Source organism: Sciurus carolinensis, chromosome 2 (genome assembly GCF_902686445.1).
Source record: "Sciurus carolinensis chromosome 2, mSciCar1.2, whole genome shotgun sequence".
Taxonomy (NCBI): Eukaryota; Metazoa; Chordata; class Mammalia; order Rodentia; family Sciuridae; genus Sciurus; species Sciurus carolinensis.
This window is the reverse complement of record NC_062214.1, coordinates 122,248,205-122,320,293: the sequence shown is the minus strand read 5'-3', so window position 1 is coordinate 122,320,293 and position 72,089 is coordinate 122,248,205. Positions and strand designations below refer to the sequence as shown.

Genomic DNA, 72,089 nt, shown 5'->3' with positions numbered 1-72,089 from the left:
ATGGATGGGTAGTGTAGTGGGCGACAAATGGCCAGGTACCGATCATAAGCCATAACTGATAAGAAGAAACACTCTGTTGTACCCAGTGAAAAAAAGAAATAGAATTGGAGGAAGCAGCCAGAGAAGGAGATGGTCTTAGTCTCAGAGAGGATATTGACTAGCATGTTTGGGACAGTGGAGGAAGCATACCAAATTTCTAAAAAGGCAAAGTTTCCCAGGAGGATGTACATGGGTGTGTGGAGTCTCCTGTCCCATTTCACTGCGTAGACAATAGCTCCATTCCCCAGCAAGGTCAGGAGATAGAGAACCAGAATTAATGAGAAGAAGAAACTCTGCATCTTCCTTTGACCATGGAAACCAAGAAGGATGAATTCAGTCACAAAATGTACTGTTCTGTTCTGGGATCCCAAAGCTGTTAGAAAAACAGAAGTAACTAAGAAGTGAACAATGATGTACATTTGTAGGTTTTGCTCATACATTACTGGAAAGTGTACTAAGTATTTTTGCACCATCTCATTTGGTTTTTCTAATGAGCCTTTGAGTTATAGGGAGGTCTACATTATCCTCCTCTTTACAGATAAGAAAACTGATATTCAGAGAGATTTAAGGGTTACACTTAGGTCTATGTGCAGTCAGTAAATCCTTGGAACACTGTTGTATTTGGAGATGGGTTTGGCATAGACCCCATTTAATTTCAAATGTTCCTGTATCCCTGAGACTCAGTAATGTTTAATCTTTACTGGTAAAAATCATTGCCCTCATATTCTATGTATAAACTTTGAATTTATCCTTTCACTTTGCAGCAAATTTTGGTATAAATATGAAAAAACAACTGCTAAATGCCTTTTTAAGGTATATATATGTGTATATATATATATGAGTTATATATATATCTTCAATAAAAAGCAAGTAAGATTGAAACTGTGAGGTCAGAGTCTTGGACCCCCTTTCTTTTGTTACTTTTAGGGAGGTGTGCCACAGAACACCTTGGAACTTGTAAAACGTGGTGAGAACTACCTATCTAGTTCTCTCTAGATCAGACTCTTCCCAGGTGATATCTGGATTTGGTGAACAATCCAGTTCATTTCTCTCCTAAGGAACTCTGATGGTCTCTGAGCACTTCTTCATGTTGAGTCAAATTGGTCTCCTTTCTTACTTTTACACATTGATCCTGGCACTCCCCAGGTAAATTTCATGAAGCTATAAAAAGGAAGTCTAATTTCTCTTCCATGATGGTGGAAGTCAGGTGTTGTATCCCTTGTATACGATTTCTTTTGCTGGCCACAGTTCCTCCTGGCTTCACCCCACCTGCACTGTCCAAACCGCATTGTTCAAACATTGTGGCTTGGATCTTGAGACATCTTGCTGCTGGGTAAGTCTGTTTCTCAAGTATATAAAACCATGTGCCTTCATTTTGCTAGAATTAAGCCCTAAACTCTATAATATGTCCCTTTATCATCTTGCTTTTATGTTAAGCATGAATTAAATATTTAATATGAGTTAAATAATCAATAGAAGGGTTTCTTTAGGATGTGCAATGACCAGAAAGATCTTTCTGCTATTGGCTAAATCAGGAGTTGAGACCAGACTAAAGAAGTGGATATTTTGCTAACAACCTTCTTGAAACTGTTAATCCAGGCTTATTTCTATGTCCTAAAGTTTCCTGGTTAAAGTAGGATATTTGGCTGAGTAAACCAACACCAGTATTTTAGATTAGCAATATATTGTCTTTAAAAGTAGGATAATTGATCACATTATTATTAATGTCACTGTGAAGATACTCACAAAATTCCACCATCATGCCATTTATATAATATGTAGAGATCATGAGGTCTGCTTCTTAATAATTGATCAAACCTAGAGCAAATTCAGAATGTTAAATGTCTTATTGTCAGGATGACTTTGGATATTTGAATTTACCATATTTTTAGAACAATGAAAACATTTCTCTAGTGAACTTGATTTTTATGAAAATGTATATTTTCTCCAAGTGATTTAGTTCAATAGAGTACAATTATGATGACCATATGTACCAAAATTTACAGGAGAATTTTAATTTCAAATATACTTTCCATATTATATTTGACAGACCATATGCTATCATTCTAGATTGGAAAATAGCTTGCAGTAAAAAAGGTTAGGTGCTGAATTTAAATTGTAGCATTTTATTTACTTAGCACTTGACAAATATTCATTCAGTTATTTTCCTAGCATTGTGCTAAATTCTGTGGTATAATAGTGAACATGAAAAATAAAATTCTTCCCCCTTCACAACTTTTATTTTGCAAAGCAATCAAGAATGCTGCTACAGAGTTGGGGTTGTGGCTCAGAGGAAGAGTGCTTGCCTAGCATGTGTGAGGCACTGAGTTTGATTCTTAGCAACCATATATAAATAAATAAATAAAATAAAGGTTCATTAACAACTAAAAATTTTTTTAAAAAGATTGTTGCTACATCAGCAGTCCACTGCATAGGCAATTTCTGAGCTGTGTGTTTTGCAGTGTGTCCATCTCTATGCTGTGGGCCATAAAGGGCCTGCTTTTATGTAGTGCAGCTGGCATGACAGCTTTTATTTAGCATTAAAATAGACATTTTGGATTTTTCAGGATAGTAGGAAGAACATAAGACACAAATTAACTTACCCTACTTACAGGCCAGGAATTTCTTGGCACCTAGAAGAGAAATATCCTTCCAATGCATTGTGTGTGACCTGGAACCAAAGCTCTTAAGTCTTGACTCCCACTTTGGTAATTATTTGATTTCATGATGTTCAAGACCTTGTTGACATTTTCTTTTCTGCCAGAGTGAAACTTTAGCTATCTATGGAATATAGGGTTAGAAAAAGATAGAAAAAACTACACAGTTGATTTGAAATCACACTGCATCATTTCTATTACCTCCACCTCTAAAGTGCATCTATTAGCAGCTCAAGTGGCAAATTTAAATTCACCTCTTTTGTCTTTCTCTTCATCTCAAAGGAGAGTAAAAATGAACAGTTGGAGAGAAGGACAAACAACTATGAAATCCATTTTGTATAACTGAGAAGGGAGCCAAACCATCCTCTGTAACTGAAACCACTTGTGGGAATTTATATCACTTGCCCAAGGTCAAGCTCTTTTAAAATTATAAGTACAGGGGTTCATCTTCTTTTAAAAACTTATGGTTTTGAGGTTAATATATAGGCAAATCCAAAGGAAAAGAGAGTCCACTGACCTACTTCTTTCTGTTTGTACTTACTATTTGTCACTTGACAACGACTCTAAAAAAATAACGACCTGCTTTAATTGTTCCTGTTGGAAGATAATCTGTCCACCAAACTTCACTAATTTTACGAAGTGGTACAAGATCAAGCACATTCTAACTGAGGAGAATTTAGTGATCCCTCAAAAATACCTAAGACATTGAACACCATTTTCCCTGAGTTGTAGAATGGGCACTCTGGGAACCCCATTGAGCCCTTGGTGTGGTTGTGTCATCCCTGGCTCCCTTAGGGGTAAGATGGGAGAAGCGGAGAGCCTAACATTTTCCGACAAAGAACAAAGGAACAAATAATTTAAGGATTTGCAGAAGAACCACATGCTCTTATCTGACAGTGGTCGATGCAGTGGGACAGTGTCTCAGAGACAGGCTGACTTCCTTACATACCTGATGGCCTTTCTGACTCCAAGAGGAAGATGTAAGAGAAACTCAGCCATAAGAATCTTCTCCTTTATGCAGTAGAAACGTTGTCTCATGGATGGGCAATATTATTTGAAACTTGAGAGACCTAACATCTTTTAGTGCTCTGAGCCAAATGAACTATGTTTTCTAAGTCAGCAATTATTAAGAGTTTACAAATCTCTCCTGAATAGGATCCATAGTTCCCCAGTGTGTCTGCTGGGAGCCTCCCAGTTCCTTCTCTGTGCCTGTATCTCTGCGCATGCATTTAATTCTACCTGTATGTGTTTATATTTTCCCTAGTGGTTTGACTAGTGAGACAAGGAGGCAAGGAAAACTTTCCTTTTTTGTGTAGATAGTCCTCCCTGTAAGGAACTGATTTATCTGTTTTGGGATGGGGATGGGTGGGTGGAAGGAGAGAATGTAAGTATAGCCAAGTATGGGCATGCATGCATGCATGTGTGTGATCTTTTCAAAAGAGACTCTTCAAAATAGAATTGCTTTATTCTTTTAAAAAAATCCATGTAATTGACAAACATTTATTATGTACTTACTGTGTGTCAGACTCTGGGTTAAATATTGAGTACACACAGGTGATGAGAACAAACAAGGTCAAAACTTCAGGGAGCTTTATATGCTTGTTTAGGGTTCAAATATAAAGATATGAAGCAGAACCTAAATGTGATAAAATCCATTTATAATAACCCAGCAGATAATGTACTGAGTGGGGAAAAGCTGAAATTTTCTTTTTAGATCTGGAACTAGACAAAGATGCCCACTTTCACCACTTTTATTCAACATAGTGCTGAAATAGCTAGCCAGAGCAGTAAGTCAAGAGAAGGAAATAAATGCATCCAAACTGGAAAAAAGAAGAAGCCAAACTGTGACTGTTTGCAGAAGGGCTGGTCTTATATATAGAAAACCCCAAAGACTCCACCAAAACCAAAACCAAAACACACAATTAGAACTAACAAATGATTTCAACAAAGTTGCAGGATTAAAAAAACTCCAACATACAAAAATCAGTAGCATCACTGTGCCATTTATGAACTACGTGAAATAGAAATAAAGAAAGCAATCCCATTTATAATAGCTACAAAAATACCTAGGAATAAATTTAACAAAGAGGTGAAAGATGTCTATGATGAAAACTACAAAACATTTATGACTTGTTGAAAGGGACACACAAAAAAGTGGAAAGACAAACTGTGTTTGTGGACTGGAATAATCCAATCACTGTTGATGGGAATTAGTACAGTCATTATGGAAAACAGTATGGCATTTCCTCACAAAATGAACAGTAGAATTACTCTATGATCTTGCAATTCTACTCCTGGGTATATATCCAAAGGGAATGAAATCAGTATGTCAAAGAGACACCTGTACTGCTATGTTCTTTGCAGCACTATGGACAATAGCCAAGAATGTAAATGGCTTAATCTTTTCTTCTAGTTCACGTATATATGGAATGTTTTCACCATTAAGAAGTGATAAATGTTTGAGGAGATAGTGTTATGGGCTGATTTAAAAATTAAGCCAAGATGACCCCATTTTGTTCAGACGCCTCACCCTGTGTAAAATCGGTCCCCCCTTTCCTCATGAGCCCACTCACATAGAAGCTAACACCTCCATGTCCCCCACTTGCGCCCTGACCACAATATCCTTGACTTATAGAATATAAGCTTGCCTTTATGAACATGTACTGATAATTTCTGCTTTATGTAACCTGTGGTTGTAACTGCCACCCTCTCTCTCCCTCTTCCTTTGTGGTTTTTTAGCTTTTAAGCTAAAAACAGTTGACCCGCATGTGGGTGTCAAAGACTGCAGAACTGTTTGCTTTCTGCTTCCCCAGCCCTGGCCAGAAAAAATCCTGTCTATTGCTTGAAAAGAACCTGGAGTTTTTATTTGGGATATTGGAATAGAGCCTTAACAATAGATATGTTTACCATGACTCAATCATTTTACAAAGTACACATGCATCAAAATATTACAGTACCCCATAAAAGTGTATAATTTTTATTTATCAATTAAAATAATTTTAAAATGTCCAATGTCATTTTTTTTATAGAAACAGAGAAAGCAATCCGAAAATTCAAGTGGAACTCTTGACTAGTCACAAAAAATTCTGAAGAGCTAAGGCAATAATGGACAAAAACAATAAAGCTACAGGCATCACATGTCCTGATTTCAAACTATACTACAAATGATAGTCACTGAGACAGCAATGTATTAGCATAAAAATAAACTCATCCATCAGTGGAACAGAGTAGGGAACTCAGAGAGGAACCCATGCACCTACAGTGAGTAGCACATGATTGGTCAAGGTGCTTGGCTCACACACTGAGAAAGGACAATCTCTTCAACAAATGTGTTGGAAAACTGGATATTCCTATGCAAAGGAATGAGACTTGACCCTTATCTCACTCCATATACAAAAATCAATGCAAAATGAATTAAAGATTTAAATATAAGACCGCAAACAGTAAAATGATTACAAGGAAAATATAGGTGGAAAACTACTCAACATGGGACTGGGCAATGATTTTTTAAATATAATCTCTAAAGGTCAGAAAACAAAAGAAGAATAGAGAAGATCACATATGATTCAGCTTCAACAAAGAATGCTTGAAATTGTTCAAATGAAAGGATATTTGTTTAAAAGTAATGAACCTCTTTTTTCCCAGTTCAAATTTTTTTAAGTTATTATTTTTCCTTTTGGATATTTTAAGAAAAAATTTTTTCCATGCCAGAAAAACCTGATTATTTGGATTGTGATCATAGCTGGTTAAAGTGAACTAAGGATGTTTCATTAAATGCTAAATTCAGGAAAAAAAGAAAAGAATTTGATGGCATTACATAACAATAAAAAACTTTTGCACAGCAAAGAAAACAATCAAGAGAATGAAGATCCAACCTATGAAGAGAAAATATTCCCAATCCATACATCTAATAAGGTTAATATCCAAAATATATAAGAAATTCAAGCAACTCAATAGAAAGGAAATAAATAATCCAATTGAAAAATGGGCAAGGGAACTGAGGAGATTTTTCTCTAAAGAAAATAAATACATGACCAACAGATATATGAAAAGCACTTAACATCCATAATTATTAGAGAAATGCACATTAGAACCACAATGAGATTTCACCTCAGCTGTAAGGATGTCTGTTACCTAAAAAGACCAAAGATAGCAAGCATTGGCAAAGATGCAAAGAAAATGGAACTCTTGCTCATTGGGCATGTAAATTAACACTACCTTTATGGAAAAATGTATGGAAGTTCCTTAGAAAACTAAAATTAGAATTACTATATGATCTAGCAATCTCATTTCTGGGTACATACACAAAAGATTTGAAATAAGTATTTTGAAGATACGATCCCAAATTCATTGCAGCACAATTTTTAATAGCCTAGTTATAGAATCAACTTAGATGTTCATCAACAGATGAATAGATAAAGAAAAGGTGGAACATGACACAAAGGATTACTATTCGGTCTTAAAAGTGTAGAAGTTTTGCTATTTGTGATAATATGGAAGGAACTGAAAAACATGGTAGGTCCAATAAAGCACAGAACAAATACTGCATATTCTCACCTATGTGTGAATCTAAAATATTTAAACTCAATGAAGCAGAGAGTTCAATGGTGGTTATCAGGGACTAGGAGGATGGGGGAGGGAATGGGCAGATGATGGTCAGAGGACACAAAGCCTTAATTAACTAGTAGCAATAAATGTTTTCTCTATGAGACATATTGCAGTGAAGTGAGTATAGTAATAAATTACTATACATTTCAAAATTGCTAAGAGGTTAAATTTCAAATGTTCTCACCACGAAAATATTTGATGGATATTTAATTAGCTCAACTTAAGTACTCTCCATTGTATCCATGAATCACAGCATCACTTTGTATCCCTGAAATACATAGAACTATAATTGAGAAAAATTCCTACTATGGTTTAAAAAGTTCTACCCAACTTGGTCACCTGTGCACTTTCTAACTTCTGTTCCAATACCCCTCCCCTTAATCTCTCTACTTGAGCAAACCAACTTCTTTGCTGTTGCCTGTATGAAATCCTGCCTCAGGATCTTGCAGAACACTTGCTTCCCTCTGCTTGGCATGCTTTCCCTTCAGCTGTCTATATAGCTCTTTGCCTTGTGTCCTTCAAGCTTTGGTTTAAATATTATCTTCTCAGAGTACCCTTTCCTGATAATTCTATTCAACATTTCAGTTCTTTCTCCTACATTTCCTGTCCTCTTTCCCTTTTCTGCATAGCATTTAAAATTCTAACACGCTATATATCTTACTTACATTTTTATTACCTATCTATCCCCTAGTAGGATGCAAACTCCATTAGGTAGTGTTTTTTGACCATTTTGTTCATAGCATATCATTAGTCTCTCTAGAGAAGCACTTGGAACATAGTAGGTACTCAATTATTATTTACTGAATAAAATGATTGATAATGTTTTATGTAATGTTAACACATACATCACTTTCATAAGCATGAAACTTTGAGCCTGTCCTAATCTGGAAGCCTATCTACCATAAAGAGCCAAGGGAACAAGAAGATTGTTTTAAATCCTTTAGCTCTGCATTTATTAGTCATTCAATTTTGATTTCTTATCTACTTTTTTTGTACCAGAGATTGAACCCAGGGGTGCTTAACCACTGAGCCCCATCTCAAGTCCTTTTTTTAAAATGTTTTATTTTGAGACAGGATCTTACTAATTTGCTTAGAAAATATTAGTTGTTTTAAGATATGCCTTAAGTATACCAGTGATGATTCAGCTAGGACTACTGTCCTCTACTTTTTACCCCAACTCCCCAATAATTAAAACTAAAATTGTATAAGAAAGATGGGTAATATATCACATATATCCCATCTGCAGCAAATTTTGGTATAAATATGAAAAAACAACTGCTAAATGCCTTTTTAAGATATATGTATATATATACGAGTTATATATATACATATATATATTTATATATATATATATATATATATCTTCAATAAAAAGCAAGTAAGATTGAAACTGTGAGGTCAGAGTCTTGGACCCCCTTTCTTTTGTTACTTTTAGGGAGGTGTACCACAGAACACCTTGGAACCTGTAAAATGTGGTGAGAATACCTATCTAGTTCTCTCTAGATCAGACTCTTCCCAGGTGGTATCTGGATTTGGTGAACAATCCAGTTCATTTCTCTCCTAAGGAACTCTGATGGTCTCTGAGCACTTCTTCATGTTGAGCCAAATTGGTCTCCTTTCTTACTTTTACACATTGATCCTGGCACTCGCAGGTAAATTTCATGAAGCTATAAAAAGGAAGTCTAATTTCTCTTCCATGATGGTGGAAGTCAGGTTATATCCCTTGTACACAATTTCTTTTGCTGGCCACAGTTCCTCCTGTCTTCACCCCACCTGCACTGTCCAAACTGCATTGTCGAAACATTGACTCCATTGTGGTTTAGCTCTGTCAAGTTAGTTGCGGAGTAAAACAATGAGGGACTCTCCTGAGAAGACATCTTCTTTAAAGTGTGTTGAGAAATGGTTGCAGAAATTCAAGTCTTTCTTAATGGATATTTTGTGTCTGGTCAGTGGTCTGCTTGGTCTCACAGAGATTGCTTTATGCTTATTCTATCCTCAGGACTTTCTTCAACGCAGCCTTCATCTCCTTGTTTCGTAAGCTGTAAATCAGGGGGTTTAAGAAGGGAGTCAGCACAGAATAAAACAAAGTCATGATCTTCTGCATTGCAGTTGGGTTATCGGCTGTGGGGCTCACATACATTGCCAGGAGGGCTCCAAAAAATAAACACACCACCGTCAGATGTGACCCACATGTTGAAAATGCTTTACGCCGGCCAGCTACTGACGGGACTTTTAACACAGCTATCAGTAAAAAAGTGTAGGAGCCAAGGATGTACAGAAGGGTGAAGATGATAATGAGGGAGCTCAGTGTATAGAAGATGATCTCAGTGATAGGAGCTGGAGCACAAGACAGAGCCATCAGAGGGTCCATGTCACACATAAAGTGATCGATGATGTTGGATCCACAGAAAGACAATTGAGAGAGTTGCACAGCGGAGACTGAGTAACTGAGGAACCCGAAGACCCAGCACAGGGAAATCAAGATATAGCAGAAGTGTGGGGTCATGATGGTTGGGTAGTGCAATGGATGGCAAACAGCGAGGTAGCGATCATACGCCATGATGCAGAGGAAGTATGTTTCAGTTGTACCCAGGGAAGTGAAAAAGTAGAACTGGAGGAAACAGCTAACAGAAGAGATGGATTTTGTCTCTGAGAGGAAATTGACTAACATATTGGGCACAGTGGAGGAGATGTAGCAGATTTCAAGGAAAGCAAAATTCCCTAGCAGAATATACATTGGGGTATGGAGCCGTCTGTCCAGCCTCACTGCACAGATGATGGTCCCATTTCCCAATGTCGTAAATACATAGACTCCAAAGAACAAGGAGAAGAGGAAACTCTGCATCTCCTGAGGGCCAGGGAAGCCGAGGAGAACAAACGTGGTCACAGTGCTTGTCTTTGAATTGTTCATGAATCCCAGAGCTGCAGAGAAGATCAAAAACATCATTACACAAACTGTTTTATTTGGGAAAAACTTGAAGGAAACCTATTATCAAAGTACATATGTTGGCTATTTGGCAATTACTTTGGAATAATGCCGCCACTATTTCCTAGTTCTTATTTAAAAGCAACCAATTAACTTTCCTAATGATCCCAAATTTCAGTAAATCTAGATTCATAATAATAGAATCTTTACATTATTTGGGGTTTTGTTTATCAACGACTAAAATTTAAAAGAATTCCCTCTTCCCTCTGAAATTTTGAAAACTCAGAATCATATGAAATGCTGAAAAGTGCTTTATAGTTTTCAATCCTCCCCCATCACCTCCTTGGTTAATTTCTAATAAACAACACATTTATTTTTTTAAACCAGAATGGAATGGAATAACTATTTTTTGGGGGAACATCTTCCCCAAGTGGACGGTGCTTGGTATACTTCTTAGGTACTCTAGGGCTGTGAAATGTCCATTAAGTACTCTGAGTTGTTCACATCAGAATAACTTTCTTTCATGGTATATTAATAACATAAGTCTCAACACAGAAACTAGGAGGAAGGTCAGAGTAATATTCTTCTGGAGAGCAGGGGGTTAATAGTTACTTCAGAATATTCCTTCATACTTTTAGTTTAGGCTAATTTGTCAATAGAATCTCTATTACCTTAAAACAAACACAGCATTTTAAATCATTTTACCATGAATGTTTCATTGAAATAAATGACTTGTTTCAAAATATATTGTTCCACTACAAAAATTCAATCCTGTGCCATCTACATATCATAGATGATAGTTCTGACATTTAACTGCAATTCCAACTGTTGCAAGAAACTTGGAATCTTTATAAATTTGTAAGGGCAATTATCAGAAGTCCACTGGACAAACAAGCAAGCATAACAGAGTTATAAGTGTTGCTAAAGGTCAATTATTGCTGAACAGAAATTATATACTCTTTCACTTTGATGTTACACAAAACATATATATATATATGTATATACATATGTGCTGTATATATATATATATATATACATATATATAATATTCAATAAGGGCTGGGGTTATAGATCAGTGGTAGAGTGCTTGTCTTGCAAGTATGGGGCACCACATTAAAAAAAAGTAGAGATATTGTGTCCATCTACAACTAAAAATATTTTAAAAAATTCAATAAACCTCAATAAACAAGGACATTTATTAATATCACACTATTCAGCACATTTCAAATAATTTAAATGTTACCTGTGGTTTGTTATATAAATTTATTAATAATATAATGTTACAAATTACTTAAAATTTTATAATTAATATTAAAAATATAGACAAAAAATAAAATAATCCACATCCCAAAGAAGATAAATTTTAACTCTTTGGAAAACTGCATTCAATTTTTCTTTGAAAGTTAAAGTGGAGGTTTTTCTTTTTTTCTTTTTTTCAAAATGCATTGGATTATAACCTGCTTTTAAACATATTATAACATTTTAGTCTTTTTGTATTTTGAAATATAGCTCTGTATCATCAATTCAATGACTGCATTGTCTTCTGGTCTACAGATTTAATCCACACCTGAGCATTAAATTTAGATAGTTGCCAACGTTTTCTGCCACAATCACCACTATAATCAGCATTCTTCAACATATATCTTAGTATATTTGACCCATAAAGTGAGTTTACAGTGATTTAAAAAATATTATTAATTAGAGCAGTGAATAGAATGCCTTAATTTTTGATGAAGAGTTTGGATATTTCTTTGATGTCTACCAAATATTGAAGTAATCAAGGCAAAACCAACATGTAAGATAAATTCCATTTATTAATTCCATAGCATATGATGTATATCTTTACTAGTGTATATGCTGTAATGACTAAATCATGGGTTTATGTGTTTCCCTTTGGATTGAAAACTTCCATAATTTACAAATAATGTTACACTTATTTTGGTATTCTCAGATGACTCGGTTTTTGGTGCACAGTAGGCACTTGAATGAATTAGTGGTGGAAGGATTTCAAATTTGTTAAACCTGTCACAAAACACTCATTTATTGAGTTTATGAACACCACTAACACTGAGTCCTCAGTCTAAACAAAATTAGGCAAAGACTTGTGTGATTCTGATCAAATTTACAAATTTGGCCATATTTAGCAAATTCACTTTTATATCTTATTTCTCATTAATCTCACCTTGACTTGTATCCCTCTAAATCTAAGTCCCTTTAGTCATGCATCCTCCTAGGTTTTCAAACCTGTAATCATCATTCTGCTCAGAAGATCCTATACCATCTTTTCTTTTTAAGGTCTCCTCCTTCTTTATATTTGATTCTTGGTGAATGGCTCCATTTTCTTTCATCAATTCATTTAGCATGTGCTAAAGCCAGAAACCTTAGAGTCAGTCAAGGCACCTTCTAATTCTGTCACCTCTCATATACAATCAGTCACCAAATCCTGTTGATTTTCCTTCTCAAAATATTTCAAATTAGGCTGGGCAAGATGGCACATACCTGTAATTATAGTGAGTCAGGAGGCTGAGGCAGGCAGATCATAAGTTCAAAACCAGCCTCAGCAACTTAGTGAGGCCCTATGCAACTTAGTAAGAACCTGTTTCAAAATAAAAAAATAAAAAGGTCTGAGGATGTGGTTCAGGGTTAAGCACCTTGGATTCACTCTCTGGTACAAAACAGAAAAGAATAAAAAAGATTTTGAATCTGTCCTGAGCACACAGGAGATCCATGTAATGTTGGAGATTGTAATGTAACTATTTGATAGTCCAAACATGGACTGGAATAGCTACAAATATGACCCAGAAAGAAAAATGGACTTCTCCTAAGGAAGGACTAGAAATGTTGCTTTAGGAGGAAAGGGTACAGTTGGTGAGAAAGGAAGAATTCCAATATATTATACGCCAAAGCTACAAGTAGCACTCTTGGATGACTTACATTTATTTTACTGACCTTCTTGTATACTCTAGATTTAGAAACATAGCTTGACCTGATACAGAGGGAAAATATATAAAAACATAGTAATTTTAATAATGTAAGATGAAGAAAACAAACAAAGAAAGCATGTTACAATTACCTGGGATGTGCATAAGAGTCATGGGAATGAGTTATATTTAATTGGGAAATTATAGAGAATAAATTGTTAAGCACACCATCAAACAGTCTTCTAATACCAAATTATGTAATTTATGTGAACAATAAAGCATTCTTTTATGAATCATTAGGCTAGAAAGTTTAAGGAATCATTCAATTGAGGGAGATCTGGGTAGTTAGGCATTGGAGTCAATGGTTCATTATAACAATTTATTATGATGATACCGAAGATGTTGAAGATAAAGTCACATAGCCAGGACCCACAAAAGTTTGCAAAATATGTTAATAATATAAAGGGATTAATTGGAGTTAGCGTCCATGAGTTAGAAAAAAAAATCCAGGAATGTTTAGGCAGAGAGAAAAGTTACTTACCCTTCTCAATAAGGTTAAATGAGGATAGATCAGAGAATAAACGCTGAATCTGTATCTTTCCAAGGATGCCTCTTTTTCCTTTGCATGGAATTCAAACCCAGGTCTGACCTTGAGAATCTTTGGACATATGAGGTTAATTGTTGAAACTCTTTTTCTCTTTTCTGAAGTTCTCAAAAGATACGGTTAGGGTGACAGTACTTCTGTTTGGCCATATGTCAGCCCAGAGAGGAAGTGCAGTCTTAAAATCAGGCCTTGAGTTTGTAGACAACAATTGTTTTTATAACGGTCTATACAGATAGCACCTCATTTACAATGGTTCCACTTAAACGATTTTCTATTTTATGATGACTTGAAAGTGGTAAGCATACAGTAGACACTGTACTTTGAATTTTTATCTTTTCCTGGGCTAGTGATGGGCAGTAAGATACTCTCTTGAGATGCCAGGCAATGGCAGTGAATGATCATAAGTGGAAACAATCCATGCTCCACAGTGTACTGTGCTGCTAAGCTATGATATTCAGTAGGTTAGTTGCATTAAATGCATTTTTGACATGATATTTTCAGTTAACAATGGTTTATTGGTGAATAACACCATAATAAGTTGAGGAGCATCTGTCTAACTCTCAATCACCTCCAGGTACCCAGATCTTCCACTTGTCTCATCCAGCAAAGAAAGTTCAACCGGCAAGTTTTATATGTTAGTTACTTTTGCTGCAGGGTGGTGAAATCAGTGGGGTGTGAATTTCATGAAGAGATCTCAGAAAGTGGGTGCTGCTGAGTGATGGAAAAGGGAGTTGTTGAGACTCTCAAGGGTGCAATTAAGGTTTTTTCTTAGATATTATTGTGATGTCTTCTGCTTTCCCTTGGGCTGGCTGACTCCCTCAAGAGTCCTTAGTACCGTATCCTTTCTTCCATCCATATCTTTCATATAATTTAGGGTAAATTGGATCCCAGAACAAAGGCAGGAAGAATGTCCTAAAAGGCAATGATGAGATGTCTGAGTTCTAGAGAACTGTTTGTTTTCAGGAAAATATTTTCATTGTGAAATGTAGAGTTCATAGTATCTGTTGTTTATACTCTCTCTCCACACACTTAAACATCTGTAAATTTTTACTTTCAATTTTTATTAAAAGACAATTTGTGCTCTGTTTGTCTTATCTGTTCTTTGTTGGCTTATTCCTTTTTTCTTTTCTCTTTTGTATTATTCAAATATTTTATTATTTCATTTTCCCCTATTAGCTCCTTTTGTTGGTTCCAAAATTTTTTTTGGGGGATAAAGTATAACCACAATATATGATAATATAAAAATACCATTTGAACCCTTTCTGAGTGTGCAGTTCAGTGACATTAAGTATATTCACGTTGTTATGCACCCATTGCCACTGTCCATCTTCAGAACTTTTTCATCATTCCAAACTGAAATTCTGTACTCATGAAACATTAACTCCTGGGTTCAGCCTCCTCCAGCTCCTGGAAATCACCCACCATTCTACTTTGTGCCTTCATGAATCAGATTCTTCTAGGTTGTTTTCATAAGTAGAACCACACATAATTTGTCCTGGCTTGTTTCATCTAGCATAATGTCTTCAAGTTCAAGCTCACAGCATGGGTAGCATTTTTTATTGAAAAGTAATAGCCATCCCAATGACTGTGAGGTGAAATCTCATTGTGATTTTGGTTTGCATTTCTTAAATGATCAGTAATATTGAGCACATTGTCATGTGCTTATTGAGCATTCATATATATATATATATATATATATATATATATATTTGAGGAATGCCTGTTTAAGTCCTTTGTTCATTAAAAAAAAGTATGCCATTGTTGAGTTGGAGGAGTTCTTCATAACTTCTGAATATTAATCCCTTATCAGATCTATTCTTTGTAATTATTTTTTCCTGTTCCATGGGTTGCCTTTTCTTTCTGTTGATGGTGTCCTTCGTTATATAAAAGTTTTTAATCCTGATGCCCAGTTTACCTGTTTTTTCTTTGGTTCCCAGGCCTTTTGTGTCATATCTAAGAAATCATTGCCAAATCCAATATCATAAAGCTTTCCCCCTATGCTTTCTTCTCAGAGTTCTTTAAGTCTTATGTTTAAGCCTTATTATTCATGAGTTAATTTTTATATATAACTTTAGGTTAGACTCCAATTTCATTATTTTGCATGTAGATATCTAGTTTCCCAGAACCCTTTCTATCATTTGGATTTTGTAAAGTGCAGTCTCCCAAGACTCAAGGAAATGCTCAGCATGAGCCCTTGTAAAAATTAAAAGCAAGTTACGTATATTCAATATATAACTGCACAGAATGAACATTTCCATTCCACAAGGGAGAAGTAGAAACATAGAAAGAATGAATGGGACCAAAGCAAGACTGAAATCCTGTTCGGCAAACAAGTTCTATAACTCCACATCTGGCATCTGGGAACATGGCATCCCGATGTTCTCTCCAAAGGACTTGTTTAGATCCATCTGTATAGCCTTGCTGGTTGCAGCCCACATGGTTTCTCTTTTGCCTTGTTTCTGCTCAATTCCTGCAGCTTTTCTTGGTAGATATCCCACACACTGGCATCTCTTAGTCTTGCAGGTCTCTACTGCAGCTTCAGATTCCTCCTCACATCTTCATGCAGCACACTCGGGGGCAGCCCACAGGGACTCTGACCCTGTGGCACTTTGATTGCCCCCCTGCCCCAGACATTCCTTTGAAATCTTGGTGGAAGCCTCAATGATCCCCTAACTCCAGCATCCTGCAATCCTGTAGAACCAACACCATGTGGTTGATTCCAAAGTCTGGCACCATCTTGAGAAGTGGCCAAGCCTCCAGGGACCAGGGTTACAGCAGCCTCTGAGTATCTGGGTGGCTGAGCATAGTGAAACAACTTCCTAGCCCCCCCTTAGCTCCAGTTTTACTTGAAATTTTCTGACCAAATTTCAAAATTTTTAAACCTTTTGGCTCTACTTTCTACTACCTATTTTCTAAGTTAACTTGGCTAAAAGACACTGTAATATCCTTGCAGCCCTTGAATGTTGCACTGTCTTGAAATTTTCTCCTCCAGATAATCAGTTCATCACCTTTAAATGCAACCTCATAGAAAGTGTGAAGACATGGGCAAAATGTAGACAACTTCTTTGCCAGAACATAACATGAATAGCCTCTAGTTCAGATTCCAATAGAATCTTCCTCCTCTGTCAATAAAAACCTCTGCAGTCCTATTGATATTCTGGTCTGCTGAGCTTCCACCAAAGTCACCCATTAAGTTCTGCTAATGGCATTGTAAAACTTCCAGTTTGTGTCTCTAAACTTTTCGAGATTCCTCTCCTAGTAAACCAGCTCTAAAGGCTTCAGAACATGATCAGGTTAGTCACAGCAATGACACCACTTCTCAGTACTAATTTCTCTTTTAGTTAGCTTTTGCATTACTGTGACCAAAGACTTGAAAAACAACAACAACAACAACAACAACAAAGAGGAGGAAAAGTTTATTTTAGCTCATGATTTCAAATGTTTAGTCTGTAATTGACTGACTCCATAACTCTGGGCCCAAGATCAGATCGAACATCATGGCAGAAGGGCATGCTACAGGAAAGCGTCTCAGGACATGGCAACAGGGAGGCAGAGCTTCTTCCCTTGTTCTTTTAGTTTTGTTTTGTTTTTTTCTTTTTAGCTATACATGACAGCAACTCGGGAGACCAAGGCAGGAGGATCATGAGTTCAAACCCAGACTCGGCAACTTAGCAAGGCCCTAAGCAACTTAGTGAGACCCTGTCTCTAATAAAATATATTAAAAAAGGACTGGGGATGTGGTTTGGTGGTTAAGCACCCCTGGGTTAAATCCCTGGTACCAAAAAAAGTCATACACGACAATAGAATATATTTTGACATATCATACATATATGGAGCATAAATTCCCATATGATGTGGAGTTACACTGGTTGTGTATTCATATATGAACATAGGAAATTTATGTCTGATTCATTCTACTGTCTTTCCCATTCCCATCCCCCCTCCCTTCTCCCCATTCCCCCCTATCCAATCTGGTGATCTTCAACTCCTCCATACTCCCCATGCTATTGTGAGTCAGCATCCACATATTAGAGAGAACATTTCATCTTTGAGTTTTGGGGATTGGCTTATTTCATTTAGCATGATAGTCTCCAGATCCATCCATTTACCAACAAATTACAGAATTTCATTCTTCTTTAAAACTGAGTAATATTTCATTGTATGTATACACCACATTTTTTTAGCCCATTCATCTGTTAAAGGGAACCTAGGTTGGTTCCATAGCTTAGCCATTGTGAACTGAGCTGCTGTGAATATTGATGTGTGGTCACATCACTATAGTATACTGATTTTAAGTCCTTTGGATATAGGCCAAGGAATGGGATAACTGGGTCTAATGGTGGTTCCATTCCAAATTTTCTGGGGAATCTCCATACTGCTTTCCATACTGGTTGCACCGATTTGCATTCCCACCAGCAATGTGTGCATGTACCTTTTCCCCCACATCCTCACCAACATTTATTGTTACTTGTATTCTTGATAATTGCCATTCTGACTGGAGTGAGATGGAATCTCTTTGTAGTTTTCCTATTCTTCTTTTTTTTTTTTTTTTTTGTGGTGCTGGGGATTGAACCCAGGGCCTCGTGCTTATGAGGCAAGCACTCTACCAACTGAGCTATGTCCCCAGCCCTCAGTGTAGTTTTAATTTGCATTTCTCTAATTGCTAGTGATGTTGAACTTCTTTTTATATATTTGTTGACCATTCATATTTCTTCTTCTGTGAAGTGCCTGTTCAGTTCCTTTGCCCATTTATTGATTGGGTTATTATTATTATTTTGGTATTAAGTTTTTTGAGTTCTTTATATATCCTGGAGATTAGTTCTCTATCTGAGGTGCAGGTGGAACAGATTTTCTCCCATTCTGTAGGCTCTCTCTTCATATTCTTGATTGTTTCTTTTGCTGAAAAGAAGCTTTGTGTTTGAAACAATCCCACTTATTGATTCTTGATTTTACTTCTTGCACTTTAGGAGTCTTGTTGAGGAATTTGGTTCCTAAGCCAACATGATGGAGATTTGGGCCTACTCTTTCTTCTAGTAGGTGCAGGGTCTCTGGTCTAATGCCTAGGTTCTTGATCTACTTAGAGTTGAGTTTTGTGCAGGGTGAGAGATGGGAATCTAATTTCATTTTATTACATATGAATTTCCAGTTTTCCCAGCACCATTTGTTGAAGAGGCTATCTTTCTCCAGTGAATGTTTTTGGCTCCTTTATCTAATATGAGATCACTGTATTTATGTGGGTTTGTCTTTGTGTCTTCTATTCTGTACCATTGGTCTACCTGTCTACTTTGGTGCCAATACCATGCTGATTTTGTTACTATTGCTCTGTAGTATAGTTTAAGGTCTGGAATTATGATAACTCCTGCTTCTCATTTCCTGCTAAGGATTGCTTTGGCTATTTTGGATCTTTTATTCTTCCAAATGAATTTCATGATTGCTTTCTCTATTTCTGTGAGGTACGTCATTGGGATTTTAATTGGAATTGCATTGAATCTGTATAGTACTTTTGTCCTCCCTGATTCTTTTTTTTTATTTTCATTTTTTTTATTGTAAACAAATGGGATACATTTTGATTCTCTGTACATGGAGTAAAGGCATACCATTCATGTAATCATAAATTTACACAGGGCAATGTTGTTTGATTCATTCTGTCACATTTTCCCCCTTCCCCCACTCCTCACCCACCACTCTTTTCCCTCTATACAGTCCTTCCTTCCTCCATTCTTGTCCCCCTCCCTAACCCTTATCCTAAAACTAACCCTAACCCCAATGCTAACCCCTCCCATCCCCCATTATATGTCATCATCCGCTTATCAGCGAGATCATTCGTCCTTTGGTTTTTTGAGATTGGCTTATCTCACTTAGAATGATATTCTCCAATTTCATCCATTTGCCTGCAAATGCCATAATTTTATTATTCTTTATGGCTGAGTAATATTCCATTGTATATATATGCCACAGTTTCTTTATCCATTCATCAACTGAAGGGCATCTAGGTTGGTTCCACAATCTGGCTATTGTGAATTGAGCAGCTATGAACATTGATGTGGCTGTATCTCTGTAGTATGCTGATTTTAAGTCCTCTGGGTATAGGCCGAGGAGTGGGATAGCTGGGTCAAATGGTGGTTCCATTCCAAGCTTCCTGAGGAATCTCCATACTGCTTTCCAGAGTGTTGCACTAATTGGGGTGAGATAGAATCTTAGGGGAGTTTTGATTTGCATTTGTCAAAGCACCAGCTGCTTTGACAGCTACAAATTCCAAATGCTCTGGATCTGCTTGGTTCAGAGAAACTACTGCTTTCTCCTCAATCTTTATTCCTCTCCCATTATTTCCCATGTTCTTCCACCTCTGCATATGCCCCTTACCCAGTGAACTGTCACATGTTCTTAGGAGGAAACATGTGGCAAATGTAGAACTCACCCGCTGGTTCTTCCATTTGTCTCGGAATTCTAGACCCTGAAGTCTTGATTGATTGCCTTATATATTTGACCAGATTTTACAGTTACTTTTTTTTTTTACTGTAAACAAAAGGGATACATGTTGTTTCTCTGTTTGTACATGGAGTAAAGGCATGCCATTGTGTAATCATAAATTTACATAGGGTGATGTTGTTTGATTCATTCTGTTATTTTTCCCTTCCCCCCCAACCCCTCCCACCCCTCTTTTCCCTCTATACAGTCCTTCCTTCCTCCATTCTTGCCTCCCTCCCTAACCCTAACCCTAACCCTAAACCTAACCCTAACACTAACCCCTCCCACCTCCCATTATGTGTCATCATCTGCTTATCAGCGAGATCATTCGTCCTTTGGTTTTTTGAGATTGGCTTATCTCACTTAGAATGATATTCTCCAATTTCATCCATTTGCCTGCAAATGCCATAATTTTGTCATTCTTTATGGCTGAGTAATATTCCATTGTATATATTTATACCACAGTTTCTTTCTTCATTCATCAATTGAAGGACATCTAGGTTGGTTCCACAATCTGGCTATTGTGAATTGAGCTGCTATGAACAGTGATGTGGCTGTATCTCTGTAGTATGCTGATTGTAAGTCCTTTGGGTATAGGCCAAGGAGTGGGATAGCTGGGTCAAGAACACAAGCAACAATAGGTGTTGGTGAGGATGTGGGGAGAAAGGCACACTCATACATTGCTGGTGGGGTTGCAAATTAGTGCAGCCACTCTGGAAAGCAGTATGGAGATTCCTCAGAAAGCTTGGAATGGAACCATCATTCGACCCAGCTATCCCACTCCTCGGCCTATACCCAAAGGACTTAAAATCAGCATACTAAAGAGATACAGCCACATCACTGTTCATAGCTGCTCCATTCACAATAGCCAGACTGTGGAACCAACCTAGATGTCCTTCAGTTGATGAATGGAGAAAGAAACTGTGGTATAATATATAGAATGGAATATTACTCAGCCATAAAGAATGATAAAATTATGGCATTTGCTGGCCAATGGATGAAGTTGGAGAATATCATGGTAAGTGAGATAAGCCAATCTCAAAAACCAAAGGATGAATGATCTCACTGATAAGCGGATAATGACACATAATGGGAGGTGGGAGGGGTTAGTTGTAGGTTAGGTTTAGGGTTAGGGTGAGGGTTAGGGAGGGGGGCAAGAATGGGGGAAGGAAGGACTGTATAGAAGAAAGTGGGATGGGAGGGGTGGGGGGAAGGGGAAAAATAACAGAATGAATCAACCAACATCACCCTATGTAAATTTATGATTACACAATGGCATGCCTTTACTCCATGTACAAACAGAGAAACAACATGTATCCCTTTTGTTTACAGTAAAAAAAAAGTAACTGTAAAATCTGGTCAAAATATATAAGGCAATCAATCAAGACTTCAGGGTCTAGAATTCCGAGACAAATGGAAGAACCAGCGGGTGAGTTCTACATTTGCCACATGTTTCCTCCTAAGAACATGTGACAATTCACTGGGTAAGGGGCATATGCAGAGGTGGAAGAACATGGGAAATAATGGGAGAGGAATAAAGCTTGAGGAGAAAGCAGTAGTTTCTCTGAACCAAGCAGATCCAGAGCATTTGGAATTTGTAGCTGTCAAAGCAGCTGGTGGTTGAGATAGAAATCCTAGAGAGAATTACAGAGAAGTGAGGCCCAAAGCATGATGCAATTTTCCTTCAAGGTCTTTTTTGATTTCTATGTTGCTTATTTATAAAATGAGATTTCAAGAAATTTGGTAGAAGATAGAGGTGGGAGTCTAAACGCAACACAGTTGTGGAATCAGAGAGTTCAAGGAGTCAAAACCTGCTAAGGTTGTGGCTGTGTAAACAGTCCAGGCTTGTAACTGAATCCCAGAAAGGCTATGTTCCTAGAGTAAGGGCAATAACTTAGGTGTAAGACCCAAACTAGTTCATTTTCATTGGGGTGATTTACTGGGGATTGAACTCAGGGGCACTTGACCACAGAGCCACATCCTCAGGTCTATTTTGTATTTATTTAGAGACAGGGTCTCACTGAGTTGCTTAGGGCCTCGCTTTTGCTGAGGCTGGCTTTGAACTCTGGATCCTCTGGCTGCAGCCTCCTGAGCTGCTGGGATTATAGGCATGCACCACTGCACCTGGCCAAACAGTTCATTTTAAAAACACCTGAAAACAATCCTTAAGTGGAATCCAAATAATATGACTCTACTGTATTTGTTATAAGGATTGGAGTTACTATGTCCATTGCCTCTGTAATGTTTAAAATACAGTTCAGCATTTGGTTAAAAAAATTAAGTCAGCTAAGAAGCTGAACAAATATCAAGAATCAAGAAATAACAGAACTATGCCTTAGGTATTACAGGTTTGGGTCAATACTAAGATGAATAATTATCTGAATAAATACAAATTAAAAAATCTATAAAAGTTAAATACACGTTTATTACCCAGGGTGTTTTTGATTAATACTTTTTATGTTCCCAGAAATTTCTGCAGAGCTTTTTTCATATCTTTGTTCCTAAGACTATATATCACAGGGTTAAGGAGTGGGGTCAAAACAGAATAAAACAGAGTCACAATCTTCTGCATCCCAGCTTCATGCTCAGATGTTGGGCTCCCATACATAACCAGTACTGAGCCATAGAAGAGTGAGACCACAGCCAGGTGAGACCCACAGGTGGAGAAGGCCTTTCTTTTTCCAGCTGCTGATGGGACCTTCAATACAGCTTTGAGGACGAGGACATAAGACCCCATGATGAAGAGAAAGGGGATAACAAGAGGCAGAGGACTTAAAGTGGAGAAGACAAGCTCTATCAATGGAGCTCTTTTGCAAGTGAGTGCTAGAAGAGGACCTGGGTCACACAGGAAGTGGTCAATAGTCCTGGACCCACAGAATGACATTTGGGAAATGATGATGATGGGAACCAAGAACCAGAGAAAACCAAGAACCCAGCAGCTGACCACAAGTTTGGTGCAGAGACGTCTGGTCATGATGGTTGGATAATGTAGGGGCCTGCAGATGGCCAGGTACCGATCAAATGCCATAACTGCCAGGAAAAAGCATTCTGCAGAGCCCAAGGAGAAGAAGAAATAGAACTGGAGGAAGCACCCAGAGAAGGAGATGGCCTTGGTGTCAGACAGGAAGTTGGCCAGCATGTTGGGGACCGTGGAGGTGACATACCAGATCTCCAGGAAGGAGAAGTTGGCCAGCAGGAGGTACATGGGGGTGTGGAGTCTCTGATCCCAGTGCACAGCACAGATGATGGAACCATTGCCCATGAGGGTCAGGAGGTAGACAGTGGAGAAGAGCACAAAGAGGAGGATCTGCTCCTCCCTGGGCCCAGGGAAGCCCAGGAGGATGAAGCCAGTGATGGTGCTGGAGTTGCTGGGGGAGCTGAAGGATTTCATGTGTCTGTGAGCTGTGACAGCACCTGCAATTACCAAACAACAGTGCAGAGACAAATTATAATCCAGATATGTTTTTAAGTCATATGCAGTAAACATTTATACAGCAATAGGCAGCTTTTTCCTCTAATCTTGAAATACTGTGCTGTTGGATTATTGTTGTTGGTCTGTAAGAGACACTAGAAGTCAGTGAATATCAGTGGATAGACACAGAAGTTTCTTTGTTAGTATATGGATGGAATGTACATAATATCTAAAAATACAGCTTAATGACTCTGTATTATCTGATTTAATTCTCACAACCCTATGAGTTATAAATGAACATTACCAGAGGTGTGGAAACGGAGATTAGAGCTTAGATATATTACTCAATATCATGTAGCTAGTAATTTAGTTGATATTTTAGCTGAGTCCTGTCTGTCTCCAAAGTTTCTGGTTTTCCCAATTTACTTTACACATATTAGATTCTTACTGGTAACAGCAATTCTCATGCATCCACCATTCCACTCTGTACATTTTTTAATGATATTTTTGTTTCTCAGATATTTATAATGGACTGCTATTATTTTCCAAGTAGATTGATAACCTTTGTGGCTAGGACCATGTCCCATGCTGTATTTTAATATGTGAATATTAAATATTATTATTAATAATAATGATAATTAGTAAATAATAATAATAATTAGTAAATATTATTCTGCATATGAAGAGCCTTTAATATATACCTGTAGAGTGTTGATCTATGGTGGTTTTTGAAACTGGGTTGTAACAGAGATTCTCCTTGGCCTTCAAATGTCCTGTTAACCTCAATTATATTTACCCAGCTTAGAAAAAAAAAAAAAAAAGAAAAGAAAACACCACTGTAACTACCACTGAGGTCAAAAACCAGCATGTCACTTATACCTGGACTCTCCCCTCATGCTCCATGCCAATCATTATCTCTGCTTCTCTGCTCCAGTTTTGATACTCTTCTTTCCTTATGGTGGTTGTCTCCTTGTTTTTCTGTATAATTTATAAACCAAATGTGTATTCCTTTTCTTTCCTCTGGGGATGTCTGCTGGGTACCTCTCTCCTTGGCAGTAAATTTTTTTTTCAGAGTAGATGTTTATATAAAAATCTGTTCCAATGTCAAAAGAGACTATTCCAGGAGTGAGAAAGAAAATTGTCCCCAAGCCTGGTTTAGGAGAACACTTGAATGCAGGATGTAACTTACAGTTCCCCGGGAAGTTCATCTTGATGAGCCTTGTGATCAACCTGTGATTTAAACCAGGTGTTTCCTCACTGTACCTGCTGCTTCCCCATAGGCCTCTACCATGAAAGAGTCCTTTGAATTGACTCATTAGGAGCAGCTCAGGGTATGGGCGTGGTCGGCTGGAGATCCTGGAGGCCGGGTGTGGTCGATCTGTTTGAGGGATCCTGGAGGTGGGGCGCAGTCATTTGGTCAGGGTCCTGGCAGCAGGGAGCAGTCAGTCAGTCTGGGGGTCCCTACGGGCTGAGGGGTCCTGGAGACGGGGCTCAGTCTGTCAGGAGGGGTTACAGGTCCTGGCTGTTCTCTCAAAATAGTGGCAGCCACGCGTAACCAAACCTGCAGGTACTGTGACAGTGGACTTCCAGGCAACAGCAGGCAGCTGGTGATCCACTGGCAGTCTGCGGTGCGTCTGCTGGCTGCTGTCTGATTAGCGGCAGGTGAACCTCGGGTGGTGGGAAGGTGAAAGGCAGGCAAAGGGCAGGCAAGAGGCAGGCAAATGGTGGATGATAGGTGCCTGACAGTGAGCAATCTGCACTCAAAAAGTAGTTGATATGCTGGCAGACTGCAGGTGATCACAGTAGACAAATGGGGTACACAGCAGGGGATCAATAAGCAGCAAAAACTGCCTCACTGAGAAGCAGATATTCTCTGCTTGAAACCCGAGTTATGGGGTGACAAGAACACAGCCTCCCTCTAGTCTGCCATCTTGGATCACTTTGCTCATTATTTCAATTTTTTTTTCTGTTACCAAATGATTTTGTTAATGTTTAAAAACTTCTCTCCTTTGCTCTTCTTTTTATTTTATTTTTTTGTTTTTTGCAGTGCTGGGGATTGAGTCCAGAGCTTTATAGATGCTTGGCACTTGCACTACCACTGAGATACATTCCTAGTACCAATAACTGTTATAAGGTTTCTTTTTCTTATCCAATTCACTGGCAGGTCTTGCTGCTTCTGTTACTAAAATATGACTCCTTCACTTCTCTTTTTATTTCCCACTGTTGTCCTAAATTCAGATCATCACTCTTTCCCCAAAATTTCTGCAGTAGCATCCTGACAGAGTCCCCCCCTCCTATTTTTGATCTACTACATTTCAAGTAGCAGTAGATTACTCTTTACTAAGAAAACAATTATGTTACACCTTTGAATAAAATCCCTTTCTCTCAGAGTAATTCTGTGTCAGAAAAATCTCACACAACTATTTAAACAGAAAAGATGTGTAAACCATTCTGGGTGGACCAATGCCATTTTATGCTCAACCTGACATATTCAGCCAGATAGCATTGCTCCTCATCTTTTGTTACTTATTCTCTCTGTGAAGAAGAAACTATGATGTTTACCTGTCACAAGTCAGAGCAGGAGCTATCCCAAAAAACCAAAACCAAACCAAAACCAAAACCAAAACCAAAAATGAAACAAAAACCCCCAAACCCCAAAGTACTTAAAACAAGAGTCCATGCTGGAGCTGGAGCTCAGTGATAGAGCACTTGCCTAGTATGTGTGATGTCCAGGGTTCCATGCTTAGAACTGCAGAAAAAACAAACCAAACCAAAAAATGTCTAACCAATTCACTGTGCATCTGCTACACAGGATGCTGTGAACATGGGTACAACATTGTATTTAGGGACCCAGGCAGCCTCGACTATAGACTAACAACCACAATTGCCTTTTTTTTTTTTTTTTTTTTTTTTTTTTTATGGCAAGGGAGTTTTGCCTACTTGCTAAACAGTCAATCCCAGAAAGGTTGAGATGGACTATGCCTGAGTGAAGCAGACTGTGTCATACATGGTGTGCGAGGAAGGCATATCCTGGATATCCTAATTTCCCCCCAATTTCAGTAGAGTAAAAGTCTTAGTACCTGACTCTGTGGGCGCTCCATCTACAGTCAGTCCAGAGAAGACTCATGACAATGCAGTTTTCTCCCGCAACTAGTTTGCACAGATTCAGCAAAGGGACGACTGTGTCAGTGACTCTGGGCAATCGGTTTCTAGAAAATACTTACGAAAAGAAAGGAACCTTGTCCAGATTGGGACAAGTGTTGGGTAGCTGTGTTTAACTGAAAAGCCTGAATTTAGAGACGACAGTTTTCTTTACCAGTCGCAGGAAGTTAATGCTTTGTGTATTTAGGTATAAAATAGGCATAATTATGTCCATGCACAAATATATCACACTGAATCTGTTTACATTTGTGATTTTAATGCACTAATCAAGATAATAATACAATAATATGAAGAGAAGGACGATCAGTAGAGAAGAGCAAGAGACTCAGGGAAGGAGGAGAGGGAAGGGGAAGGTACGGGGAATGAATCTAATCAAATTATGTTATGTGTGTGTTAAATATGGCATGATGAATCCCAATATTATGTTATTGCAATGCACTAATAAAAGAGGGCATAATTATGTCTTGTAAAGGGGGCTATCATAAAGATTCTGAAAAAGAAAGTGTGTGTGGAAGTACCTTGACCAGTGTCTGACCAGTAAGGGTTTAAGGAACCAGACTCACTGGTGCATGACTATAATCCCAGCTACTGGGAGGCCTGGGGTGGCTGGATGGCAAGTACAAGGTCAGCCTGGGCAACGTAGTGAGACCCTGTCCCAAAAATGAAATAAAAGGGAGCTGGGGTGTAGCTCAGATGTAGAACACCCCTGGGATTAATCCCTAGCGTTGACAAAAAAAGAAGAAAAAAAGAGTTTAAGAAATATTGGTTGTATGTGTTGCGACCATAGTAAATTCAGGGAACTGTGGGTTAAGACTCTAGATTCTGTGGAGGCACTTTGGATTGGGCAGAGGGGAATGAAGCGGGGAGGGGGCAGGGGATGGGAAAGATGGTGGAATGCGATGGACATCATTACCCCATGTACAGTACGACTGAACAAATGGTGTGACTCTACGTGAGTACAATCAGAGAAATGGAAATTTGTACTCCATTTGTGCACAATGAATTGAAATACATTCTGCTATCAAGTATAACTAAATAGAATGCATAAAAAAATTTCAGAAAGACTCCTAGATTCTGCAACTGTATGATTATTTTTTTACTCTTCTAAACACGGCATCATTTTGTTACCTGTGTCAGTAGAGAGAATCCCAAACTGAATCCTCTCAGAAGTTTCCTTTTTATTTTCTTTGAGAGCAGTGATGGTCTTTTTAGCCATAACCAGGGGGAGAGACAAAGTGGTTATTGTGATGTGTATCCTTCATTTAGTCGACTGAAGAGTGGAGGATTAATAAGCAGAGCCCATCAGGAAGTAAGTTAGTCTATTTCTCCTGATCCTTGAGGATCCATTTATTGATTCTCAGAGGAAAAGAGTGTCAGGAGACAGCTCCGTGCTTATTATTTTCTTCCTTTGAGGCATGCCTTAATTTCCTTTTTTTTCCTGTGTAAGTTAAAATATAGTATCTTTCTGCTTACTTCAAACTTCTCACAGGTATAATGAAATATTGATAAATCAATCATTTGATTAATTTACTAATCAACCAAAGAATAATACTATCTGTAACTCATTTAAGTATGCTTACCATGTGGCCAAGGATAATCTTACAACTCTTATGGGGGAAAAAGCAACCCCAGACACCATTCACAGAGAGGCCTTAGAGGTATTTCAGCTTGTCTGACACTCACAGCTGGGCTGTGTTATTCTTTTATTGAGCATAAACAATCTCACAGGATACAAACTCAGTCAAGGGATCTGATGTATATTTGAATTGTTTCTAGTTTTTAGTTGTTATAAATAAAACTGCTAGTAACTTTTGTGTACAAATCTTTGTATTAAGTTTTATTTCTTTGTCTTGTGTAAATAGCTAGGAGTGTAAATAGCTAGGGTGTATACTTATAGTGTAAATAACTATATCAAATGGTAGATGCATGCTTAACTTTTTAAGAAACTTCCAAACTGTTTTCCAGAGTTATTGCATCATTTGAAATTTCCATCAGCAGCGTATGAGAACTCTAATCCTTTTATATTATTGACAATACTTATGTTGTCAGTCCTTTTAATTTGGTCATTCTAGAGTGTCTGTACTGATGTCTCATTGTGGTTTTAATTTGTATTTCCCTAATGACTACTGATAATGAACATGTTTTTATTTTTATTTATTTGCTATGTGTTTATCTTCCATTGAATGTCTGTTCAAATATTTTGCCCATTTTAAATTAAGCTGTTTGTTGTCTTTTCCCCCTTATATATATTTAAGGTGTGCAACATGTTTTTATGTACACATGCAGAGTTAAATGACAACTAAAGTCAAGCCAAGGAACATATCCATCATCTTACACAGTTACTTTTTTGTGCGTGTGACCAGAGCACCTAAAATCTATCATCTTAGAAGTGGTTTCTGGCATCAGGTGTATTTACAGGACACTAATTAAAAAAAAAAGTAAACTATAAATGGATTGAAGAAGGATCAGTGGAGTGGAGGGAGGGAGGGGACTGAGAGGGAAGTGCTGGGAATGAATCCTAGCATGTTGGGGTCCATGCTTTTGTGATTATGTCTAGGTATATCCTGGTGTTGTATCATAACTAAAATAATTGAAAAAGAAAAAATTTCCATTATATGATAAAATATTATTAATTAGCCCCATGATATGCATGAATCTCTGGACATATTCATCCTTGATAATTGCAGTGGGTACCCTTTGTCATATCTCTGTTGCTGCACCTCCATTGCCTCTGGAACCACTGTTCTACTGTCTTTCTATATATTCCGCCCATTTTTTATGCCATATATAAGAGAGACCAGGTTGTATTTTACTTTCCCTGTGTGGTTTATTTCACCTATCATAGTGTCCTTCAAGTTTAATATATTGTTGCAAGTGGCAAAATTCCCTTCTTTTATAATGTTGACTAATATTTTTATATAACGGAGACAAACATGTATGTATTTAACTAGTCATATGTCAATGACAAGGTATATTTTCTCATTACCCATATTTGAGTGTTCTTTATATATTCTGGATGCAAGTCCTTCAACAAATTTTGGAACATTTTTTCCCTGTTTGTGGCTTGTCTTTTCATTCTCTTAATGATGTCTTTCCGTTGGACATTACTTTCCTATGTTCATGTATGAACACATGACCAGTGTAACTCCACATCATGTACAACACAAGAATGAGAAGTTAAACTCCATGTTTGTAGAATGTGTACATTATCTGTTTATCCTCAGTTTGCTAAGAACTTGTATCTGGAATGGATGTTGGTTAGAATATAATTTCAGATGTATGGGCATGTTACATGTTATTTAGATTTTTATGTGTCAACTTAGGTATGAAATACAATCTAATGATGTGTTTATGGGAGAATAACATCAAATTTCAAAAAACCCAGTTCTTAGAGAAATTTTTCCCTGAACTTTCATTGCAATTGTTAGTTGAGAACTTCCTGTGTCTTAGACCATGTGGGATACTGTAACAAGTTACATAAACTGGGTGACTTACAAACAACGAAAATTTGTAGCTTACAGTTCTGAAGTCTAAGATCCAGTAAGTGACAGCAGATGCTGGGCCTGGGGAGGGCTCACTTTCTGGTTCATAGATGGCAGCTTCTTGCTGCAACTCATGATTAAGTAATCATGAACCTTTGAAATGATGACTTGGATGAACATGTAGGTAACTTTTAATTTTATTCTTAGGACATTTTGGGTTGTACTACTGGATTTAAAAAGATCAACAGAGACTCATATTTGGATAATAATTCATAAATCTGGGAAGTATTGCTTGATAAGTTGCCCTTCTACACAATCTTTTTGAATTCTATGGAGGAATGCCATTAGAAGCAACTCTCTTTCTCTCCATCTCTGTGTCTCTTTCTCTTGCACTCTTTTTATATAATCTCTCTATATAAGACATTATAATATTTTTGAAGACAACCTTTCACTCATTTGTTTATGTAGTATCAATTCCCATGAAATAAAATATTTTAAAACTAGCAGCCTATAAAAATTTAGTTTCTCCTGAGGAACACATTTGTTTTCTTGTTATAGTTAATGATTATCGTATAAAAGATGTTTTCAACTTTCTCACTTAGCTGTGAAAGAAGTTCATACCTTTGCACATTATTTGTGGTGATGTAAATTAGTACTCTTATGGAAAATACTATGGAGGTTCCTCAAAAACTTAAAAACTTGAAGTACCATGTTATCTTTCAATCCCCCCCGAGGGTATATATTCAAAGGAAATAAAATCAGTATGTCAAAGAGATATCTGTACTCCTGTTTATTGTAGCACTATTCACAATAACCAGGAAATGAAAACAACTTAAGTATTCATCAATTTATGAATAAAGAAAATGTAGTATATTTTTAAATACAAGTTAGCATTTATTTCAGGAATAATATGGAAGCAAGAACAAAAGCAAAAGTGATAGGTGAGAGAGAAGGAGAAGAAAATATATCACCAGAGTAGGGGAAACCATGTAGCTGGGAAGTCCTGGGCAGAAAATGTAGTGTATTTGCAAAATAGAATGTTATTTAGCCACAAAAGCAAGATATCATTTGCAACAGTCTAGATAGAAGTGGAGATCATTATGTTAAGTGAAATGCACCAAGTGTGAGAAGACCAGCACTACAGGATCTCACTCATGTGTGGAATCTAAAAGTTGATTGCATAGACTTTGAGAATAGAGTGGTGGGTGTCAGAGCCTGAGGAGAGCAGGGGTTGCAAAAATTGGGGGGAAGATTCATTAAAGGGTACTCAGTCCCAGTTAGGAGCAATAAGTTCTGCTGTGTTATTGTACAGTAGGGTGACTACAGATAATGATGATGTGCTGTGTATTTTGAAAGCTAAAAGAAAGGAATCCAAACATTTTTACCATAAATAAATAATTAAGATATGAGGATATAGATTATGTATAATCTGATTTAAACATTAGACATGTTCACACATATGGAAGGATCACATGGCACCCCATTAGTATGTGTAATTTATGCTTTTATATGTCAATTAAACAATAAATTCAATTAAAAAAGAAAATAGGAGTTTATAATACCTTTGGGAATTGACATTAATAACAGCATAACATACAATCTGCAAAAATTCATTTTATATTTTAAAATTTATTTTCTCTTATTTTTTTGTATATATATATATATATATATTTTGTTGACTACCTCTTTGATAGATTGAGGTAAAATCTAATGAAATAAAGTTATGTAAAATTACACATGTAAATAAATTAGTTCCAAGTTTCTGAGAGTTTGAGCAAATAGTGGGATTCTCATTCAGGCTTCCTCTTAGTGTATAGTGAATCAGACTACCCAACGGTTCATTAAAATGACCCAAAAGGTCATACTGTCTGATCTTGCCTACCTCGTTAGCCTCACAAACCATTTCCCTCTGTATTGCCCAAACTGACCTTTTCTTAATCTTTGAAAATGGAAACTACACCTGTCCTTGCTTGGAACTTAATTCCCTGAAATCTTTGCATGGCTTCTTCCTTCACTTTGAAATATCACCTCCTTATTCACTTTGAAATATCACCTCCTTACAGAATTTTCTATAACCATCCTGTCAAAATTGCTGGCTATCCTATCCTGACATTTTTCATGCGTATACTTTCCTTAGTCTTTTTCTACTATGTACGACTACTAGAATTACAGTTATGCATTTACCTATTTGTAATCTCTCTCCCTCAGTAGAATGTGAGTTTTACAAAGGCAAGGTCTTTACCTTCTACATTGATGTCATTCCAGTGCATGTCACAGGGCATATGATTATTTATTGAATGAATAAACAAGGTACATCAACTCCAGATGTCAACTGATCAATTTATTTTTGACCAAATATTTGGGAAAAATCTCCTGGAGAGATCATCAACTTCCGCTGTCTCTGTCTTCATCTTGTCATCTTAGAAACACTGTTTTTTTTTTTTTTTTTTGGTCTGTGTTTACTTCTACCTTTACTGGGTTATTTGCTCAACTTTCCTTCACTTCAAATCAACCCAAAGGTGTGATCCACTACATACCAATCTTCTTTTAAAATGTAAACCTATTCCTAGGTATATTAATTATTTTGCATAAGCAATAAGAACTAAGAATAATGTAACTTAAAGCTTATGTTATAAATAGAGGACTTGAAAGTCAAGTTAGGAAAAAATGTGCTACTTTTACCAACATGAATGTTTGAGACACCTGTGGAGCTCACTGTATCTTTTTTCACTTCTCTCAACTAATAAAAGATATGTTTTTTTTTTTTTTTGCCTATGTCATATATTATTCAAAATGGTGGCTCTAACAGTCTCTGGGCTGGTACAAGTCTTGATGAATCAGAAACAACTGAGTAAAGTTAGTCAGTATTTCCAGGGTCTATTTCAAAGATTCTGACTCAGGAAATTTGGAGACAATCCTGAAAATCTATCCTTTAAGACAGTGCTGAAGTAATTATGAATCAGATAGGTTTGGGAGACAGTGCTTTAGATTATTGCTAGTTATTTAGAGGTCAAATAAAAATTTTGGCTCAGTTATGATTTACTGATAAGCACCAATTTTCTTTCATCTGAGACAAAAAGGAATTCTCCACTCTTCCATTAGGAGTAGAACACAGAATATTAGAACAGGAAAGCTAAGTGCAAGAATGAAATATGAATGCATCTAAAAGGTCAAAAAGTGTGAGAACAAGGATTAGGTGAGTGATTTCAGAAAAATGGGCAAGCAGTTATTGGCGCTTAGGGTGAAAGAGTCTAAATAGAGGCATTGGGGACATTTATTTCAAATTACCTTCTACCAAATCTTCATTTGAAGGTGATGTGTACTTCAACTGGCATGTTCTTGTCCATCACAGCCAGAAATTGAAGAATTTGAGACTTCGTCTCTAAATGCAAAAAAATAAAGCCACGTTTGTCATCCACAGATGTAAATGGGGGAAAGCAAATGGGGAGAAAACATGATCCACTCATGAGCTCTCATGAATTTTGACTAATTTTTGTGAGTATCTTAATTTTTCTCAAGGCTTCCTTCATGTCTTTGTTCCGGAGACTGTAGATGAGTGGGTTTATAAGTGGGGTCACTGAGGAGTAGATCAAGGTTACAATCTTCTGTGTCCCAGCTGGATTTCCAGAGTTTGGGCTGATGTACATCACCATGAGTGTTGCATAGAAGAGAGACACCACAACTAGGTGAGACCCACAGGTGGAGAAAGCCTTGCGTCTTCCAGCAGCTGAGGGGACACGAAACACTGCTCTGAGGACCAGGGTGTAGGATGCGAGGATGAAGAAGAGAGTGATGAAGATAATGATTGAACTCAACAAGGAACAAGAAAGCTCAATTCCAGGGGCAGGAACACAGGACAGGGCCAGAAGAGGACCGGGGTCACAGACTAAAGTGGTCAATGGTATTGGGACCACAAAAGGGGAGTTGAGTGATAAAATAGATAGGCACTGGATAGCAGAGGAAGGCTGTCACCCAGCAGAGGACCACCAAGACTGTGCAGAGACGATTGTTCATGATGGTGGGATAATGCAGAGGCCGACAGATGGCCAAGTATCGGTCAAAAGCCATAAGGGGCAATAGGAAGGTCTCGTTGGTGCCCAAGGAGAAGAAGAAGTAGAATTGCAGGAAGCAGGCTGTGAAAGAGATGGTTTTGGTCTCAGACAGGAAGTTTTGTAACATATTTGGGACAGTGGTGTTGATGTAACAGATTTCCAGGAATGAGAAGTTGGCTAGCAGGAGGTACATAGGGGTGTGGAGCTTATGGTCCAGCTTCACTGCATAGACGATGGCCCCATTTCCCATCAGTGTCAGGATGTAGGACACAAGGAACAGGATGAAGAGGAGGACCTGGATCTCTCTGGAGCAGGAAAAACTCAGGAGTATGAATTCAGTCACCATGTTGGCTCCTGATGCATTCATGGCTTCCTAAGGGCAGAGAAGAAAAATGGCAATGTCACATATAACCTCATTTCCTAAACCTCTGAGATGTTCCCTTTTTTTCCCCTTTTATTTTGAGATTGTAAATTCCTCAGATTTTATTATTGTATTAAGTAAACAGCATACAAATATTCTGAAAGCTACACTCTGACAACTGTCAAACTTTGTGAGAACACTTTTCTATCAGACTCTGAACTCTTGCACTCTGTTTCATTTCTCTTTCAGAATTTTCTCACAAAGATAGCGTCTTATACACTAAGCAACTTGAAATGGTTAATGACAATAAATACAACTTGTGTAGGAGATGTTAAAGTTATATGTTTGTTTCTGAAGAATGCCATAAAAAAGATCCTCAATAATAATTATATGTATTTTCTGATACACATATTATAGGCATCACAAGAGGAAGAGGAGATAGAAAGGTAATGAATTACACAATGAAATATTTGTGTATTTCACCACTTATTGTGCAATTCACTTTTCATTCTGCATCTCTGTTGGAGTTATCAGTGTAAGTATGTAAAATAACCCAGATAGAAAGGGTCAAAAGTGCCATCCTACCTCTATGTTCACCAAACATTGTTCACTCAGGAAACCTTTGACTCTCCAGACATCTACATAATGATTTTCAGTTTGGTTCTATCATTTAACTTTATATAACTTCTGTAAAACCTTAGTCTATGTAAAGTCCACTTATACATTGAAGAATAGACAGTGGATTTGGATATAATTTAAGATGTTTCAGATCTCTGCCTGGGGTATCTGGAAGATTTTTGGTATCCTGATTTGTGGGTGGGTGAAGAGGGTGGCAAAAGCCATACTCCCAAGCAGACACCTCTGTGTCCCGAGGCAAAGGTGGGAGCCACAGAACATGTGTCTGGACAGGAATCCTCTCTTGTTTCCCCATCTCTTCTGTCACTTGAATCTTATTACAGTTGGAAGGTTAGAGTTGTTTGGAAAGTGAAGGGAGAATCCTCATGAGAACCTCCTTCTCTGAGTTAGACTCTGTTTGGGACATGGTCTGACTTCCTTAGTGAGAGAGGAAAAACAAAGCCAATGAAATCACCTGATTCATTTGCCAGAAGTTTCATCTGAACAGTTGATTGGTTTTCAGTATGATTTCCATTAATCTTTTGGCCCTAAATGTCAAAGTGAAAATGATAGAGTGATGTTTATTCAGGAAAATGTAGGTTCAGAATACAGCCCCAGACACTATAGAAATGTATAGCTAATAGTATTCAGTAATGTGTTAGTTACAAAATGTACTACTTTCCAGATTGCATCAGGTTCTACTTTTGAAGGATAAGTTTGGTTATCACATAGGATGGAAGGGATTCTGAATTTGTCACAACGTATCTCAATTGAAGACTTTTTTTTAAAGCCTGTGAATCAATTGAAGACTCTTTTTAAAGCCTGTGAATACAGCCTCCTAGGTCTAAAGTGCTGTGGGTATTTGTTGGGGGCTATGCCATGCGGACTACGCCAAGATGGGGCCTGGCAGTCAGCCAGAAGTTATTTTGATCACATTGGCAGTGAGGAAGTCGGTTAACATAAACACACCCAGGTGCTTTATCATTGGCCGTATTCAAATAAGTCCATGCACACAATGCATGCACATGTGTTCCCAAGTGCTCCTGCTCGTGCCTGCTCGTTTTGACCTTTACCATGATTGGACAGCTAGCTCCTCGCCTGATCTTCGCTTAACTAGTGGTGGCCCTACCCTCCGTCTCCTGGAGGGAATATAAGCTGGCTCTCCTCAAGCGCCACTGTTCCCAGGTTCCTGAATCATCAATAAACTCCTTCAAATTCAAGAGTCTCACCACCCGTTTGTCTCCCGCACCAAATTGACTCCGCTGGACGGCGTCAAGTGGTGGCCTGTATGGGAAACTCTGCATTCGTCTCCCTTCCCGAGAACCCAAACGGTAAGTAGCGAGGTAAGCTGCAGCCCCTGTCTCTAAGGCAGTTAGGTGCTCAGGATAGCTGGCCAGGTAGTGAAATACAAAAATAAATAGGATAGTAAATGAGCTCCGGAGTGCGTGTATTTTGTGTTGTTTGTGTGTTTGTACTACTGTTAGTGTGGTCTTTTTTCGTCCTGTATCAAACTTATTTAGCAGCAAAAGATGGGTTCAGAAATATCACAAAATCAGTCTGAAAGGATAATTCAAAAAGGAGGCATAAAAAATGTATTACAAGAAGGAGAAGAAGTGCTAGAAGAGATTAAAGAGGAAGTTAGCTGGAGTAGCCAAAAACAGGAAGAAAGTTCTGAGGAGGAGGGAGACACTGGGGAGGAGCTGGAGAATAAGTGAGTTAACATTGCAGAGTTGCTGGAGGGCAGGAAAGACCGTGAGATAATTACCCCTCAGCTCCCCCTTATGATAAAAGGTGGGAAGACCTGACATTTTGTAAGCACTCTTGTCTGCCATGTTGCAGTGGAGTCCCAAGTGATAAACAGATTGGGGATCACTGGGACCCTGTGGAAGGCCCATTAAGACTGTCCTGCCCAGTCTTGGCAGACAATCAGGGGCAGCGATTTCATCAGACCCTAGAATTTAAAACAGTAAAAATCTTAAAGAGGCAGTCACTACTTATGGGCCCCACGCTCCGTTTACCATGAGTATGGTGGAGTCCATCGCAACACTTAATCTGACTCCTAGTGATTGGGCGAGTATGTGTCGAGCAGTTTTGCATGGTGGACAATATCTAATGTGGAAAGTAACCAATCGAGAGCTCTGTGCAGAGACGGCTCGTAGAAATGCAGCTGCAGGTTTCCATCAACGAAACCTAGATATGTTACTGGGACAAGGACTATACACTGAACAACAGCAACAAATTACGTATGATCCTGTGGTCTATCTTTAGATAGCTACCACTGCAGTTAGAGCTTGGAAAACATTATAAAGTCGTGGGGACTTGCAACGGCAATTATCCAAAGTTATACAGGGCTCAAATGAACCATATGCAGAGTTTGTAGATCATCTGTTACAAACAGCAGGCAGAGTGTTTGGGGATTCAGAACAAGCAATGCCTTTAATAAAACAGTTAGCATATGAACAAGGTAATAAATGGTGCAGGGAAGCAATTAAACCATGGAAAAATAAGGATCTCAATACCTATTTAAAAATATACAGAGATATTAATGAGTCAGCTATACAGGGCCAAGTACTAGCAGCTGCTGTGACTCAAGGAGTAACTCAAGCTATGGGGGCCAAACCCAAAAGGTGTTTTTCATGTGGACAGCCAGGACATTTTAAAAGGGATTGTCCAATTCCAGGTCATAGTACACACAAAAATGCCCAGAGTATGTCCAAGATGTAAAAAAAGAAAACATTGGGCTAACAAGTGCAGATTAGTTACTGATGTTGAGGGCAAGATGTTACAAAATCATTTAAAAAATGGAGCACAGGGCCCATAAATGTACAGAACTTTAGAGGGGAACAATGTCAAATCATGAATTCAGAAGGTTCCTTGTCATAATCCTTTCTACCCCAAAAAAAACAACCTATTCCTAAGGCCCTGAATGTTTATTCTAATGGTACTGCTGCAGTAGTTACTCACCAAGATACTATCATTCAGATTACATCTCAAAATCGACTCAATTGGTGGAAATGGAAGCAGCTGTCACAGCCCTCGTAGAGTTTAAGGAGCAATAGATCTTCTTGCTGATAGAGATTGCATCACTCAGGTGATTTCCAAATTAGAATTGGCTGGACTCATAGCCCTTTTTACCTAAAATTTTTAAAATTTGGATAAATCAGGAAAATCAGCAGTGGATCGACATGCTGCAGTTGACACTGACATAAAGCCACAAGTTTTATGGAAAGGTATTGTATCAGGAGAATGGAAAGGACCTTCCCCGGTCTTGATTTGGGGAAGAGGGCATGTGTGTGTATTTCCACAGGAACAAAAAAATGCTAATTTGAATTCCAGAAAGGCTAGTCCAAACAGTTAAGACAGTTCATCAAGATGCAGCCAAGCCCACTGAGTATCCCGCCGCTACTGATGATGATGATGAGTTTCATCCAGGGTGAACAGTTCTGGACAATATTCAAGGTATTGCCTTGACTGGTTCCAGTCTCTCAAGGTGGTGCAATCTTTCCTCAGTTCTTTTCCACTAATGAATCCACTGGGCAAGCTACCCTTAGGTACACACCAGCATTGGACTCCAAATTTACCCTAAATTTATCACTAAAGAATATATTATGCCTCACCTTTAGCAATGGCACACCCTGTGTACAATTGATTAATTGTACTTTGGCAGTTATTACCTTAAATAAAGAAAACATCTCCAATACAAATGTCACCGGTTACATGCCCAAAGCTATTAGTAATAAGACTGATTTTCATATCCATTGGTATGGCTATCGCCAGTCCTTCAAAAAGCCTATTGCTTGGCCTCCTTTATGGGAAGCTTGTCAGCACCTAGGACCTGATAAAAAGGTCTCCAGTAATCTGGCTTTTGGACCTTGGTATTTACCTAATCAACTATATATCACATCTCAAAGCACAGAAGATTTTATAGAAAATTTGGAATATAAAGGTAATTTCAAACCCTTATCCATCTGGTCCTTATGCGGGCCTAAGGTATATACGGATATAAGCCCCCTGGCTTTTGTAAAAGGAGGGTCTATAAGTAAAGGAAAGTGTACTGATCAAAAGGTTAATGGAGTTAATACTGAAATATGTAGAGAGAGTGAAACAATTGTTTTTTCATATACTCCTGTGTGCCTAGCTCTCCCTTTCCTTTTTGTGACTTCTAATGAGAACTTCTCTAGACATTTATCTTCACAGATCGCACAATGGACAGATAGATTCGACGAGCTAGTAACAAGGTTTCGACAACAAATCCTCACCATAAATGCCACTAAGGTGGAAGTCAAACCAGGAGAACTTATCACAGGAGCATTAGATAAACTAACACAATTTGGCACCAAATTTGGGGGACTCTTAAGTCCCACACTAATAAGCTTGGGTATGCTTGTGTTAATTCTATTCTACATGTACCAACGCCTCAAAACCAGTCAACAGGCTCATAATGTGATCATAAAACAGGCCATGGCCACCCTTGAAGCAGGACAATCTCCCAACATATGGCTTAGTATGCTGGATCGGTAGTCAAAGATGGGTAACCACGGGAAAACACTGTACCAACCTAAGACAGAAGGGCCAACCCCACTTTGGTATCCTTTGATGACTGGTAAGGACAGGATGTTGATTCCTGGGACCTAAGACAGACATGATCCCTGCCAGCTTCATTTTCATTTCATATAAGGAAGGGGGAGATGTTGGGGGCTATGCCATGCGGACTACGCCAAGATGGGGCCTGGCAGCCAGCCAGAAGTTATTTTGATCACATCGGCGGTGAGGAAGTCGGTTAACATAAACACACCCAGGCTTTATCATTGGCCGTATTCAATTAAGTCCACGCACACAACGTGCACATGTGTTCCCGAGTGCTCCTGCTCGGGCCTGCACGTTTTGACCTTTACCGTGATTGGACAGCTAGCTCCTCGCCTGATCTTCGCTTAACTAGCGTTGGCCCTACCTTCCGCCTCCTGGAGGGGAGATAAGCCGGCTCTCCTTGAGCACCGGTGTTCCCGGGTTCCTGAATCATCAATAAACTCCTTTAAATTCAAGAGTCTCGCTACCCGTTTGTCTCCCGCACCAAATTGACTCCGCTGGACGGCGTCAGGTATTTCCTCTACAGCAGGAATTCTGACCTCAGAAACTACAAGGACAGAGTAAAACAGTACGAAATATTTGGTGAGGAATATCAAGTGGGAGTGGACTCACCAATCTGGTGTGCTCCATTATCTTGTTGCTCTCCCTTCCTAGAGGCTGATCATGTGCACTTTGGAAAAAGAAAACATTGCTAAAATAAGCATTATAGAAATAAGGGAGGGTTTTCAGGCCTGCTCCTGATAATCTTTTTGTCAGTCCTCTCCAGATGTTACCTTACTAAAATTTCTGTTCCTCTAAAGAACTGGTTCTCACTGAGTCCAATTTTTGGTTAATAAAGACTGAAGTTACATACTTCTGAGGGTCTTTCCTCATCTTCCTGTCCCTCACTTCCCTAAGTTTCTCAACCCTCTGACCTGTAAAGATAAACCTCTTTCCATCAATTTATGTGATTTTAGGGGCTGTTCTTCTAGTCACACAAAAGAAGGCAGAGCTAAAGGGCACATGTAAGAGTTGTTTTATACTTGTACCTCTCCCGAACCCATCTTGTCCTAGAATTGGTGATACTGTCTCATGATCTTCTGTTTTCACTGCAGCAAAAGGCAGACAGGGCAGAGGGCAGCCAGCAACCATAGTGCAGGTGTACACTTAAGGCTTGGAGAGAGACTGGTGTATTTACTATCCAGAAGAATATTATTTATATTGCTCTGGTACCTCCTTGTCTTCAGGGATATAGTCTTTTGTGGATTGCAAAAGTGGCCTTTCTGTTTCATGATTGTCAGTCCCCAGTGTTCCCTTCCGTTAGGAGCTCATAAAGGGTTCCTGATATCTAGTCTCTAGTGGTAATCACCATCAGCTCAAGCAATTCTTAGTGTACACGTTTATTTTCTTTTATTCACAAGTAACTGTTAAGATGTTGCAAACACTGAAGCAACACCAGTTTAGCTAAAACAGAAGTGGTCTGTTTATCCTCCTGTTCTTTCACAATTTTATTCAAATTTTGAATCTGCAGGTTTTGGAATTTTTTGTTTGTCAATATTAGAGTTACAGCATTAGAGTTCTTATTTTATTTCTAAAATAAAATCAACAATTTGATTTCCCTGGTCAGTTCTGTGCTTTTAGTATGATATATATATATATATATATATATATATATATATATGATATATATATACATATATATATGTATATGATATATATACAATGTATATGATATATATATATTTAGTGTGTATATATATGTGTGTGTGTATATATATATATATATACTGTCTCACTGTGATCAGAATTCAGAAACAGACCATAGAGGTATGTAGTGAAATGCTGAAATTCTAGAATACATCTCCCCATTTTCACCTTTGGTTATTTCGATGTTTTTAACTGATGCCCCTGTCTCTAAAAGTTGATACAATTGTTGAAATTTGCTTCCTTTGGTTAAGTAAGGCATTGGTTAAATGATGACACACTTTTGGACTCCTTGTTTTCAGTATCATTCTGTGTCTGTGCATGTGTAAGCAGGGCATGCACGTCCTATCTGAGGCATGGAACAGGACTGTTTTTTCCATTATTGTTCTGGAATCATCTCTAGTGAGACCAAGCCATTCTTAATAACCTGACTATAAGGCATTCAATAAGCAAAGGAAGGTTTTTAAACTTATTCATTTTCTCAGCATTATTCTTATATGGTGGAAATATTTTTTTCTTTTAAATGTTAGCAACACTTTTAGAAATGATGAACATTTATATTCTAGGATGCTCAATTATTTGACTTTTTAGAGAGTTTATTCATTCAAACCTTTTGCGTTTGAAAGGCACAATAGCCCATTTTATTGACACTAAGTCTCTGTCAGAATTATTTTTATGAAGCAAGAACTTCTATATCCCTCAGCATGTTATGGGGCTGTGTGGCCCCTTGAACTGAAATATTAAACTTCAGAAGTGAATGGGAAATGATGATGATGGGAACCAAGAACCAGAGAAAACCAAGAACTCAGCAGACCACAAGACTGGTATAGAGATAATGGTCAGATGGTGTAGGGACCTGCAGATGGCAAGGTACTAATATAGCACCGTATCTGCCAGGAAAAAAAGCATTCTGCAGAGCCCAAGGAGAAGAAGAAATAGAACTGGAGGAAGCACCCAGAGAAGGAGATGACCTTGGTGTCAGACAGGAAATTGGCCAGCATGTTGGGGACGGTGGAGGTGACATACCAGATCTCCAGGAAGGAGAAGTTGGCCAGCAGGAGGTACATGGGGGTGTGGAGTCTCTGATCCCAGTGCACAGCACAGATGATGGAACCATTGCCCATGAGGGTCAGGAGGTAGACAGTGGAGAAGAGCACAAAGAGGAGGATCTGCTCCTCCCTGGGCCCAGGGAAGCCCAGGAGGATAAAGCCAGTGATGGTGCTGGAGTTGCTGGGGGAGCTGAAGGATTTCATGTGTCTGTGAGCAGTGAAAGCACCAGTCATTACCCACTAACAAGATGAAGGCAGATGGTGACCAGATTTATATTTAAATAATCTTGGGAAACAAAATGAGTAGAGATCTTTGAATTTCCATCATCTTTGTTGATCCTTTGTTCCTTGTTTTAGTCAGCTATTTTGCTGCTGTGACCAAATGACCCAACCAGTTCAACTGTAAGGGAGGAGAGGTTTATTTGAGGGCTTACAGTTTCAGAAGTCTTAGGACAGAGTTGGCCAGCTCCATTCCTTGGGGCTCAAGGTGAGGCTGAACATCATGGCGGGAGAGGGTGGTGGAGCGAAGCAGCTTACATCACAGTGAAGCAAAGAGAAACTCCACTCACCAGATGTAAATATATATACCCCAAAGCCATACTCCAATTACTACCTCCTCCAGCCACATCCTACCTGCCTCCAGTTACCACTCAGTTAATCCCATCAAGGACTAATTCACTGAGTAGGTTAGGTATCTCACAACCCAATCATTTTTCCTCTGAACCTTCTTGCATTGTCTTACCCATGAGATTTTGGGGGACACCTCACATCCAAGCCATAACACTTCCATTCACATTACGTTGTGGGCTATAGAAAACTATTAGTCAGAATTGATAAGCTCTCACATATATTCCATTATGTTAAAGTCTATTATAATGTTCAAACTCACAACACTCTCCTTGAGGAGTCAGTATATATATATCCATATTATATATGCATATTATATATGTAAATACTGAAATGTGTATACATTACATGATATGAATATATATATATATATATATAATATATGCTATTTTACACATGTTTTAGCCATAGGAACACTTTAATAAAAGAAATCAGATCAGCCTCTTCCTTATTTGCAGACTTCAATTGTTTCCAAACACACTGTTATACTTTGGATGTGAGGTGTCCCCAAAAGCCCACATGTGACACAATGCAGGAAGGTTCAGCAGAGAAATGATTAGGTGTAAGAGTCTTAACCCAATCAGTGAATTAATCCCTGATGGGATTAATTGAAGTGGTAGGGTGTGGTTGTAGGAGGTAGGAATTGGAACGTGGCTATGGAGTATACTTTTTGTATCTGGGGAGTGGCGTCTCTCTCTCTCTGCTTCCTGATCACCGTTATGTAAGCTGCTTCCTTCCACCACCCTCTCCCACCATGATGTTTAGCTTCACATCAAGCCCTCAGGAATGGAACCAGCCTTCTATGGACTAAGATCTCTGAAACTGTGAGCTCTCAAATAAACCTTTCCTCCTCTACAATTTTTCTGGTCAGATCTTTCAGTCACGGCAGCAAAAATGCTGACTAAAACATACACTTACTATAAAACAAAATTTTGAAACTGTGGTCTTATTTGAGTCCTTTTAACATCTGCAACCTCATTAGTGATTCTGTTAAACACTCACATGTGTAGGAACTCTCTCTCTCTCTCATACATACCCTATTGTTCAAAGGTACACACACACATATTCCACCATTTTAAGTCAGCAACTATAAAATGGGGTTCATTGGAGAAACTGCCTGCCAGTCGTGGGATAAAAGGACACATGCATATTATCCATGAGCTTTCCAGGTCCCTCTTAGGGGTGTGCATATTTGGACATCACATACAGTAGCCAGAATACCAAAGAGTGATTTTACCTCTGTAATGCCTGTAACTTTCCTATATATTTTAAGTTTGTGGACCGTTTAACCGCTGTTGAAACTGCTTTCTTGTTGTATTGCAAAAGCAGCTGTAATCAACACTAACATGAATGCATGTGGTTCTTCCAATAAAACTTTATTAAATTCAGTGAAACAAACATCATATAATTTTCATGTGTTAAAGAATTTTAATCTTCTATCATTTTGGGGAGGTAAAACTGAACCATTTGAATTTTTTTTATGTATTACATATTTATTTTTTAAGCAGATAATATAGTTATAATATTTGTAACTTTATGTATTCACACATTTATATAATTTCTGTAATTATTAAGTAATACATGTATATACACATAAACAGATATATTTCATGTTATATATTACATATATATATGTATATTTTAAAGTTTAATCAACTTTTCTAATATGTCCTTTCCCTTCCTCCTCACTTCTCTTACATCCACACATCTGCGAGGGTTTATGTACAGTAAGAAAAATCAGTCTGTTGCACTTCTTCCTGGGTCTGAGGAATGTTATTTCTTGAGTGCTGTGCTAAAAGCTTCCCACACATTCACTGGGGCTTAACGCCATCTCCTAATTCCAGCCACAATTCTACCAACATTTTTCTTTTCTTTTCTTTCTTAAAATTTTTTATTTTTAAAAATTTTTTATTCATTGTATACAAATGGGGTACAACTTTTCATTTCTCTGGTTGTACACAAAATAGAGTCACATTCCACCACCTTTTCTTCCCCCTGTCCCCTCCCCACTCCTCATTTCTCTGTACAAAATCTATCCTTCTTCCATTCTTCCCTCACCCCTCCCCATGTATCAGCATCCACTTATCAGAGAAAACATTTGGCCTTTGGTTTTTTGAAAATGGCTTATTTCACTTAGCATGATATTCTCCAACTCCATCCATTTATGAGAAATACCATAATTTTATTCTTTTTTTTTATGGCTGAATAATATTCCATTGCATATATATACCACAGTTTCTTTATCCATTCATCTATTGAGGGGCATCTAGGTTGGCTCCACAATCTAGCTATTGTGAATTGAGCTGCTATAAACATTGGTGTGGCTTTGTCCTTGTAGTATGCTGATTTTAAGTCCTTTGGGTATAGGCCAAGGAGTGGGATAGCTGGGTCAAATGTTGATTCCATTCCAAGTTTTCCAAGGAATTGCCATATTCCTTTCCAGAGTGGCTGCACCAACTTGTAATCCCACCAGCAATGTATGAGTGTACCTTTTTCCCCACATCCTTGCCAACACACCCATTGTGGCTTGTATTCTTGATAATCACCATTCTAATTGGGGTCAGATGAAATCTTAGGGTAGTTTTGATTTGCATTTCTCTAATTACTAGAGATGTTGAACTTTTTCCATACATCTGTTGATTGCTCATAAATCTGTGAAGTGTCTATTCAGTTCCTTAGCCCATTTATTGATTGGGTTATGTGTATTCTTGGTGTAAATTTTTTGGAGTTCTTCATAAATTCTGGAGATTTGTGCTTTATCTGAAGTGCCTGTGGTAAAGACTCCCACTCTGTAGGCTCTTTCTTCACATTGTTGATCGTTTCCTTTACTGATAAAAAGCTTACCAGACCTCCCACTATACTACAGAGCAATAGTAACAAAAATGGTATGGTATTGGCACCAAAATAGACATTTTAGACCAATGGTACAGAATAGAAGACACAGACAAAATCACATAAATACAGTTATCTCATACTAGACAAAGGTGCCAAAAACATACAATGGAGAAAAGATTTGTTGCATTTCAACAAATGATGCTGGGAAAACTGGAAATTGATATGCAGCAAAATGAAATTAAGCCCCAATCTCTCACCCTGTAAAAACTCAACTCAAAATGGATCAAGGACCTAGGAATTAGACCAGAGACCCTGAACTAAATATAAGAAAAAGTAGACTCAAATCTTTATTATGTCTGCTTAAGTCCAGACTTCCTTAACTAGACTCCCAAAGTGCAATAAATAAAAGAAGAAATCAATAAATGGGATAGATTCAAACTAAAAAGATTTTTCTTATTTTAATGTTTTTTTATAATTGAATAAATAGTTATCTTGAAGATTGTACGAAACTGTTATCCAACTAGTAGGGTGCATTTATGCATCAGGATGATTGGAAACCTAGGTGTACATCCCCCAAATGACCTTGTTTCCTGGTATCACAAGGTACACCTTGCTTGCCTTCACTTCAGTGATTGAACCTTTGGTAAAACCACCTACAGTTGTATCTAGTGGGTATGTTACATAGATATTTACCAATTGCTTCCTTTGCACATAAAAAAAAAAACCCTGTGAAATAGAACTTAGTAGATGGAAAGACCTCCCATGCTTCTGGATAGGCAGAATAAATATTGTCAAAATGACCATACTACCAAAAGCCTTATACAAATTTAATGAAATTCCTATTAAGATCTGAATGACATTTTTTGTAGAACTAGAAAAAGCAATCATGAAATTCATTTGGAAAAATAAGAGGCCAAGAATAGCCAAAAAAATCCTTAGCAAGAAAAGTGAAGCAGGAGGCATCATAATACCAGACCTTGAATTATACTACAGAGCAATAGTAACAAAAACAGCATGTATTGGCACCAAAACAGACATGTAGACCAATAGTACAGAATAGAAGACACAGAGAAAAACCCACATAAACACAGGTATCTCATACTAGACAAAGGTACCAAAAGCATTTGACTGGAGAAAATATAGCTTATTCAACAAATGCTGCTGAGAAAAATGGAAAGCCACATACAACAAAATGAAATTAAACCCTTATCTCTAACTCTGCATGAAACTCAATTCACTGTGGATCAAAGACATAGGCACTAGAACAGAGACCCTGCAACTTCTAGAAAAAGTAAGCCCAAATCTTCACCATGTCGGCCTAGGATCTGACCTCCTTAACAAGACCCCTAAAGCACAAGAAACTAAATCAAGAATCAATAAATAGGATGGATTCAAACTAAAAAGCTGCTCAGCAAAATAATCAATAATGTGAAGAAAGAGCTTACAGATTGGCAGAAAACCTTTACCACAGGCACCTCAGATGAAGCACTAATCACTAGGAAGAAGTCAAAAAACTTAACATCAAAAATCCCCCCAAATAACCCAATCAATAAATGGGCTAAGGAACTGAATCGACACTTCACAGAAGCTATACAATCGATCAACAAATATATGAAAAAATGTTCAACATCTCTAGCAATTAGAGAATTGCAAATCAAAACTACTCTAAGATTTCATCTCGGTGATAGGGCGCAGTCAGTTGGTCTGGGGATCCTGGTGGCAGGGAGCAGTCAGTCGATGTGAGGGCCCCAGAGGCAGGGAGTGATCAGTTGGGCTGAGGAATCTTGGAGACGGGGCTCAGTCAGTCCGGCCAGGGGTCCTACGGGGCTTGGCTGTTGTCTCAAGATGGCAGTAGCCACGTGTAATCAAACCTGCAGGTACCATGACAGAGAACTTCCAGGCAACAGCAGGCAGCTGGTGCTCTACTGGCGGTCAGCGATCAGTTTGCTGACTGTTGTAGGACGATTGGGAGGTGAACCTCGTGCATTGGGTGATGGATAGGTGTAAGGCAGGTGATGTACAGGCGAGAGGCAGGCAAATGGTGAATGATAGATGCCTGACAGTGAGCAATCTGCACTCAAAAAAGGCGTTGATATGCTGGCAGACTGCAGGTCATCACAGCAGACAAATGGGGTAAACACCAGGGGATCGATAAGAAACAGATATCCTCTGCTTGAAACCGGAGTTACAGAGTGACAAGGAACGCAGCTTCCCTCTAGTCTGCCATCTTGGATCCCTTAAGATTTCATCTCATTCCAATCAGAATGGCAATTTTCAAGAATACAAGCAACAATAAATGTTGGTGAGGATGTGGGGATAAAGATAAATTGCTGGTGGGAATGCAAAATGGTGCAAACATTATGGAAAGCAGTATGGAGAGTCCTCAGAAAACTTGGAATGGAACCACCATTTGGCCTAGTTATCCCACTCCTTGGCATATACCCAAAGGACTTAAAATCAGCATACTACAGTGATGCAGCCACATGAATGTTCCTAGCAGCTCAATTCACAATAGCTAAACTGTGAAACCAACCTAGGTGTCCTTCAACAGATTAATGGATAAAGAAAATATGGTATATATATATGAAGGAATACTATTCAGCTTTAAAGAAGAATGAAATTATGGCATTTGCTGGTAAATGGATGGAGTTAGAGAATATCATGATAAGTGAAATAAGCCAAACCCAAAAAACAAAGGCTGAATGTTTACTCTGATATGCAGATGCTAATTGACAATAAGGAGGGGAGCTAAGAAAGAATAGAGTTTCTTTATATTAGGTAGAGGGGAGTGAAGGGAGGGGAAGGGGAATGGGGATAGGAATGATAGAAGAGTGAAACAGACCTTATTACCTTGTATACATATATGACTGTATGGCTGATGTGATTCTACAATATGTATAATCAGAAAAATGAGAAATCATACTTCATTTATGTATGATTTGTCAAAATGTATAAATGCATTCTACTGTCATGTACAACTAGTTAGAACAAATTAAAAAAAATTTTAAAAATTGAGGAAATAAGATCTAGAAGAAAGGAGTTGGTGAAACTCCAGGAGCATTGGCCCAGACTTGAGAGGAATTATTTTCAAAGGAGATGATGAAAATCGATTGTTCTCAGTGGTAGAACATGTTGCACCCCAGATGCCTTCCTCTCTGACTGCTAAAAGTAGTTAGGGTCCCAAGGCTTTGAATGTGAAAGTAGGAGAGAAGGGATGAAAATTCTAGGAGGTTTAAGTAGATTCTTAACCTCTGTAATATGCTTCATTTCCTTCAAAGGAAAAGGGAGTTGAATTATTTGATTTTTAATTATTTTTTATTATAGCATGTTTACTTTTATTCCAAGTAAACCATAAGTATTTATGTTATTAGGCCTTTATGAATCTAGAGTTGATGTTTTAGTTGCATTTTTCTCTCAGATGAAAGCACAGTTGGATGGTTCTCAGCTGTACCTGAACCCATGGCATCTAAGCCAGCTTCCTCTCAGGGCAAGTCTCCAGCTTTGAGTCTGACAGAGCTGCCCGAGAAAACAAGAAGGGTATGAAAATGACTCTCTGTGTGCCATCACCATTTTATGCTTGACCTCATCAAGTTGACAGTGGGTGAAACACATTTCTTACAAGAGCGTATTGTCACTTCTATTACTTGACTTCTCTGCCCATAGAGCAGCAGTGGGGTTTACCTGATATAGGTTGAGCTGGAGCTGTCCAGGTGGCAGGCAGATTCCTCTGAACTGGCTGCAGAAGGGAGTATGAATATGGGAACAATGGTTTCAAAGCAGTACTTGTGGGTATAGGATGTTTGATCTGATTAATCAACATTCCAAACAAAAATCACAACATCTTCTCCCCCACCATATCTTAGAGAAATTGGAATAGGCTCAGTTTAAATTACCATATCCTATACTGTAATATGTAAGATGAAAGCAAGATATTTAATTTTTTCTGATATTTTTTTGGTCCAAGAAGATACAAGGGCATGGAAGCATTATTGACCCGATCATGGGCAGCACATTCCGCTACTTCATTTGGTCTGCACAGAAAATTGTCACACCTGTCACAGTTTTGCAAAGCTCTTAAAAATAGAAACAACTTTCCCATTAATGAGAAGTGATAGGCAGTGTAGGCTTAGGAGAGAAGCAATGGATTTGGAGTAAGAAGACTAGAGTTTGAATTCCAACCCCTACTTTACCAATTGTAGAAACTGCCCATTCAGTTATATAAACAATTTTCCAGTTGCATCAACTGTAAAATGAAAAAAGTAACACTTTCATGAGCTCATTTTGCTTGCTTGTGTGTTCAAGTGGGGTTCATCCCTGGAATGCAAGGATGGCTCAACATCCATAAATCAATGAACATAATCCATCATGTCAATAGACTTAAGGATAAGAATCAATGGCTATTTCAATTGACGCAGAAAAAGCATTCGACAAAATATAACACCCCTTCATGCTCAAAACACTAGAAAAAATAGGGGATAGTAGGAATATACCTGAACATTGTAAAGGCTATTTATGCTAAGCCCATGGCCAACATCATTCTTAATGGAGAAAAACTGAAAGCATTCCCTTTAAAAACGGGAACAAGACAGGGATGTCCTCTTTCACCACTTCTATTCAACATTGTCCTTGAAACTCTAGCCAGAGAAATTATGCATTCATCAATTGAGTTTCTTTATCCATTTATGCATCTAGGTTGGTTCCACAATCTGGCTATTGTGAATTGAGCAGCTATGAACATTGATGTGGCTGTATCTCTATAGTATGCTGATTTTAAGTCCTTTGGGTATAGGCAAAGGAGTGCGATAGCTGGGTGAAATGGTGGTTCCATTCCAAGCTTTCTGAGGAATCTCCACACTGCTTTCCAGAGTGGCTGCACTAATTTGCAACCCCAGCAGCAATGTATGAGTGTACCTTTTTCCCCACATCCTTGCCAACACACCCATTGTGGCTTGTATTCTTGATAATCACAATTCTAATTGGGGTGAGATGGAATCCTAGGGTAGTTTTGATTTGCATTTCTCTTATTACTAGAGATGTTGAACATTTTTCATATATTTGTTGATTGCTTGTACATCTTCTTCTGTGAAGTGTCTGTTCATTTCCTTAGCCCATTTGTTGATTGGGTTATTTGTATTCTTGGTGTAGAGTTTTTTGAGTTCTTTGTATATTCTGGAAATGAGTGCTCTATCTGAAGTATGGGTGGCAAAGATTTTCTCCCACTCTGTAGGTTCTCTTTTCACATTGCTGATAGTTTTCTTTGCTGAGAGAAAGTTTTTTAGTTTGGATCTATCCCAGTTATTGATTCTTGCTTTTATTTCTTGTTCTATGGGAGTCCTGTTAAGGAAGTCTGATCCTAAGTCAACGAGTTGAAGATTTGGACCTACTATTTCTTCTATAAGATGAAGGGTCTCAGGTCTGATTCCGAGGTCCTTGATCCATTTTTGAGTTGAGTTTTGTGCAGGGTGAGAGATAGGGGTTTAGTTTCATTCTGTTGCATATGGATTTCCAATTCTCCCAGCACCATTTGTTGAAGAGGCTATCTTTTCTCCATTGCATATTTTTGGCCCCTTTGTCTAGTATGAGAAAATTGTATTTATTTGGGTTTGTGTCCATGTCCTCTATTCTGTACCATTGATCTACCTGTCTGTTTTGGTACCAATACCATGCCGTTTTTGTTATTATTGCTTTGTAGTAGAGGTGAAGTTCTGGTATTGCGATACCCCCTGTTTCATTCTTTCTGCTAAGCATTGCTTTAGCTATTCTGGATTTCTTATTCTTCCAGTTGAATTTCATGATTGCTTGCTCTATTTTTTTAAGGTACGTCATTGGGATTTTAATTGGAATTGCATTGAATCTGTATAGTACTTTTGGTAGTATGGCCATTTTGACAATATTAATTCTGCCTATCCAAGAACATGGTAGATCTTTCCATCTTCTAAGGTCTTCCTCAATTTCTTTGTTCAATATTTTGTAGTTTTCATTGTGGAGATCTTTTACCTCCTTAGTTAGATTAATTCCCAAGTATTTTTTTTTTTTTTGAGGCTATTGCAAATGGAGTTGTTTTCCTCACTTTCCTTTCAGATGTTTCATCACTTGTGTATAAAAATGCTATAGATTTATGCGTGTTGATTTTATAGCCTGCTATTTTGCTGAATTCATTGATGAGGTCTAGAAGTTTTCTGGAGGAGTTTTTTGGATCCTCAAAATATAGAATCTGTTATCAGCAAATAGTGACAGCTTAAGTTCCTCTTTTCCTATTTGTATCCCTTTATTTTCTTTAGTCTGCCTAATTGCTCTGTCTAGAGTTTCAAGGACAATGTTGAATAGAAGTGGTGAAAGAGGACATCCCTGTCTTGTTCCCATTTTTAAAGGGAATGGTTTCAGTTTTTCTCCATTAAGAATGATGTTGGCCATGGGCTTAGCAAAAATAGCCTTTACAATGTTCAGGCATATTCCTACTATCCCTATTTTTTCTAGTGTTTTGAGCATGAAGGGGTGTTGTATTTTGTCAAACGCCTTTTCTGTGTCAATTGAAATAGCCATATGATTCTTATCCTTAAGTCTATTGACATGATGGATAACATTTATTGACTTACGAATGTTGAACCATCCTTGCATTCCAGGGATGAACCCCACTTGATCGTGGTGCACAATTTTCTTAATATGTTTTTGGATACGGTTTGCCAATATTTTGTTAAGGATTTTTGCATCTATATTCATCAAGGATATTGGTCTAAAATTTTCTTTCCTTGATGTGTCTTTTCCTGGTTTGGGTATGAGGGTGATATTAGCTTCATAGAATGAGTTTGGTAGGGTACCCTCCTTTTCTATTTCCTGGAATACTTTGAGAAGTTTTGGAATGAGTTCTTCATTGAAGGTCTTGTAGAACTCGGCTGAGAATCTGTTTGGTCCTGGGCTTTTCTTGGATGGTAGGTTTTTAATGGCTTCTTCTATTTCATTGCTTGATATTGATCTGTTTAGATTGTGTATGTCCTCCTGGTTCAGTTTGGGAGGAGCATATGTCTCTAGAAATTTGTCAATGTCTTAGGTAGTTTCTATTTTGTTGGAATACAGGTTTTTAAAGTAGCTTCTCATTATATTATGTATCTCAGTGGTGTCTGTTGTGATATTTCCTTTTTCATCACAAAGTTTAGTAATTTGAATTTTCTCTCTCCTTCTCTTTGTTAGTGTGGCTAAGGGTTTGTCTATTTTGTTTACTTTCTCAAAGAACCAACTTTTTGTTTTGTCAATTTTTTGAATTATTTCTTTTGTTTCAATTCATTGATTTCAGCTCTGATTTTAATTATTTCCTGTCTTCTATTACTTTTGCTGTTATTCTGTTCTTCTTTTTCTAGGGCTTTGAGCTGTAATGTTAGGTCATTTAGTTTTTGACTTTTCATTCTTTTCTGGAATGTGCTCCATGCAATGAATTTTCCTCTTAGTACTGATTTCATCATGTCTCAGAGATTTTGATATGTTGTATCATCATTCTCATTGACCTCTATGAATTTTTTTATCTCCTACTTGATGTTTTCTGTTACCCATGTTTCATTCAATAGCATATTATTTAGTCTCCAGGTGTTGGAGTAATTTCTGTTTTTTATTTTGTCATTGATTTCTACTATCAGTCCATTATGATCTGATAGAATACAAAGCCATATCTCTATTTTTTGCATTTCTTCTAATATTAATTGTACTCATTTTATCTTTGCTTTCCTAGCTCAGATTTTCACTTGTTCCTCTTACCTTTTCTCTCTTACATACCTAATTCTCCCTGAAATTACCCTTCCAATCCACTTTTTTCTTCTTTTTACTTTTTCTATATTTCCTTTTTCTTTTTTTCATTTCTTCTTTTGTCTGATATTTCTCCACTCCCCTTTTTAGACCCTATATAACATATACCAATTCTAATATAGTCAATAACTGAATTCAACCTATTGTAGAACTTTCCTACAATTTATACCTGGATTAGAGGAATTGTAAAGAATGGTATTAATATGTTTTTGTTTTTTCATAAGGTTGAATAGTATGTGACTTTACTCTGTGATCGTAGTGAATGGGGTTCAGTATCTTCTCTTAAAGTAATGCCTATACTGGGAACAGGGAAGAACACACATAGAGTGAAACTATAAATACCTGGCTATTCATCTAACCCAAGGTTCTTAGGAAAAAGAAACTCACTAAATAGTCCCCACATAAATGAAGAAACAATAATCATTCCAGTAGATGGGAAGACATACAAACGGTTTGAAAAAGCAAGGAAAAAAACACCCCAAATAATGCACAACATTAAAAAACTGATCCCATTGACACCATAGTGGAGTAAATGTTGGAAAAGAATTTAGAAAGCTCATAGTTAACATTCTCAACAAGCTAAACAAGACATACGGAATGACCTTAGAAACTGCAGCAAGTGAATTATCAATAAAGAGATGGTGATTCTGAAAAAGAACCAAATGGAAATCTTGGAAAAGAAAGACTTAATTTCAAATTAAAAATTAAATAGAAAACACCACCAATAGATTAGGCCACTTTAAAGATCGATTTTTCAGACCTTGAAGACAATGTATATACTCTTGAAAATAAAGTTGACAAAAGAAAAGATGTTAAGAAACCATTACCAGAATATTCAAGAAATCTGGGATAATATTGAGACAAAATTTAAGAATTATGGGGATGGAAGAAGTCTCTGAAATACAAACTAAAGGAACACACAATATTTTCAGTGAAATAATATTAGAAAAAATTCCAAATTTTAAGAAGGAGATCGAAATCCAAATATAATAGGCATATAGAGCTCCAAATAAGCAAGATCAAAAAAGATTCTCTCCAAGTCACATTATAATAAAAATGACTAATGTGTAGAATAGAGAATTTTAAAAGCTGCAAGAGAAAAATGGCATGTCACATATAAGAGTAAACCAATTTGAATTTCATCCAGACTCTAAAAGTCAGGCTGACTTAGAATAACATATACCAACCTCTGAAAGAAAATGGGTGCCCACCAAGATTACTATAACTAGCAAAACTATCTTTCATAATTTAAGATGAAATAAAAACCTTCTACATTAAGCAGAAACTCAAAGAATTCATAACCACTAAGTTTGCTCCATAAAACATACTCAATAAAATATTTTATATATAAGAAATGTAAAATAAAAGTGAAAACCAGCATAGGGATGAATTTCACTAGAAGAATAATCAACTAAAAGAGAACCAAATCTGAATTATTAAAAATAAATCAAAATGGCAGGAAATAAAAATCATCTCTCTAAAATTACATGGAATGTAAATGGTCTAAACCATTTACTCAAAAGACACAGATTAGCAGATTGGTTTTAAAAACAAGACCTAACCATATATTGTCTACAAGAGACACATCTTATAGACAAAGATATCCATAGACTGAAGGTGAAAGAATGAGAAATGAAAAATGAAAACAAAGAGAGGTATTTATACTTAGATAAAGTAGACTTCAAGTCAAAATGAATCAAAAAAGACAATGAAGTTCACTTCATTCTGGTTAAGGGAATCATTCAACAAGATATAATGATTGTAAATACTTAAACCCCAAACAAGAGTTCACCTCCATGTATAAAACAAACCCTTCTCAGGGCTGGGGTTGTAGCTCAGTGGTAGAGCGGTTGCCTAGCATGTGTGAGGCACTGGGTTTGATTCTCAGCACCACATATAGATGAATAAAATAAAGGTCCATTGACAACTTAAAAAAGTTTAAAAAACTCAAATCTTTCTCAATATAAAGAATCAAAGAGAGCACAATACAATAATACTGGGTGATTTCAACACATCTCTCATTATTGGATAGGTCACTCAGACATAAACCAAGTGAAGCCACTTTGGAACTAAAACATACAATTAATCAAATGGCTCTAAGAGATATCTATAGAGTATTTGATCCATTGATGACTGAATTCACTTTCTTCTCAGCAGCATATGAAACATTCTATAAAATAGATTATAAAATAAATATTAGTGAATATAAAATAATAGTTATAATTCCTTGCATCCATTGTATCAGATCATAATGGAATGAAATTAGAAATCAATGACAAGATAAAAAATGGAAACCATTTTAATACCTTGAAATGAAATAATACACTTTTTTGATATCAGGAATTGAATAGAGCAGTGCTTAACCACTGCACCACATCCCCAGTCCTTCTTATTTTTTATTTTGGGATAGGGTCTCGCTAAGTTGCTTAAGACCTTACTAAGTTGCTGAGATTGGCTTTGAATTTGCTATCTTCCAGCCTCAGCTTTCAGAGCTGCTGGGAATAATACACTTTTGAATGAAGAGTGGATCATAGAAGAAATCAGGGAGAAATAAAAAATTTCTTAGAAGCAAATGAGAATAAAGATACAACATATCAAAATCTCTGGGGTAGTATAAAGACAGTTCTTAGAGGAAAGTTTAAAATATTGAGTCCCTTCATTAAAAAATTAGAAAGATAAAAAAATAAAAAATCTAATGTTACGCAAGTCCTTGAAAGAAGAACAAACTAATATCAAAATCCATAGAACACAGAAAACAATTAAAACCAGAGCTAAATTTAATGAAATTCAGAACAAAACAAAATACAAAGGATTAATGAAGCAAAGAGTTGGTTCTTTGAAAAGAAAGCAAATTTGACAAAACCTTTGCCAAATTAATAGAAGAAAGAGAAGACCCAAATTAACTAAATTAGAGATGAAAAAAAGGAGATAACAGCTTTGCTAAAAGGCAGAGGATCTTTAGAAACTATTTTGAAAATTTATACTCCAATAAGCTAGAAGAATAGCAAAGATAATGACAAATTCCTAGAGATATATGACATACCTAAATTGAACCATGAGGATCTAGAAAACTTAATAGACAAAAATAAAGTAATAAAATTGAAGAAGCTATTATAAACTTTTCAAGAAAGAAAAGTCCAGGACCAGATGGATTCTCAGCTGAGTTTTACCACACCTTTAAAGAAGAATCAATGCCAATCCTCCTCAAATTATTCCATAAAATAGAAAGGGAGGGAACACTGCCAAATTCATTCTATGAAACCAGTTATCACCCTGATACCAGAACCAGACAAAGACACATCAAAGAAAGAAAATAACAGACCAATATCCCTGATGAACATAGATGCAAAAATTCTCAATAGAATACTGGCAAACTGTATTCAAAAACACATTAAGAAAATAAGGTGGTGATCCAAGATGGCGGACTAGAAGGTGATTGCATCTTCTGTCACTCCAGAACCCAGGATTCAAGAAGGGGAGGCATTGAGAGACTCGGACTAACATAGAGCCATGGGGTGAGTCTCCCCCACCGGGTGAAGCTTGGTCTGGGAGGCAGGCCCGCACAGGGGTGGTTTCTCAGAGCAGGGCAGGGCAGCTAGAGTCTTCCCCAGGCAGCCCTGCACCCTCCGGCGGTGGGCTCCTTCCATGGCCAGCTTCTCGGAGCAGACAGCCCAGTGAGAACCTTTCCACACAGAGCCAGCTCCAAACCCTGGAATCAGTAGCAGGCTAGGGGCAGCTTTCTTCGGAAGCACTGCATTATCAAGTTCCTCCAAGACTTCAGGCTACTGAAGGCTGGGAGGTGATATACTGCAAATCTACAGGGACACTATAAGCCAATAGAGGAATATCTGCAATATCTCAGAGTCCCACTGATATCTGGCCAATATGAGAAAACAAGGGAAGAAAATGTCCCAAACAAACCTAGACACTATATCAGTAAAACCCAATGACAGCACAGCAGAAGAAATGTCAGAAAGGGAGTTCAGAATGTACATAATTAAAACAATCAGAGAAGCAAATGAGGAGATGAAAGAGCAAATGCAGGCATTGAAGGAGGAGATGAAAGAGCAAATGCAGGCATTAAATGATCGCACCAATCAACAGTTAAAAGAGCAAATATGGGAAGCAAGAGATCATTTCTATAAAGAGAGATACTGAAAAACAAACAAACAGAAATCCTTGAAATGAAGGAAACAATAAACCAAGTTAAAAACTCCATAGAAAGCATAACCAATAGGATAGAACACCTGGAAGACAGAACCTCAGATATTGAAGACAAAATATTTAATCTTGAAAACAAAGTTGAACAAACAGAGAAGATGTTAAGAAATCATGAACAGAATCTACAAGAATTATGGAATATCATGAAAAGGCCAAATTTAAGAATTATTGGGATTGAGGAAGGCACAGAGAAACAAACCAAAGGAATGAACAATCTAGTCAATGAAATAATATCAGAAAATTTCCCAAATCTGAAGAATGAAGTGGAAAACCAAGTACAAGAGGCTTATAGGACTCCAAATACACAAAATTACAACAGACCCACACCAAGGCACATTATAATGAAAATACCTAACATACAAAATAAAGACAGAATTTTAAAGGCCATGATAGAAAGGAATCAAATTACATTCAGGGGGAAACCAATAAGAATATCAGCAGATTTTTCAATCCAGACACTAAAAGCTAGAAGGGCCTGGAACAACATATACCAAGCCCTGAAAGAAAATGGATGCCAACCAAGAATCTTATACCCAGCAAAACTTACTTACAGATTTGACAACGAAATAAGATCCTTCCATGATAAACAAAAGCTAAAGGAATTTAGAAAAAGAAAACTGGCATTACAGAACATTCCCAGCAAAATATTCCATGAGGAAGAGATGAAAAACAATGATGCAAATCAGCAACGGAAGGAACTAGCCTAAAGGAATAGCCAAATAAAGGAGAAACCAAATCATGTCAAAAAAACAAAAATGAGTCAAATGACTGGGAATACAAATAATATCACAATAATAACCCTGAATGTTAATGGACTGAACTCATCAATCAAAAGATATAGACTAGCAGATTGGATTAAAAAGAAAAATCCAACAATATGCTGCCTGCAAGAGACTCATCTCATAGAAAGAGACACCCATATACTAAAGGTGAAAGGATGGGAAAAAACATACCATGCACATGGACACAGCAAAAAAGCTGGAGTATCCATCCTCATTTCAGATAATGTGGACTTCAAGCCAAAACTAGTCAGAAGGGATAAAGAAGGACATTTCATACTGCTTAAGGGAAGCATAAATCAGCAACACATAACAATCATAAATATCTATGCCCCAGCATTGGCTCATCCACGTACGTCAAACAAGTCCTTCTCAATTCCAGAAATCAAATAGACCATAACAAAATAATACTAGGCGATTTTAACATACCTCTCTCACCACTGGATAGATCTTCCAAACAAAAATTAAATAAAGAAACCATAGTTGTCAATAACACAATCAACAATTTAGACTTAACGGACATACATAGAATATTCCATCCAACAAAGAATGAATACACCTTCTTGTCACCAGCACATGGAATCCTTCTCTAAAATAGACGATATTTTATGCCACAAAGCTAATGTTAGCAAATACAAGAAGATAGAGATACTACCTTGTATTCTATCAGATCATAATGGATTGAAATTAGAAATAAATGACAGAATAAAAAACAGAAACTTCTCCAACACCTGGAGATTAAATAATATGCTATTATATGATGAATGGATAACAGAAGACATCAGGAGGGAAATAAAAAATTCTTAGAAGTAAGCGAGAACAAAGACACATCATATCAAAATCTCTGGGACACTATGAAAGCAGTACTTAGAGGAAGATTTATTTCATGGAGCGCAGTCAACAAAAGAAGTAGAAATCCACAAATAAACGACTTAACACTACAGCTCAAAGTCCTAGAAAAAGAAGAGCAGACCAACACCAAAAGTAGTAAAAGACAGGAAATAGTTAAAATCAGAGCTGAAATCAATGAAATTGAAACAAAAGAAACAATCAAAAAAATTGACAAAATAAATAGTTGGTTCTTTGAAAAAATAAACAAAATTGATAAACCCTTAGCCACACTAACAAAGAGAAAGAGGGAGAAAACTCAAATTACTAAAATTCGGAATGAACAAGGAAATATCACAACAGACACGAGTGAAATACAAAACATAATTAGAAGCTATTTTGAAAATCTATACTCCAACAAAACAGAAAACCTCGAAGACATCAACAAGTTTCTAGAGACATATGAATTACCTAAACTGAATGAGGAGGATATACACAACTTAAATAAATCAATTTCAAGCAAATGAAACAGAAGAGGTCATCAAAAGCCTACCAACAAAGAAAAGTTCGGGACCAGACAGGTTCTCAGCCAAGTTCTACAAAACCTTTAAAGAAGAGCTCATTCCAATACTCCTCAAAGTATTCCATAAAATAGAAGAGGAGGGAACCCTCCCAAACTCATTCTATGAAGCCAATATCACCCTGATACCTAAACCAGACAGAGACACATCGAGGAAAGAAAATTTCAGACCAATATCCTTGATGAACATTGATGCAAAAATTCTCAACAAAATTTTAGCAAATCGCATACAAAAATATATTAAAAAGAGTGGACCATGATCAAGCGGGTTTTATCCCAGGGTTGCAAGGTTGGTTCAACATCAGGAAATCAATAAATGTAATTCACCATATCAACAGACTTTAAGTTAAGAATCACATGATTATTTCGATAGATGCAGAAAGAGCATTCGATAAAATACAGCATCCCTTCATGCTCAAAACACTAGAAAAAATTGGGGTAGTGGGAATATTCCTTAACATTTTAAAGGTCATCTACGCTAAGCCCATGGCCAATATCATTCTAAATGGTGAAAAACTGAAAGCATTCCCCCTAAAAACTGGAACAAGGCAGGGATGCCCTCTTTTACCACTTCTATTCAATATCGTCCTTGAGACTTTAGCCAGAGCAATTAGACAAACCAAAGAAATTAAAGGGATACGAATTGGAAAAGAAGAACTCAAACTATCCCTGTTCGTTGATGACATGATTATATATTTAGAGGAACCTGGAAATTCCACCAGAAAACTTAGAACTCATAAGTGAATTCAGTAACGTAGCAGGTTACAAGATCAATGCTCATAAATCCAATGCATTTTTATACATAAGTGATGAATCATCAGAAAGAGAAATTAGAAAAACTACCCCATTCACAATAGTCTCGAAAAAAATAAAATACTTGGGAATCAATCTCACAAAAGAGGTGAAAGACCTCTACAATGAGAACTACAGAACACTAAAGAAAGAAAGAAATGAAAGAAAACCTTAGAAGATGGAAAGATCTCCCATGTTTTTGGATAGGCAGAATTAATATTGTCAAAATGGCCATACTACCAAAAGTGCTATACAGATTCAATGCAATTCCAATTATACTCCCAATGATGTACCTTACAGAAATAGAGCAAGAAATTATGAAGTTCATCTGGAAGAATAAGAAACCCAGAATAGCTAAAGCAATCCATAGTAGAAAGAGTGAAGCAGGGGGTATTGCAATACCAGAACTTCAACTATACTACAAAGCAATAGTAACAAAACGGCAGGTATTTGTACCAAAATAGACAGGTAGAATAGTGGTACAGAATAGAGGACATGGACACAAACCCAAATAAATACAATTTTCTCATACTAGACAAAGGTGCCAAAAATATGCAATGGTGAAAAGATAGCCTCTTCAACAAATGGTGCTGGGAAAACTGGAAAACCATATGCAACAGAATGAAATTAAACCCCTATCTCTCACCCTGCACAAAATTCAACTCAAAATGGATCAAGGACCTCGGAATCAGACCAGAGACTCTGCATCTTATAGAAGAAAAAGTAAGTCCAAACCTTCAACTTGTTGACTTAGGATTAGACTTCCTTAACAGGACTCCCATAGAACAAGAAATAAAAGCAAGGATCAACAACTGGGATAGATTCAAACTAAAAAGTTTTCTCTCAGCAAAGGAAACTATCAGTAATGTGAAGCAGAGAACCTACAGAGTGGGAGAAAATCTTTGCCACTCATACTTCAGATAGGGCGCTAATTTCCAGAATATACAAAGAACTCAAAAAACTCTACACCAAGAATACAAAGAATCCAATCAACAAATGGCCTAAGGAAATGAACAGACACTTCACAGAAGAAGATGTACACACAATCAACAGATATGTGAAAAAATGTTCAACATCTCTAGTAATAAGAGAAATGCAAATCAAAACTACCCTAACATTGCATCTCACCCCAATTAGAATGGCAATTATCAAGAACACAAGCAACAATAGGTGTTGGCGAGGATGTGGGGAAAAAGGTACACTCATACATTGCTGCTGGGGTTGCAAATTAGTGCAGCCACTCTGGAAAGCAGTATGGAGATTCCTCAGAAAGCTTGGAATGGAACCACCATTTCACCCAGCTATCCCACTCCTCGGCCTATACCCAAAGGACTTAAAATCAGCATACTACAGAGATACAGCCACATCACTGTTCATACCTGCTCAATTCACAATAGCCAGACTGTGGAACCAACCTAGATGTCCTTCAATTGATGAATGGAGAAAGAAACTGTGGTATAAATATATAGAATGGAATATTACTCAGCCATAAAGAATGATAAAATTATGGCATTTGCTGGCCAATGGATGAAGTTGGAGAATATCATGGTAAGTGAGATAAGCCAATCTCAAAAAACCAAAGGACGAATGATCTCGCTGATAAGCGGATAATGACACATAATGGGAGGTGGGAGGGGTTAGTTGTAGGGTTAGGTTTAGGGTTAGGGTTAGGGTTAGGGAGGGAGGCAAGAATGGAGGAAGGAAGGACTGTATTGAGGGAAAAGAGGGGTGGGAGGGTTGGGGGGAAGGGAAAAAATAATAGAATGAGTCAAACAACATTATCCTATGTAAATTTATGATTACACAATGGTATGCCTTTACTCCATGTACAAACAGAGAAACAACATGTATCCCTTTTGTTTACAGTAAAAAAAAAAAACTAACTGTAAAATCTGGTCAAAATATATAAGACAATCAATCAAGACTTCAGGGTCTAGAATTCCAAGACAAATGGAAGAACCATCCGGTGAGTTCTACATTTGCCACATGTTTCCTCCTAAGAACACGTGACAGTTCACTGGGTAAGGGGCATATGCAGAGGTGGAAGAACATGGGAAATAATGGGAGAGGAATAAAGCTTGAGGAGAAAGCAGTAGTTTTCTGAACCAAGCAGATCCAGAGCATTTGGAATTTGTAGCTGTCAAAGCAGCTGGTGCTTTGACAAATGCAAATCAAAACTCCCCTAAGATTCCATCTCACCCCAATTAGTGCAACACTCTGGAAAGCAGTATGGAGATTCCTCAGAAAGCTTGGAATGGAACCACCATTTGACCCAGCTATCCCACTCCTTGGCCTATACCCGAAGGACTTAAAATCAGCATACTACAGAGATACAGCCACATCAATGTTCATTGCTGCTCAATTCACCATAGCCAGATTGTGGAACCAACCTAGATGTCCTTCAATTGATGAGTGGATAAAGAAACTGTGGCATATATATACAAAGGAATATTACTCAGCCATACAGAATGATAAAATTATGGCATTTGCAGGCAAATGGATGAAATTGGAGAATATCATTCTAAGTGAGATAAGCCAATCTCAAAAAACCAAAGGACGAATGATCTCACTGATAAGCGGATGATGACATATAATGGGGGGTGGGAGTAGTTAACATTAGGGTTAGGGTTAGGTTTAGGGTTAGGGTTAGGGAGGGGGGAATGGAGGAAGGAAGGACTGTATAGAGGGAAAAGAGGGGTGGGAGGGGTGGGGGGAAGGGAAAAAATAACAGAATGACTCAAACAACATTATCCTATGTAAATTTATGATTACACAAATGGTATGTCTTTACTGCATGTACAAACAGAGAAACAACATGTATCCCATTTGTTTACAATAAAAAAAAAAGAAAAAAGAAAATAAGGTGCCATGATCAAGTGGGTCTCATCCCAGGTATGCAAGTTTGGTTCAATATACAGTAATCAATAAATGTAATACATCACATAAATAGAGTTAAGGACAAGAATAAATGATTATCTCAATTGATGCAGAAAAAACATTTGATGAAGTCCAGTACCTATTCTTGTTTCAAGCACTAGAGAAACTAGTGGTAAAAGAAACTTGCCTCAACATTGTGAAGCCTATAAATGACAAACTGAAAGCCAACATCATATTGAATGGAGACAAATTGAAAGCATTTCCTCTAAAAACAGGAATAAGAGAAGGATGTCCACTCTCACCATTCCTATTCAAAATAGTTCTGGAAACTCTAGCAAGAGCAATTAGGTGAGAGAAGAAAATTAAAAGGATACACACGGAAAATTGAAAGGATACAAACAGGAAAAGAAAAGATCAAGTGAACTCTTTTTGCTGATGATATGATCTTATATTGAGAAGACCCCCTACCCCCCAAAAATACTCCACTAGAGAACTTGTAGGCCTGATAAATTTAGGAAAGTAGCAGAATCTAAGATCAGCAAACATAAATCAATTGCTTTTCTATACTCCAATAATGAATCTGCTGAAAAAGAAATTAGGAAAACTGTTACATTCACAATAACCTAAAAAAACAAACAAAGCAAACAAACAAACAAAGAAACAACAGCTTAGGAATGAATCTAATGAAGGAGAAGGAAGATTTATACAATAAAAACTACAGAACACCAAAGAGAGTCATTGAAGACCTTAGAAGATGGAAAGACCTTCCATGTGTTTATAGAGGCAGAATTAATATTATCAAAATGGTCATACTACCAACACTATTATACATAATTAATGCAATCTCTATCAAAATACCAAGGACATTCTTCCCAGAACTAGAAAAATTAGTTCTAAATTCATTTGGAAGAATAAGAGACTCAGAACAGTCAAAGTAATTCTGAGCAAGAAGAGCAACGCTGGAGGCATTGCAATATCAGACCTCAAATTATACTACAGAGCAATAGTAACTAAAACAGCATGGTATTGGCAACAAAACAGACATGAAAACCCATAGAGTAGAATCGAAGACACAGAGACAAACCCACACAGGTACAGTCATCTTATATTCAACAAAAGTGCCAAAATCATATGGAGAAAAGATAGTCTTTTTAACAAATGGTGCTGGGAAACCTGGATATTCATATGTAGAAGAATAAAACTAGATTCCTATATTTCATCCTGCACAAAAGTCAACTCAAAGTGTATCAAAGACTTAGGAATTATACCTGAAACTTTTCAGTTGTTATAAGAAACGTAGGGTCAACACTCCTTCATATTGGTGTAGACATTGACTTCCTTAACTAGCTTAAGAAATACAACTAAGAATCAAGTGGTATAGCATCAAATTAAAAGTCTTTTACACAGCAAAGGTAAAGATTAAGATTGTGAAAAGGGTGCCTCTAAAATGGAGAAAATCATTGTTAGCTACCCTCTGACTAGGGATTAATACTCAGAATATATAAAGAACTCAAAAAGCTTAACACCACTATTACCACCACCAATGAAAAGACCCCAATCAATAAATGGGAAAAAGAACTAAGCAGATATTTCTCAAAAGAAGAAACACAAATGGCCAAAAATATATGAAAAAATTTCAACATCTCTACCAATTACAGAAATGCAAAGCAGAACTACACTATGATTTCATTTCACTCCAGTCAAAATGGTGATTATCAAGAATACAAGTAATAATAAATGCTGGTGAGGATGTGGGGGAAAAGGCACACTCATACCTTGTTGGTGGGACTGTGAATTAGTGCAGCCACTCTGGAAAGCTGTATGGAGATTCCTCAAAAAACTAGTAATTGGACCATCATATGACCTATACATCCAAAAGACTTAAAATCAGCATACTATAGAGATGTAGCCACACCAATATTTATAGTAGCACAATTCACAATAGCCAATCAGTGGAACTAACCTAAGTGCCCATCAATAGATAAATGGGTAAAGAAAATGTAGTATCTGTACACAATGAAGTTTTACTCAGCCCTAAAGAAGAATGAAATTATGGCATTTGGTAGTAACTGGATGGAAATGCAGTACATCATGCTAAGGGCAATAGCCAGACTCAAAATCAAGGGTTGAACATTTTCTCTCAAATGCAGAAGCTAGACCAAAATAAGTAAAATAATGATAATAATAATAAGTGGGTAGGAAACTCCGTTAAAATAGAAAAGAGATCAGATGTACATATATGAATATGCCACAGTGAATTTCACTTTTATTTATATCCATAATGCACGAATTAAAAAATCTATATATAAATAGAAGAAAGATCAGAAGAGTAGAGGAAAGGGACAGGGTGAGGGAGGAGGGTAGGAAAAGGGGAAGTACTGGTGACTGAATTATAACAAATTATTTTCCACCCTTATATATAATAACACCAGAATGAACCCCAATATTGTGTATAAATATAATGAACTATTAAAAAAGTAAAAAGAGTTGTTTCTTTGGGATAGATTGATTTGTAGACTAATTTAATGAACCAACACTATGTTTACTTAAAAAAGATAACTCTCTTTGTTTCAGGGAGAAAGGAAAAAGGATTAATTTTGAGGATAATAAATTTCATGTCCTTATTATTTTCTTTAGGCCATTCTGCATTCCACTGGATGTTCTTTTTCACTCTGCTTTATGCTATGAAGATGACTCACACCCCTAACCAATACAGAGCTGTGTGAATCATCCAGGCTTCTAGCAGGGATTGGCATTCCATTCAGATGATTCAACTGGAAAGCTTCTAGTAGTCAGAGTTCTCCAGAGAAACAGAATCAGTAAGAGAATATATGTAAGTTTATTATGACAAATTGGCTTACATGATCAGAAAGACTAAGAAGTCCTATGATCTGCCATCTGCAAGTGGGAGACCCAGAAAAGTTGGTGGTGTAATTCAATCTAAATCTGAAGGCCTGAGAACCAGGGAAGGCACTGGTGTAAATCCCAGTCCAATCACAGAATTATATAAATGAGATGTCTCAACCTAGGAATGGGGTTGGAATGAAGGCGGGATTCCTCCTTCCTCTTGCCTTTTATTCCACGTAGGCCCTCAGTGAATTGGATGATGCCCACACAATTTTGGGATGGCAAACTACTTTACTGAGTTTACCTATTCAAATACTAATCTCACCAGAAATCCTCTCACAGACACATCCAGAAGTAATGTTAATTTGGGTGCTCTTTGGCACAATCGAGTTGACACATAGCATTAACCATCATAGACCAATAAAGAGACTCCACGTATGGAGGAGTTGACAGAAATAAGAGAATCATGAATGGAAAGAGAGGCACACAGGGACTACTAATATTGAGCAAATATTACTAAGACCTGAAAAGAGCAGGGGAGGAAATGGTGCTTTGGAGCTCGGTGAGAGCTGCCACTGACAAGCAGGTATCCCCTGGGAGAAGCTGTAGTGAAAGATACAGCTATTGCGAGAACTGAGGAGTGTAACACAAGAAATATGCTCTCCAGACTGAGCCTTAGCGTTGGTAGGGCAGAGGGTGAGAGCACACTGGATTCTCACATACACTCTTTCTAAATATTTAAAAGTTAAAAATCAAACTAAGAATTTGTATGGTAAAATATATTCTATCCTTCTACATTTTCAAATATACTCTTAGGAATCTTGAACACTAGGTTCAACTTTATGATTCTCAGATTTCTTGGCGTTTCATGCAGAATCATGGTGTGGAGAGAGCTGGGTCTGGACTTCTGGCCCAGTTTGTGGCTCACATAGGAGGACACCAAAGCTTGCATTTCCAGCTTTGCTCACTGCTCCTTCAGTAGTCCCCCATCCTGACCTCTTGTATCTAGGAATGTACAGTCTTTCAGTGGGAAGACAGATTCAGGAGAGAGGTTCACAGGAGAGGGCTCTGGAAGAAGACTCAGGGCCACAAGAGCAGTGACTCTCAAAGACTTGAGTACCCAGAGCTTGACGAGGAAAGGGAGAGGGTATAGGCTCTCAGTGGGAATGTGCTGTTTGTCGGGGTGTGGCCACCATATGGTCTTCTAAAGCATCAGGATCATGGGCCCCACTTGCCTGACTTCTCTCTCTGACTCTTCTATCTCCTGATGGTATCTCCTAATGGTTTAGTTCAACTGGTGGCCATCTACCAGTGGAGTCTGTGGAATGTAGTGTCTCTAGAGAATAATAGAGACAGCCATAAAGAGGAGGGTCTGACTCTCTCCAGGGTGAGATAAGGCAGTTATAGTGTTAGGCATGTTATAAACATATTCATTCTCTATAAATTGTAAATCAATGTAGCCATTACTAAAAGTCAATAGAATGGTTCAGAGTTGTTACTGTCATCCCATTGACACCTAGCTAGGGGGTTGGATGAAGCTGTAACTCCTGATACTTCTGAGTCTCATGGTTGGAAGTAGCATTTTACCCCTCCTTTCTCTATCCTCTGTCTTTGAACATCTATGAACAGAAGCTGTGCCCTGACTGCAGAGCTGGAGTCAGTACTTGCCATGGACACCCACTCAGGTCACATGAATGTCACTAACTGGTCATGTCGTGGAAATAGAGTCAGACTGGGTGGCTACGTAAGTAAAAAGCTAGAGGACTTTTGGAATTCATTAATTTTGATGTTTCTGTTACCATGTCTAAGTGATATCAGAGTGAATAACATTTTATTAAGAATCTCCATTAGTTTCCTTCTTTTTTTTTATTATTGTATACAAATGGGATACATGTTGTTTCTCTATTTGTACATGGAGTCAAGGCATACCATTTGTGTAATCATAAATTTACATAGGGCAATGATGTTTGATTCATTATTTTTTCCCTTCCCCCCCACCCCTATTAGTTTCCTTCTTAAATCTCTTATGTTAACTGTTTAGATTTAATTTAATCCTGATGTGTCTATAAACAAGGCTAACATGACAGTTTAGTTCACATTGAGTTACAGTGGAGCTAGCCACTTCTAAGCCATATAGGTTGAATATTCCTAACTCCAAAAAATTCAAAGTCCCCAATGCTCCAAAATCCTGAACTTTTTGAGCACATATATGATGCCACAAGTGGAAAATTCCACACCTAACCTCATGTGGTGGGTTGCAGTCAAAATGCAGATGCACAAAAAATCTTGTATAAAATCACCTTCATATTGTATGTATAAAGTGTATATTAGAAATAATGAGTCTTTTGCTGAGATTTGGGTTTCATCCTCAACATCCATTATGTATATGAAATATTTGAAAATATGAAAAAAATTGAAACTTGAAATACTTCTGGTTTCAAGACCAGAGAAGAGATTTTTAACTCAAATATGGGACTGAACCTGCAGGGAATTACAACCTTAGTCTAGATAAGGCAGGTCAAACTCTAGTCACAACCTGAATAGTAGCTATCCTTATCTTTTTTTTTTTCTTTTTCTTTTTTTTTAAAATTATTTTATTGTAAACAAATGGGATACATGTTGTTTCTCTGTTTGTACATGGCGTAAAGGGATACCATTTGTGTAATCATAGTTTACATAGAGTAATGCTGTTTGATTCATTTATTTTTTTCCCTTCCCCCCCACCCCTCCCACCCCTCTTTTCCCTCTATGCAGTCCTTCCTTCCTCCATTCTTGCCCCCCTCCCTAACCCTAACTCTAACACTAACACTGACCCCTCCCACCCTCCATTATGTGTCATCATCCACTTATTAGCGAGATCATTCGTCCTTTGTTTTTTTGAGATTGGCTTATCTCACTTACCATGATATTCTCCAATTTCATCCATTTGCCTGCAAATACCATAATTTTATCATTCTTTAGGGCTGAGTAATATTCCATTATATATATATATATATATATACCACAGTTTCTTTATCCATTCATCAATTGAAGGACATCTAGGTTGGTTCCACAATCTGGCTACTGTGAACTGAGCAGCTATGAACATTGATGTGGCTGTATCTCTGTAATATGCTGATTTTAAGTCCTTTGGGTACAGGCCAAGGAGTGGGATAGCTGGATCAAATGGTGTTTCCATTCCAAGTTTTCTAAGGAATCTCCACACTGCTTTCCAGAGTGGCTGCACTAATATGCAGCCCCACCAGCAATGTATGAGTGTACCTTTTTCCCCACATCCTCGCCAACACCTGTTGTTGCTTGTATTCTTGATAATCGCCATTCTAATTGGGGTGAGATGGAATCTTAGGGTGGTTTTGATTTGCATTTCTCTTATTACTAGAGATGTTGAACATTTTTCCATATGTTTGTTGATTGCTTGTAGATCTTCTTCTGTGAAGTGTCTATTCATTTCCTAAGCCCATTTGTCAATTGGATTATTTGCATTCTTGGTGTAGAGTTTTTTGAGTTCTTTATAGATTCTGGAGATTAGTGCTCTATCTGAAGTATGATTGGCAAAGATTTTCTCCCACTCTGTAGGCTCTTTCTTTGCATTGCTGATAGTTTCCTTTGCTGAGAGAAAGCTTTTAGTTTGAATCTATCCCAGTTATTGATTCTTGCTTTTATTTCTTGTGTTATGGGGGTCCTGTTGAGGAAGTCTGGTCCTAAGCCGACATGTTGAAGCTCTGGACCTACTTTTTCTTCTATAAGATGCAAGGTCTCTGGTCTGATTCCGAGGTCCTTAATCCATTTTGAGTTGAGTTTCGTGCATGGTGAGAGATATGGGTTTAGTTTCATTCTGTTGCATATGGATTTCCAATTCTCCCAGCACCATTTGTTGAAGAGGCTATCTTTTCTCCATTGCATATTTTTGGCCCCTTTGTCTAGTATGAGAAAATTGTATTTATTTGGGTTTGTGTCCGTGTCCTCTATTCTGCACTATTGATCCACCTTTCTATTTTGGTACCAATACCATGCCGTTTTTGTTACTATTGCTTTGTAGTAGAGTTGAAGATTGGGTATTGCGATACCCCCTGCTTCACTCTTTCTACTGAGGATTGCTTTAGCTATTCTGGGTTTTTTATTCTTCCAGATGAATTTCATAATTGCTTGCTCTATTTCTGTAAGGTACATCATTGGGATTTTACTTGGAATTGCATTGAATCTGGATAGCACTTTTGGTAGTATGGCCATTTTGACAATATTAATTCTTCCTACCCAAGAACATGGGAGATCTTTCCATCTTCTGAGGTTTTCTTTAATTTCTTTCTTTAGTGTTTTGTAGTTCTCACTGTAGAGGTCTTTCACCTCTTTGTGAGATTGATTCCCAAGTATTTTATTTTTTTCGATGCTATTGTGAATGGGGTACTTTTCCTAATTTCTCTTTCTGAAGATTCATCACTTATGTATAAAAATGACTTAGATTTATGTGCATTGATCTTATATCCTGCTACTTTACTAAATTCACTTATGAGAACTAAAAGTTTTCTGGTGGAATTTCCTAGTTCCTCTAAGTATATAATCATATCATCAGCAAACAGGGATAGTTTGAGTTCTTCTTTTCCTATTCGTATCCCTTTAATTTCTTTGGACTGTCTAATTGCTCTGGCTAGAGTTTCAAGGACGATATTGAATAGAAGTGGTGAAAGAGGGCATCCCTGCCTTGTTCCAGTTTTTAGAGGGAATGCTTTCAGTTTTTCACCATTTAGAATGATATTAGCCATGGGCTTAGCATAGATGGCCTTTATAATGTTAAGGAATGTTCCCACTATCCCTATTTTTTCTAGTGCTTTGAGCATGAAGGGGTGCTGTATTTTATCAAATGCTTTTTCTGCATCTATTGAAATAATCATGTGATTCTTGACTTTAAGTCTATTGATATGGTGAATTACATTTATTGATTTCCTGATGTTGAACCAACCTTGCATCCCTGGGATGAAACCCACTTGATCATGGTGCACTATCTTTTTAATATGTTTTTGTATGCGATCTGCTAAAATTTTGTTGAGAATTTTTGCGTCGATGTTCAATAAGGATATTGGTCTGAAATTTTCTTTCCTCAATGTGTCTCTCTCTGGTTTAGGAATCAGGGTAATATTGGCTTCATAGAATGTGTTTGGGAGAGTTCCCTCCTCTTCTATTTTCTGGAATACTTTGAGAAGTATTGGAATGAGTTCTTCTTTAAAGTTTTGTAGAACTCGGCTGAGAACCCATCTGGTCCTGGACTTTTCTTTGTTGGAAGGCTTT

The 72,089-nt window shown here is 37.5% G+C and overlaps 4 protein-coding genes and 1 non-coding gene across 5 annotated transcripts in view; all 5 read right to left on the bottom strand.

The window, feature by feature from the left end:
* LOC124976482 (olfactory receptor 11H6) overlaps window positions 1-458 on the bottom strand; it is a 987-nt gene extending 529 nt beyond the window's left edge. Inside the window, exon 1 of the mRNA XM_047539350.1 lies at window positions 1-458. This exon is cut by the window's left edge and continues 529 nt beyond it. Coding sequence (XP_047395306.1) covers window positions 1-458 — 458 coding nt within the window.
* Window positions 459-9,288: 8,830 nt separating this feature from the next.
* Window positions 9,289-10,221, bottom strand: LOC124976481 (olfactory receptor 11H4-like). Its single transcript, XM_047539348.1, has one exon. The coding sequence runs from the start codon at window positions 10,213-10,215 to the stop codon at window positions 9,289-9,291; it is 927 nt and encodes a 308-aa protein (XP_047395304.1). The 5' UTR covers window positions 10,216-10,221.
* Window positions 10,222-18,307: 8,086 nt separating this feature from the next.
* Window positions 18,308-18,381, bottom strand: Trnam-cau (transfer RNA methionine (anticodon CAU)). Its single transcript has one exon. It is a non-coding gene; the product is annotated as a tRNA-Met (tRNA).
* Window positions 18,382-22,678: 4,297 nt separating this feature from the next.
* LOC124977308 (olfactory receptor 11G2) lies at window positions 22,679-23,641 on the bottom strand. The gene has a single exon (XM_047540765.1). It carries the CDS (start codon window positions 23,612-23,614, stop codon window positions 22,679-22,681), a length of 936 nt encoding a protein of 311 aa, XP_047396721.1. The 5' UTR covers window positions 23,615-23,641.
* Window positions 23,642-33,752: 10,111 nt separating this feature from the next.
* LOC124976910 (olfactory receptor 11H6-like) lies at window positions 33,753-34,698 on the bottom strand. The gene is given in 2 exon segments (XM_047539988.1): window positions 33,753-34,166; window positions 34,168-34,698. Coding segments are annotated over 2 exon segments (945 nt in total).
* Between the last annotated feature and the right edge of the window lie 37,391 nt (window positions 34,699-72,089).

What these genes read in the sequence shown, in the direction of transcription:
- LOC124976481 (XM_047539348.1), bottom strand. Translation starts at nt 10,215, where the DNA reads ATGAACAATTCAAAGACAAGCACTGTGACCACGTTTGTTCTCCTCGGC.
- LOC124977308 (XM_047540765.1), bottom strand. Translation starts at nt 23,614, where the DNA reads ATGAAATCCTTCAGCTCCCCCAGCAACTCCAGCACCATCACTGGCTTC.